At 45.6% G+C, this 72,089-nt stretch overlaps 2 protein-coding genes across 2 annotated transcripts; one reads left to right on the forward strand and one right to left on the reverse strand.

Moving 5' to 3' along the window:
- Positions 1-24,980: 24,980 nt before the first annotated feature.
- LOC134351176 (gastrula zinc finger protein XlCGF57.1-like) lies at positions 24,981-44,731 on the reverse strand. Its single transcript, XM_063057287.1, has 3 exons — positions 44,618-44,731; positions 28,530-28,592; positions 24,981-27,202 (listed from the first exon to the last, which is right to left on the reverse strand). Exons 1-3 carry the CDS (start codon positions 44,729-44,731, stop codon positions 25,835-25,837), a joined length of 1,545 nt encoding a protein of 514 aa, XP_062913357.1. The 3' UTR covers positions 24,981-25,834.
- A 31-nt stretch (positions 44,732-44,762) lies between these two features.
- LOC134350191 (zinc finger protein 420-like) lies at positions 44,763-50,092 on the forward strand. Its single transcript, XM_063055173.1, has one exon. It carries the CDS (start codon positions 46,330-46,332, stop codon positions 48,022-48,024), a length of 1,695 nt encoding a protein of 564 aa, XP_062911243.1. The 5' UTR covers positions 44,763-46,329; the 3' UTR covers positions 48,025-50,092.
- Positions 50,093-72,089: the final 21,997 nt, after the last annotated feature.

Below are 72,089 nucleotides of genomic sequence, written 5' to 3' on the forward strand. Positions count from 1 at the left end.
TTTCTCTCTCCACTTAAGTTGTATCTTACAGCATTGGAATAGTTTTTTATCGCCTTGTAATTTCTTTCATTTCTTTTCACTATGTCCTTCCACAGTGCACTCCTAGGGTTCATGAGCTTACTCACTCAATCCTTCCTATCCACTCCTTATAGTCTGTCCATTTTCTTTGCATGCAACCATGAACATAATCTTTCCAATCCTCCTGACCCCTTTGGTTCTTCTTTCCTTTGTCGTGCTTTCCTTTTCCAAATTTAATCTCCTAACCTCGTGGATGGTTCAACTAGAAACTAGGGTCCTCGACCTCTATTTTCCTTTTCGAGCTGACTGAGGGACATCAAAATCTCTTGACTATTGTCAACTGAATTTGATTGGGGAATTTGCTACAGAACTCTTAATTAATCAAAGTTTGCGCTTCATTGCACTCTGCACGCCTCCCTACACCACAGCCTGTGTACTACCGTTGGATGAGTACACACCTGTCCCTGCACCGTCCACCTGTATATTTGTGACTGATGTGTACACACTCCTCACTACACCATCCCACTCTGTAGTAGTATCTGATATGTACACATAGGTCCCTACACCGCCTCCCTGTGTACTAGAGTCTGGTGTATACACACATCCCCCTACACCAGCCCCCTGCATACTATCGTCTGATGTGTACACTCCCCTACCTATGCCATCGCACTGTGAACTAGTCTCTGATGTGTACACAACCCTCCCTACACAATCCCCCTATCTGCTAGTGTCTGATGTGTACACACCCACCCCCACACCATCCCCCTGCGTACGACTGTCTGATGTGTACACACCACTCCCTACGCTGTCCCCCTGTGTACTAGTGTCTGATCTGTAAACACAACTTGCTACATTGTCCCCCTGTGTGCTAGTGACTGATCTGTACACACCACTCCCTTCATCGTGCCCCTGTGTACTAGGTCAAATGTGTAGACACCTCCCTACACCATCTCCCTCTGTAATAGTGTCTGATGTGTACACTCCTCTTCCTGCATCACCCTGTGTTGTAGTGCCTGATGTGTACATACCGTCCCCTACACCATCCCCCTGTGCATTTGTGTCTAATGTGTACACACACCTCCCTACATCCACCTGTGTATTTGTGTCTAATGTGTACACACACCTCCCTACACAGACCCTCTGTGTAGTAGTGTTTGATGTGTTCTCACACCTCCCTACACTACCACCCTATATATTAGTGTCTGATGTGCGCACACCCTCCCCACATCTTCCCCCTGTGTACTAGTGTCTGATTTTTACACACCCATCACGACACTGTCACCCTGTGTATGAGTTTTTGATATATGTGCACACCTCACTACAGCATCCTTCTGTACAACTGTCTGACGTGTACACACCCCTCCCTAAAACATCCCGCTGTGCTCTACTGTCCGATGTGTACACAACCATCCCTAATGATACCCCATGTGTACCAGTGTCTGATGTGCACACACACCTCCTTACACTGTCCACCCGTGTACTAGTGTCCGATGTTTACACAGAGATCTCTACTTCATTCTACTTCATCCCCCCGTGTACTAGTGTCTGAACACTACACACAACTCACTACATTGTCCCCATGTGTTCTAATGTCAGATGTGTACGCTCCTCCCTGCACTGTCCCCCAGTGTACTAGTGTATGACGTGTACACAGAGCTCCCTACACCATCCCCCTGTGTAATAGTGTCTGATTTGTACACTCCTCCCTGCACCATCCCTCTGTTTAGTAGAGTCTGATGTGTACATTCCCCTTCCTGCATCACTCTGTATACTAGTGTCTGATGTGTACACACCCCTCCCTACATCATCCCCATATGTACTACTGTCTGACGTGTACACACCTCCCCTACACCACCACTGTGTACAAGTGTCTGATGTGTACACACAGCCCCACACCATCCCCTTGTGTATTAGCGTCTGATGTGTTTTCACCCCTCTTTAAACCATCCACTATGTACCAGTGTTTGCTATGTTTATACTCCTCCCTTCAACCCTTTGTGTACTACTGTCTAATGTGTACACACCGCTCCCTGCATCATCCCGTTGTGTACTAGTGAATGATCTGTACACTCCCCTTCTTACACATGCTCTTTTATACTAGTTTTTGAAGTGCACACACACATTCCTACACTGTTCCCCCGTGTATTAGCGTCTGATGTGTACACACACCTCCCTAAAGGACCCCTCTGTGTACTAGAGTCTGATATGTACACATTCCTTGCTTTGCTCCTCTGTGTACTAGTTTCTGATATGTAGACAACCCCCCTGTGTACCGGTGTCTGATGTTTACACTCTCGCTTTCCTTCCACTCTTTATCAAACTGAAAAATAACTTATAGTATCCTGCTTTACATTATTGTCTCTTTTGCCCTCATATTTCACCTTTTCCCTTCTTACAGATTTTTAGTTGGTTCTCCTGTCACCATCCTGTACAGGTGAGAACCCCTAACCCTACAAAAACAATACACTACAAAAATACTACAAAAACACTACAAAAATAATTAAATATTTTTTCTTTGTTTGTGTCTTTGTCCTCACGTATTGCTTTATCTGATCTCCCTCCACATTTTGTTTCAATACAAATGATCCCTTGAGATCATTTGCCATCATATCCTGACACCCGTGTGGTTCTGCAGTTCAGTGTAGATTATCTCCAAGGAATGTTGAAAATCTAATACCCTTTACAACTGCTTCTCAACCCTGCAATATCAGAACTGAGTGACCAAATAATTTTGATTCAAATATCCAGCAGCAGCTAGATGTGTGTTAAATCTGTGTGTGCTTTAAAATGGTAAGGGATTTAATGCTGAACTCTTGTTTGGACCAGCCTAATATTTAAATTGAACTTTCATTTTTAATTTACATGACAAACACTTTCATTGCATCTAAACTACTTTCCAAACAAACTGAAACTGAAACTTAAAGTGAATATGTCAAAAGTCTTGAGCAACATCTTTCATGTTCTCTTTAAAGAAACAGCCTTGTTAGTAAAAAAAAATTTAGGATTGTTCGCCAAATATACTAATCTCCCAAAATATCAATTCTAAGCTCACTATTTAACTTTTCACCAAAGAGCAATTTCCCTAAATGTCCATTTCCCTCTGAAATGTGGGCATTTCATATTTGAATAGAGATACACAGATTTCTATCACCTTAACCTGGAATCCACATGGCCAGTGTGAAATCTGGGTATCTCCCTAAAACCAATGCTATGGAAAATAGATCAAGAAACAAACTAAAAAATAGACAAGACAAAGAAAAACCTGTGCTTGTGCTTTTCTTCCATCAGAACCTTCGCAAGTAAGTGGAAAACTTAACATAAAGAGTTAATTCCCACAATGAAAAACTTTCACATGTTTTTTCCGAAGAACAAAGGAAAGAAAATGGCTGGGTGGGTGGCGGGGGGCGGGGGGGGGGGTGGTCCCTGACACATTCACACAACCTCTTAAAAAAGGTACACTCTTTTAAAAGACAAGAGCTTCAGCAAATTCACTTCAGAGTAGCAAAATATTTGAATTGATTGAACAAACACATCACAGCATTCTCTCTCTCTCTCACACACACACATATTTTCTCTCTCTCTTCCTCGCCCCTCTCTCTCTCTCTCTCTCTCTCTCTCAAGTGAACTGACATGTGGCCACACCTGACACACCATTTGAAACATGCAGACCATTCACATTTTAAAGCAGTTCAGAAAATTTGTTGCTCCAAATTATTAAGGTACAATCAGACAATATTGAGGAAATATGTTACTGTAAGATTTTAAAACAATGAAATGTTGGAGGTTATTCATCATGTGCAAGTTTAAATACTAACATTCCCACACCAACCAAAATTACAACATATTCTGACCTTTCTGTTACTCCAAACCCTGATCTGTGTTAGGATTCAGATTACATGAACTGTTTGCTGTGCATTACTGGGCATAATGACCCACATTACCACAAATGAAACAGCAGATTTGAGCACTGTACAGTACTGGGATATCTTCCCCCACCCCCACAGTAGTTTTCTTGGCTGGGTGAATGTGCAGTCCAATACTTCTCTTCTGCAATCTCTCTGCTGGCTTCTACCCTGACCTGCATTTCTCCACATGATGTCCCTGTATTTTCTTGAGGGTAAAAAACTTTAGATGCATCTGAACTATTCTTAAAGTTAAAATCTAACTCCTGCACTTCCTTCTCCCATGGCCGAATCATTTTCCTAGGTACCCATGCCACAGTAGGGTCACTGGGATCAAAGAGTTCCAACACCTTTCTAGATTCATTGTTGTTATGAGACACTAATGTTCTTAACCATCTATTTGCTGGTTCAGGTCCCAAATAATCTCAATGTAATGTTAATCCATATACACCTTGGAACACCATCTACATAGGGGACACAAACGCAGTTGGGTGCTCTGGTAACATTTACTTAACTCTTAGGAAAACAGAGGGCTATGGGTAACCCTAGATAATTTCTAAAGTAAGGACATGTTTGCCACAGCTTTGTGGGCTGAAGGGCCTGTATTGTACTGTGGAATTTCTATGTTTCTATCTATTGGGTCCCTGCTATTACTACCCAAAACAGTCAGTATCACATTCTTTAACTCCTCACTTGAAACCCTGGCATTTCACTGTGCTTCTGGCAATATATTCAGATGTAAGCATACTACAATCAATTTCCTTTCCTTGGCATCATCTATACTGTGTACTGTATTGTTCTTTGGTGATTACTTGTCTGGAACAGCTCCCTGGGATCGTCTCCGGGCAAATATGTCCTGATATCCTGAGCAATATCCCTCAGCTGCTGTACCCCAAATGGGGTTGTGTATGTATATTCTGGTTTTGATTTTCTGCCCTGGCTCCTACCTCTCTAATAGTAAATGAGGGGCTGGGGGGGGGGGGAGCAATTGTGCAAACGATAGCAACAGCTCCTTTTGGCTATATGTTGGTGGAGCATCCCTGGGAAGAGACTCCTCATCGTAATAGCATCTGGTCACCTTATCTGCTAAATCACTCCAATCTATATCTTCATATACACCCTGCTCCCCTCTTTCGGATCCAGAAGTACATATCGTTCCTTTCTGTGTAGCAAGTGCACCCTGCAGCTTTTGTATCTGCTTTAAATATTTCCTACAATCTCTGGTGTTGGGTTTCTTTTCATGTATTGACTTCAGTATCACATTGATAGCCATCTTTAAATTCCTGCATTGTTTCCTCAATCCCTCCACTTCATTATTAGCTTCTTTTTCTTGTTTACTCTTTTCTTTTACCAGTTTTTCACACTGTAACTGAAACTGGTACATAGCTGTCAAATCCAGACTTCTGCACCCTGTAAATCAGTAAGCTTCTCTTTAAGGTTTTCAACCTCATCGTGGAGATTTTTATTTTGCTTATTAATCTATCCTGCTCTGATATAGTTTTCTGATGACATTCTAGCTTTTCTTCTTCTGATCTTTCTCGCTGCACTTGAATATTCTGCTGAATTCTAAGTTTTCACTTTCTTGCTCTATTTTAGCTTTCTGCTGACATTTTATCCAATCATTTCAATGCCTTGCCTGACAATTTCCCTTGAGCAATCCTCCACTGAATTTTTTTCAGTGGCCTTCCCTTCACTGCCCGTGTGAGTACTCCTTGTATTGTGGCAGTTTCCCAATACGCATTTCTGGAGGAATCTCCTCCAATGAGAACAATCCAAGTCCTTCAGACTTGCAGAATGCAGAAAATTCTTCACCCTGAGACAGTAACTGCTAACTACCCAGCCCCAGATCTCTCTGTACACTAACAATGTAGTCTGTTTCAATTTCCTGTTGATTCAATGGAAGAATTTATCCTCGAACCCCCTGTAGTTCTTTTTGGCCAACAAACGCAAAGAAGAAAAAGCGTTCTAAAGGGAGGATGAGGCAATCACGGCTGACAAGTGAAGTCAAATACAGCATTAAAACAAAAGGATGTGCATATAATATGGCAAAAATTAGTGGGAGGCTGAATGATTGGGAAGCTTTAAAATCAACAGAAGGCAACTTAAAAAGAGCAATAAGAGAATATATGAAAGCTAGCCAATAACATAAGAGGATTACAAAAGTTTTACTTTCAGATGTATAAAAAGTAACATAGAGACAAGAGTGCATATTGGAGCACTGAAACAAGACATCTGAAAGGTGGTAATAAGAAAAAAAGAACAGCAGACAAACTGATTAAGAACTTTGCATCAATCTTCATGGTAGAAGACACCAGCAGCATGCCATAAATTTGAGATTATCAGGATTGAGTGGAGTCACTATTACAAAGGTGAAAATGCTTGGAAAGTGTCTGAAGGTAGATAAGCGACCTGGACCAAATGAACTAGATTTCTGAATGAGGCAGTGGAACAGTTTGATGTGGTTTTGTAGTGACCTTTCCAGATTAGTAATTCCGGAATTGTTCTGAAGGATTGGAATATTGCAAAGCTCACTCTGCTCTTAAGAAGGGAGGCAGATAAAAGATGGCGAAGTATAGGTCAGTTAGCTTTCTTCAGCAGTTGGTAAGATGTTAGAATCCATTATTATGGCTAACATTTTGGAGTATTTGAGGCACACAATAAAACATGCTGTCAGCATGGTTTCCTTCAGGAGAAATTTGTCTGACAAATCTGCTGCTATTCTTGGAGGAAATATAGGCAAAGGAGATATTTTTCAGTTGTATTTTCATAAGGCCTTTGACAGGATGTCAGACATGATACTACTAAACAAGATGGGAGACCATAGTATTACTAGCATGGACAGAAGATTGGCTGACTAGTAGAAGACAAACTCCAAGTACGGAGGGGGCTTGTTCTAGTTGGCTGCTGGTGACTAATGGTGTTCTTCAGGGGTCAGTGTTGGGTCTGCTACACTTCACTTTATATGTAAATGATTTAGATGATGGAATTGATGGCTTTGTGCCCAAGTTTGTGGACGATGCAAAGCTAAGAGAAAGGGCAGGTAGTGTTAAAGAAACATGGAGTCTGGAGGAGGACTTCAATAGATTAGGAGGAAGGGCAAAGAAGTGGCTTTTGGAATATAGTGGAGGAAATTCATGCACTAAGGTGGATGGATTAAAAGGCATTGACTATAGGAAACAAATTCAGAGATCGGAGATGCAAATTTGCGTGGGAGCCCAGATGCAGGATTTCCTAAACATTAACTTGCAATTTAGTCAATAGTGAGGAAAGCAGTTGCAATGTTCATATTCATTTTGAAGAGACTGGGATATAAAAGGATGCAACACCTAGACTTTATAAGAAATCAGTCAGAATATATTTGGACTATTGTGAATAGTTTTGGACCACATATATCAAAGTAAGCATGTGCTGACATTGGTGCGTTTGATGCCTCTAGGCCTGTACTCACTGTGTTTAGATGAATGGGGAAGGGGATCTCATCGAAACCGACCGAATATTGAAATGTCTCAACTGAGTGAATGTGGAGAGGATGTTGTAAGTGCTTCGTGGGGAGTCAGGGGCCAGAGAGCACAGCCTCAGAATAGAACGCCATCCACGTAGAACAGAGATAAAGAAACATTTCTTTAGCCAGAAGGTGGTGAATCTGTTGAATTCATTGCTGTAGACAGGCGAGGGCAAGACTCTGGGTGTAATTGAAGTGGAGGTTGGTTGGTTTTTGATTAGTAGGGGAAGGTGGAAGGAAAATGGATACTGAGAGGGAAAATCTATCAACCATGATTGAATGGCGGAGCAGATTCAGCAGGCGGAATGGCCTAATTCTGCTCTGATACCTTAAGGCATTACGATATAGTAGTTGCAGGGGGAAGCGGTCGTTGCAGATGCAGGTAAGAGCGGGTGACCACGTGACAAGAAGCAGCCACCGCTACAGATTCTTGGGCCAGAAGCGCCTCCCTCCTTGGTCCCAGCCCGGAGCTCTGCCATGGAGCCCAAGCCTGGAAGTGTTAGTCCTGACGAAGGGTCCCAACCCGTAACATCAACTGTATCTCTTCCTATAGATGCTGCCTGGCCTACTGCGCTCACCAGCAACCTTTATGTGTGTTGCTTGAAATTCCAGCATCTGCAGATTTCCTCGTGTAAGCATTTCCTAGGCTGAAGGAGCCGCGCACGTGCAGTGCCACTTCCCACCGTGAGCAGGTGCTGCAGTACAGTTTAATACGGAGATCAGAAGCTGCGATGTTGCTGGATGGAGGAGGGTATCTTCCTCAACCTCGTGTCGGACCTCACTGTCACGGTACAAGAGGCCACAAATCGATAGGGCTGAGTGATGGCAGGAATTAAACTGACTGGAGGCATCAGAGACGGCAGCTGCTGGAATCTGCCGGAGGACCTGAACGGGTCGGGCTGCCAAGTAACTCCCTTCACGGAACTGGTGGCTTTTGAGAAGTTTTCTGGCTCTCTCAGGTGGGAGTTCTGTGAGATCCTCCCTTACTGCCACCCCCCTCCCCCCCCCGGCATTTCTGATTCAAATTTATTTATCACCCGTACATCAAAATTTACAGTGAAACCCGTTGTTTGGGTCAACAATCAGTACACCCAAGTATGTGCTGGTCCATCCTGCAAGTTTCGCCACCCATTCCAGCTCCAAAATAGCATGTCTACCATGTTCACCTTCAACAAGATTGATGTCTGCTCCAATGACAGTAACAGAAGATTAGGCTCTCTCCCTTGGACTGAATCCAGATTCTCACCCACATTGCTTGGTCATCACATTCAGCTTCCTCGGATTTATGTCTGCTCCAATGACAGGAACAACGAAGATAAGGGTCTCTCCTGTGGATTCAATGCAGTGCTGGCTTAGACGCTCACCCAACCTCTTCAGCATAGAGAAGTCCACAGTGTGATCACTGGATTTGTTAAAAAAAAGTGTGACTGCATTACTGCTTCATCTGGAAGGAACGTTCAGGTCTCTAGATTGGGGTCAGAAAGAGGTGAGAGTCATAGGACACCACAGCACAAAATCAGGCCATTCATCCCATCCAGTCAATGCTGACCGGGTTCTATGCCGACTTCCATTTACCTGAACATGGACCACTGCCCTCCATTTCCCACTCACTCATTTACCTATTCAAACGTATCTGAAATATTGCAATAGAACCCTTATCCACCCCCATGGCAGTTCTTTCCATAATCATTCACTCTGCGTGAAGAGGATTCTCCTAAGGTTGCCCTTAAACAATTCAACTTTCATCCTAAACCTATGACCTCCAGTTCTAGTCTCATCCAACATCAGAAGCAAGAAGCTGCATATAATTACCCTATCCTTACCCCTCATAATTTTGTATATCTGTAAGATTTCACCTCATTCTCCTCAGGGAATAAAGTCCTAACCTATTGAACTTTTCCCCATAATTCAGGTGCTCAGATCCTGCCGACTTCTTTGAAAATGTTCAATGTACACTTTCAAGCTTATTGGTATCTTTCCTGAAAATGCACATAATACTCCAAATTTGGTCTCACCAATGTCTTGTATAACTTCCATGACATTTCAACTTCTGTCCAAAATGCTCTGATTTATGAAGTCTAAGATGCCCAAAGCTCTCTTTATGATCCATTCTACATGTGACACCACCTTCAATGAATTATGGATCTGTATTCCCAGATCCTTTTGTTCTACCGCTCACCTACAATTTACTGTGCAATTGATCCTGTTTTGTCCTCCCAAAGTGCAACACCTCGCACTTGTCTGCATTAAGTTCCAACTGCCATGTTTCTTTCCATTTTTTCAGCTGGTCCAGATCCCACTACAGACTTTGTTTGCCTTGCTCGCTCTCCATTACACTCATCCACAAATTTGCTGATTCAGTTTGCCACATTATCATCTTAATCATTAACATAGATAATAAGCAACAGCAAACCAAGTACTGATCCATAAGACAAGCCTCCAGTCAAAGAGACAACTATCGACTACCACTCTCTGGCTTTTCCCACTAAGCCAATGCTGAATCCAATTTGAAACTTAATCCTGAATTCTAAGTGACCAACTTTCCAATGGAGCATTGTTAAAGCCTTTACTGACAACATTCCCCACCTTTTCTTCATCGGCCTTCCTTAAAAGATTGGTTAGGTACAACCTCACACACACAAAGCCATGTTGACCATCCCTAATACGTCATGTCTACCTATGTATCCTGCCCCTCCAATAATTTACCAATGACTTCTGTTGGGCTCTCCAGCCTGTAATTGCTTGGCTTATTCTTAGAAACATCCTTAAACAATGGAACAGCATTTGCTATGCTGCAGTCCTCTTGCAAATCACCTGTGGCTAAGGGTGTTTTAAGTATCTCTACCATGGACTCTACAATTTCTGTGTTAGCTTCCCACAAGGTCTGAGAGGAGACTTGTCAGCCCTGGGAATTTATCCACCCTAATTTGCCTCAAGACTGTAAGCACCTCCTCCTCTGTAATCTGGTCCATCACCTCACTCCCCTTGTGCATCAGTTTGAAACATCTACTATCTACCTCCAAAGTAAATACAGATGCCAAATATTCATTTAAGATCTCTCCCATCTCAGTTCCATGCATAAAACTCCACACTGATCTTCAAAACAACCAATTGTATTCCTTGCTATCCTTTTATCCTTTAATATACCTATAGAAGCCCTTGGGATTTCCTTTCACCTTGTTTGCTAGAGCAACCCCATGTCCTCTTTTAGCCCTCCTGATTTCTATCTTTTGGGTTTGGTTGTGTTACTTATACTCCTTAATCACCTCATCTGACCCAAACTGCCTCTACCTGATGTGTACCTCCTCCTTCTTCGGGATTAGCTTGCAGACTGAGATAGGGCTGAAGGCACAGAGCGGGACATTGGGATTCATCTTGGGGACTGACATGGGGTTGTGGGATTACTTTCGGGATTGCCCCAAGTTGTGATGACAGCGTGTGTCCGCAGGATTGGTTTAGGGTCTGATACTGGGCTGTAAGGATAGAGCCAGACAATGCAATTAATTTTGAGACATACATGGGGTGGTTGGGTAGCATGGAGTAGTGGCATTAGTTTGGGGACTGACACAGGGCTGTGGGGAGTGAGTGGGTAGTGGTATTAAAGCAACACACATTAAAGTTGCTGGTGAATGCAGCAGGCCAGGCAGCATCTCTAGGAAGAGGTACAGTCGACGTTTCAGGCTGTTGTTTTGTTGTTTGGGTAGTGGTATTAGTTTGGGAACTGACACAGGACTGTGTGGAGTGAGTACAGCTGGCTAGCCAGGCTCCACTGCATTTCAGCTCTTTAATGTACCAATGCACTCAATCGATTTGAAATAGTTTTGTTATTGTCACGGATAGTGAACTCTAATGGAAAGCTTTTATTTGCTTGCTACCCAGACAGATCAATTTAATATAATTACACTGAGATTATAAAAAGGAAAAAAGAGTGCAGAATATAGTGTTACAGTTACAGAGAGTGCACTGCAGGTAGACGAAAAAGGCATGAAGCTATTACATTTCAGGGTGTTGGAGTTTAGAATTCAAAACCAATGCCCTCTGTAAGGAGTTTGTACCTTCTCCCTGTGGAATTCATGGGTTTCCCCCAGATGTAGTAAATCTGTGGAATTTGTTGCCATGAGCGGCTGTGGAGGCCAACTCATTGGGTGCACTTAAGGCAGAGATAGATAGGTTCTTGATTAGCCAGGGCATCAAAGGGCATGGGGAGAAGCAGGGGAGTGAGGATGACTAGAAGAATTGGATCAGCCCATGATTGAATGGTGAAGCAGACTCAATGGGCTGAATGGCCTACTTCTGCTCCTATACCTTATGGTCTTATGTTCCAGTTTCCTCCCACAGTCCAAAGCTGTACCAGTTAGTAGGTTAGTCGGTCATTGTAAGTCGTCCTATGATTAGGCTAGAGATAGACCAGTGGGTTGCTGGTGGCACACTTTGATGAGTTAGAAGGGCCTTTTCTGCACTGTAATGCTATATAACAAATAAATAGATTAAAATAAAATAGTGTGAAGGCCATATCAGTGATTGAGAGTTCACCTTTACTGTAGGACAAGTGTGTTCAAGGGTCTGATAACAGCAGGAAAAACGCTGAGCCTGTCATATCTGCTAAGTCCCAGGGAACCTGATGAAGGCAAGGCAGAAGATGTTGCCTACATGGACTTTAGAAAGACCTTTGGTAATGTCCTGCATGGGAGGTTGGTCAAGAAAGTGAGTTGCTTGGCATTCAAGTTAATGGTAGTAAATTGGATTAGACAGTGGCTTCACAGAAGACGCCAGATTGTGCTTTTTCCACTGGATGTCATGGATCAATGTTGGGTTTTGTTGGTGTTTGTCATCCATATCAATGATCTGGATGGTAATGTGGTAAATGGGATTAGCAAATTATGGATAACACCAAGATTAGGCATGCAGTGGACAACAAGGAAAATGGGGCTGAAAATGGCACATGAAATTTAACACAGACAAATGTGAGGTGTTGTACTTTGGGAGAACCTACCAGGGTAGGTCTTACACAGTGAGTGGTAGGGCACTGAGGTGTATGTTTGAATAAAGGAATCTGGGAATACAGGTCCATTATTCCTCGAAAGTGGTGTCATAGCTAGATAGAGTCATAAAGAGAGCTTTTGGCATGTTGTCCTTCATAAATCAATGTATTGAGTTCAGGAGTTGTGATATTATGTTGAAGTTGTGCAAGACATTGGTGAAGCCTAATTTGGAGCATTACGTGCAGATTTGGTCTCTTACCTACAGGAAAAATGTAAATAAGATTGAAAGAATGGAGAGAAATTTTACAACAATGTTTCCCAGTCTTGAGGACCTGAGGTATGAAGAAAGGTTGAATAGGTTAGGACTATATTCCCTGGAACATAGAAGACTGAGAGGAGATTTGATAGAGGTGTACAAAATTTTGATGGCTATAGATAGGGTAAATACAAGTAGTTCTTTTTCCACTGAGGATGGGTGGTCATGGTCAAAATCGGTGACAGGTGGTGATTGGGATTGTAGATACTGTTGACTTTGGATGCAAAGTACTCAGGGGAATAGAAGTACAACTGAGGGAGAATATTAACTTGAAATAAGCAAAATGTATGAATGAAAATTAGATGCTGTTTCTCATAAATGTGAAAGAAAGAATAACAACATCGTAATAATAGACATGAGAAACTCTGCAGATGCTGGAAATCCAAAACAACACACACAAAATGCTGGAGGAACTCAGCAAGTCAGGCAGCATCAATGGAAATGAATAAATTATCGCTGTTTCAGGACCTGAAAAGGAAAGGGTAAGATGCTAGAATAGAAAGATGGAGGGGAAGGGAAGGAGGCTAGTTGAAGGCGATGGGTGAAGCCAAATGGGTGGGAAAGGTAAAGGGCTGGAGAAGAAGAAATCTGATGGGAGAGGAGAGTGGACCACAGGAGACAGGGAAGGAGGAGAGGATAGGCAGGTGAGAAGAGGTAAAAGGCCAGAGTGGGCAGTAGAAGTCAAAGGGAGGGGGAGTGAATTTTTTTTTAACTGGAAGGAGAAATCTATATTCGTACCATCAGGTTGCAGGCTCCTCCACACTGAAGGGGGCCTCATCTTGGCACAAGAGAAGGCCATGTATCAGTATGGCAGGATGGGAATGGGAATCAGAATTAGAATGCTTGGCCACCGGAATGTTCCGCATTTGACAGATGGAAAGGAGATGCTCAACGAATGGTCCTCCAATTTCTAACAGGTCTTACCAATTTAGTGCAGGCCACAATGGGAGTACTGGATACCATGGATGACCCCGACAAATTCACATGTGAAGTGTTACCTCACCTGGAAGGACTGCTTGAGTCCTGGATAGGGCTGAGGGAGGAGGTAAATGGGCAGATGTAGCAGTTAGGCTTCTTGCAGGGAGGGTGATTAGTGGGGAGGGACAAACGGAGAAGGGAATCACAGAGTGAGTGATCCTTGTGGAAAGCGGAGGGGGAGGGGGAGTAAAGATATATTTAGTGGTAGGATCCCTCTGGAGATGGCAGAAGTTGTGGAGGATGATGTGTTGGATGTGGAGGCTCATGGGGTGGTAGGTAGGGACAGGGGGAACTCTATCTCTGTTAGGGCGATAGGAAGGTGTGGTGAGCGTGGGTGTTTGGGAAATGGAGGAGATGTGGCTGAGGGCAGCATCAATACTGCAGGAAGGGAAACCTGTTCTTTGAAGAAGGAGAACATCTCTGATGTCCTGGAATGGAGAGTTGCATCCTGGGAACAGATGTGGCTAAGGTAAAGGAATAGCATTCTTACAGGAGATAGGGTGGGAAGAGGTTTAGTCAAGATAACAGTGGGAATTGTAGGTTTATAAAAGATGTAGGTCAACAGTTTGACTCTGGAGATGGAGACAGAAAGAACTAGAAAGGGGAGGGAGGTGTCACAGAAAGTAATAACATAAGGCCCAACTCATCCATGCTAACCAAGATCACCTAAGCTGCTCCCTGTACTTGGCCCATCACTAACCCTCACTCTTCACTATCCACATACCTGTCCAGCTGTCATTTTACATTCCGTTATTGTACAAACCTTACCCAATTCCACTGTTTGCTGGTTCCATCTACCCACCATCCGCTGGGTGAAAAAGTATGTCCCTCATGTTGCTTTAAAATCTTTCCCCTCTTGCCTTCAGTCTATTCCCTCCAGATTTGATTCCCCTTTGCAATAAAAAGTTTGTATTCACCATATCTGTAATAGTCATGAATTTGTGGCCTTCAACTTTAAAGACCAACAGAAGGTTTTATGAGACATTGGTCAGACTGCACTTGGAGTGTTGTAGGCAATTTTGGGCCCCAATCTAAGAAATGATGTGCTGGCATTAGAGAGGGTCCAGGCAAGGTTCACAAGAATGATCTCAGGATTGAAAGGGGCAATGTATCAGGAGCATGTGATGACTCTGGAGTGTACTCCCTGGACTTCAGAAGAATAAAGAGGGATTGCATTGAAGCCTATTGAATATTGAAGAGTGGATGTAAAGAGGATATTTCCCATAGTGGGGTAGTCTAGGACCAGCGAGTACAGCCTCAGAATAGAAAGATGTCCCTTAAGAACAGATGAAAGAGTTTCTTCAGCCAGAGGGTGCTGAATCTGTGGAACTCATTGCCAAAGATGGTGGAGGCTGTGCAGGGAGCACTAGATACAGTAGTTGACACCAATAGACATGCAAGTGAAGTTTTGCTTCTCCTGGAAGGACTCTTTTGGGACCTGAATGGAAATGAATGGAGGAGGTTAATGGGCAGGTGTAGCACATGTCATGCTTGCAGTGATAAGTGTCAGGAGGGAGATCAGAGGGGAGGAATGAACAGACAAGGGGTTCACGGAACGAGCGATCCCTGCAGAAAGTGAGTTGTGGAGAGCGTAGCAGCTCATTCCACATCCTCATCACCCTCTCAGTCAAGAAGTTCCCCCCAATGTTCCCCTTGAACATTTCACCTTTTGCACTTAAACCATGACCTCTAGTTCTAGTCTTACCCAAACTCAGTGGAAAAAGCCTGCTTGCATTTACCCTATCTATCCCCCTCATAATTTTGTATACCTCTATCAAATCTTCCCTCAATCTTCCACATGCCAGGGAATAAAGTCCTATTCAATCTTTCCCTATAATTCACATCTTCAAGACCTGGCAACATCCTGTTGAATTTTCTCTGCACTCTTTCAATCTTAATTACATCTTTCCTGTAGATAGCTGAACATAATTGCACACAATACTCCAAATTTCACCTTACCATTGTCTCATACAATTTCAACATAACATCCCAGCTACAGTACTTAGTATATTGATTTATGAAGGCTAATGTGCCAAAAGCTTTCTTCACGACCCTATCTATCTGTGACACCATTTTCAAGGAATTAGTATTCCCAGATCACAGTGTTCTACCACAATCCTCAGTGCCCTATCATTCACTGTATAAGACTTACCCTGGTTGGTCCTACTGACTCACACTTGTCTGCATTAAATTCCATCTGCCATTGTTCAGCCCATTTTTCCAGCTGGTCCAGATCTCACTGTAAACTCTGATAGTCTTTCTCACTATCCACTACACCCCAGTCTTGGTGTCATCTACAAATTTGCTGATCCAGTATACCACATTATCCAGATTGTTGATATACAATAGATGACAAACAACAATCCCTGCAGCACACCACTCGTCACTGACCTCCAGTCAGAGAAACAACCATCTGCAACCACTCTCTGGTTTCTTCCTCAAAGCCAATATGTAATTCAACTTACTACTTCATCTTAAATGCCAAGCGACTAAACCTCCTTGACCATGCAGAACTTTGTCAAAGGCCTTGTCAAAGTTTATCAAGACAACATTCGCTGCTTTGCCTTCAACTGTCCGGGTAGCTTCCTTGAAAAAGTCTAAAACATTGAGTTAGACACGACCAACCAGGCATAAAGCCATGTTGAATATCCCTAATCAGTTCCTGTTTTCCCAAATACATATATCCGGTCCGTTAGAATACTTTCCCACTGCTGACGTCAGGCTCACCGGCTTTTAATTTCATGGTTTATTTTTAGACCCTTTCTTAAACTGTCATAACGTGGGGGGGGGGGCGGCGGCGGGGGTGCGCTAGGAGCAGACCCAAATGCAAGACACAGACACTGACGTACTCGGAACAGGACTAGGTGTGTCAAGAAAGTAAGGGAAGTAGGGAAGAAACGACGCTGGACAAGACACAGGCCCTGGACGAGACTAGGATACAGGGCCTGGGCTAGGACTAGACTAGGAAAGCGGGACCTGGATGAGGAACTAGGAACTTGGAACCTGGACAAGGACTCTGTGTCAGAGACAGGACAGGGACCCGGAATCTGGGTGTGGACTCCAGATCTAGGTGAGTACAACACGTGGCAAGACAACAGGACTGGATGTGGCAGCAGGACATGGGACTCCTGGGCAGGACACGGGACCAGAACTGGATAAGGACATGAAGCTCAGACTTGGTCTTGGGAGATAGGAATGCAGAACACAGACCTTTGGTCTTGGAAGACAGGAACGCAGAACACAGAGCCTTGGTCTTCGGAGACAGGAACGCAGAACACAGAGCCTTGGTCTTGGGAGACATGAACACAGAACACAGAGCCTTGGTCGAGGGAGAACAGGAACATGGAACACAGAGCCGGCACCCCGCCTTGGGAACAGGACTTAGGGCCGGGGCTCTACAGAGTCAGTACCCATCCTAGGGAGCAGGGCGTAGGGTCAGGACTCATGCACAGAACACTGATAGACAGATCTCCACTCAAGGTAGCAGCAAACGGCCGGACCTACCCAGCGGCGGCGAGGGCACAAAGAGACGGTTCCCAACACAAGGTCGTGGCAAACGGCCGGACCTACCTAGCGAAGTGAGGGCACAAAGAGACAGTTCCAAACAACAAAAGACAGTTCCTTATCTAGACACAGCAAGGCCCCTCTCTTGCCGTGGCTGTTGAACCTGTTGGAATTACAGGCGAGGACACAGGCGAAGGTAGCAGGCGATGCTTCAGGCAAAGGTAGCAAGCGAGGCTTCAGGCGAAGTAGCAGGTAGGCGTCAGGCAAGGCTTCAGAAGGAAAGGGAAGGGAAGGGAACAGTCCAGAATCTGAAGCTCAACCCAGGGGCTGTTTACGTAACCAGCCCAAAATGAGAATCATGTGCCTCAATTAAGGCACCAACAGAACAAGGGAAAACTGGAAAACCTGGAATAAGGATCGATGGACCGGTCTGTGATCCGGAATGTGGACTTCATGGACCGGACCATGACAGTAAACCCTCTCTATGGGAGTCTCCTGGCGACCGAAAAGGCTCTCCAGAACAAAGGACAACACGGGCGGGTGGGGGGGGGGCATTCAACAGGAGGGAAACCAAGAAACCAAGATGGCGAGAGTAAAACAACGGTGCCTGTGTTGCTGGGTCTATGCTTGGCTGGACTGTTCTGTCATAAAGGGCGGGGGGTCGGGGGTGGTGGCACGCTGGGAGCAAACCCAAATGCAAGACACAGACACTGAAGTACTAGGAAGAGGACTAGGTGGGTCAAGAAAGCAAAGGAAGTGGGGAAGAAACGATGCTGGGCAAGACACAGACCCTGGACGAGACTAGAATACAGGGCCTGGGCTAGGATTAGACTAGGAAAGCGGAACCTGGACGAAGAACTAGGAACTTGGAACCTGGACAAGGACTCCGGGCCAGAGACTGGACAGGGACCTGGAACCTGGGTCTTGACTCGGGCTCGGACTCCGGATCTAGGTGAGGACAAGACGTGGCAAGGGAACAGGATTGCACATGGCGGCAGGACATGGGACTCCTGGGCAGGACGAGGCACCAGAACTGGGTGAGGACATGAAGCTCAGACGTGGTCTTGGGAGATAGAAACATGGAACACAGAGCCTTGGTCTTGTGAGACAGGAACGCAGAACACAGAGCCTTGGTCTTCGGAGACAGAACGCAGAACACAGAGCCTTGGTCTTCGGAGACAGAAAGCAGAACACAGAGCCTTGGTCTTGGGAGACAGGAACGCAGAACACAGAGCCTTGGTCTTGGGAGACAGGAACGTAGAACACAGAGCCTTGGTCTTGGGAGACAGGAACGCAGAACACAGAGCCTTGGTCTTCGGAGACAGAAAGCAGAACACAGAGCCTTGGTCTTGGGAGACAGGAACGCAGAACACAGAGCCTTGGTCTTGGGAGACAGAACGTAGAACACAGAGCCTTGGTCTTGGGAGACAGAACGTAGAACACAGAGCCTTGGTCTTGGGAGACAGGAACGCAGAAAATAGGGCCTTGGTCTTGGGAGACAGGAACGCAGAACACAGAGCCTTGGTCTTGGGAGACAGGAACGCAGAACACAGAGCCTTGGTCTTGGGAGACAGGAATGTAGAACATAGAGCCTTGGTCTTGGGAGACAGGAACGCACAACACAGGGCCTTGGTTGAGGGAGAACAAGAACATGGAACACAGAGCCTTGGGAACAGGACTTGGGGCTGGGGCTCTACACAGAGTCAGGACCCCTCCTAGGGAGCAGGACGTAGGGCCAGGACACATAGACAGAACACTGATAGACAGATCTCCACTCAAGGTAGCGGCAAACAGCTGACCTACCTAGGAAGGTGTGGACACAGAGACAGTTCCCAACTCAAGGCAGCAGCAAACGGCCGGACCTACCCAGCGGAGGCGAGGGCATAAAGAGACAGTTCCAAACAACAAAAGACAGTTCCTTATCTAGACACAGCAAGGCCCCTGTCTTGCTGTGGCTGTTGAACCTGATGGAATTACAGGCGAGGACACAGGCGAAGGTAGCAGGCGATGCTTCAGGCAAAGGTAGCAAGCAAGGCTTCAGGTGAAGGTAGCAGGTAGGCGTCAGGCAACGCTTCAGAAGGAAAGGGAAGGGAAGGGAACAGTCCAGAATCTGAAGCTCAACCCAGGGGCTGTTTACGTAACCAGCCCAAAATGAGAATCATGTGCCTCAATTAAGGCACCAACAGAACAAGGGAAAACTGGAAAACCTGGAATAAGGATCGATGGACCGGTCTGTGATCCAGAATGTAGACTTTATGGACCGGACCATGACAGTAACCCCACTCTATGGGAGTCTCCTGGCGTCCGAAAAGGCTCTCCAGGACTAAGGACAACACCGGTGGGTGGGGGGGGGGCATTCAACAGGAGGGAAACCAAGAAACCAAGATGGCGAGAGTAAAACAACGGTGCCTGTGTTGCTGGGTTTATGCTTGGCTGGACTGTTCTGTCATAACGGGCGGGGGGGGGGGTGGTGGCACGCTGGGAGCAAACCCAAATGCAAGACACAGACACTGAAGTACTAGGAAGAGGACTAGGTGGGTCAAGAAAGCAAAAGAAGTGGGGAAGAAACGACGCTGGGCAAGACACAGGCCCTGGACGAGACTAGGATACAGGGCCTGGGCTAGGATTAGACTTGGAAAGCGGGACCCGGACGAAGAACTAGGAACTTGGAACCTGGACAAGGACTCCGGGCCAGAGACTGGACAGGGACCTGGAACCTGGGTCTTGACTCGGGCTCGGACTCCGGATCTAGGTGAGGACAAGACGTGGCAAAGCAGCAGGATTGGACGTGGCGGCAGGACATGGGACTCCTGGGCAGGACGAGGCACCAGAACTGGGTGAGGACATGAAGCTCAGACGTGGTCTTGGGAGACAGAAACACGGAACACAGAGCCTTGGTCTTCGGAGACAGAACGCAGAACACAGAGCCTTGGTCTTGGGAGACAAAACGCAGAACACAGAGCCTTGGTCTTGGGAGACAGGAACGCAGAACATAGGGCCTTAGTCTTGGGAGACAGAACGCAGAACACAGAGCCTTGGTCTTGGGAGACAAAACGCAGAACACAGAGCCTTGGTCTTGGGAGACAAAACGCAGAACGCAGAGCCTTGGTCTTGGGAGACAGGAACGTAGAACACAGAGCCTTGGTCTTGGGAGACAAAACGCAGAACACAGAGCCTTGGTCTTCGGAGACAGAACACAGAACACAGAGCCTTGGTCTTGGGAGACAGGAACGCAGAACACAGAGCCTTGGTCTTGTGAGACAGGAACGTAGAACACAGAGCCTTGGTCTTGGGAGACAGAACGTAGAACACAGAGCCTTGGTCTTGGGAGACAGAACGTCGAACACAGAGCCTTGGTCTTGGGAGACAGGAACGCAGAAAATAGGGCCTTGGTCTTGGGAGACAGGAACGTAGAACACAGAGCCTTGGTCTTGGGAGACAGGAACGCAGAACACAGAGCCTTGGTCTTGGGAGACAGGAACGCAGAACACAGAGCCTTGGTCTTGGGAGACAGGAATGTAGAACATAGAGCCTTGGTCTTGGGAGACAGGAACGCACAACACAGGGCCTTGGTTGAGGGAGAACAAGAACATGGAACACAGAGCCTTGGGAACAGGACTTGGGGCTGGGGCTCTACACAGAGTCAGGACCCCTCCTAGGGAGCAGGACGTAGGGCCAGGACACATAGACAGAACACTGATAGACAGATCTCCACTCAAGGTAGCGGCAAACAGCTGACCTACCTAGGAAGGTGTGGACACAGAGACAGTTCCCAACTCAAGGCAGCAGCAAACGGCCGGACCTACCCAGCAGAGGCGAGGGCATAAAGAGACAGTTCCAAACAACAAAAGACAGTTCCTTATCTAGACACAGCAAGGCCCCTGTCTTGCTGTGGCTGTTGAACCTGATGGAATTACAGGCGAGGACACAGGCGAAGGTAGCAGGCGATGCTTCAGGCAAAGGTAGCAAGCAAGGCTTCAGGTGAAGGTAGCAGGTAGGCGTCAGGCAACGCTTCAGAAGGAAAGGGAAGGGAAGGGAACAGTCCAGAATCTGAAGCTCAACCCAGGGGCTGTTTACGTAACCAGCCCAAAATGAGAATCATGTGCCTCAATTAAGGCACCAACAGAACAAGGGAAAACTGGAAAACCTGGAATAAGGATCGATGAACCGGTCTGTGATCCAGAATGTAGACTTTATGGACCGGACCATGACAGTAACCCCACTCTATGGGAGTCTCCTGGCGTCCGAAAAGGCTCTCCAGGACTAAGGACAACACCGGTGGGTGGGGGGGGGGCATTCAACAGGAGGGAAACCAAGAAACCAAGATGGCGAGAGTAAAACAACGGTGCCTGTGTTGCTGGGTTTATGCTTGGCTGGACTGTTCTGTCATAACGGGCGGGGGGGGGGGTGGTGGCATGCTGGGAGCAAACCCAAATGCAAGACACAGACACTGAAGTACTAGGAAGAGGACTAGGTGGGTCAAGAAAGCAAGGGAAGTGGGGAAGAAACGACGCTGGGCAAGACACAGGCCCTGGACGAGACTAGGATACAGGGCCTGGGCTAGGATTAGACTAGGAAAGCGGGACCCGGACGAAGAACTAGGAACTTGGAACCTGGACAAGGACTCCGGGCCAGAGACTGGACAGGGACCTGGAACCTGGGTCTTGACTCGGGCTCGGACTCCGGATCCTGGTGAGGACAAGATGTGGCAAAGCAACAGGATTGGACGTGGCGGCAGGACATGGGACTCCTGGGCAGGACGAGGCACCAGAACTGGGTGAGGACATGAAGCTCAGACGTGGTCTTGGGAGACAGAAACACGGAACACAGAACCTTGGTCTTCGGAGACAGGAACGCAGAACACAGAGCCTTGGTCTTGGGAGACAGGAACGCAGAACATAGGGCCTTGGTCTTGGGAGACAGGAACGTAGAACACAGAGCCTTGGTCTTGGGAGACAGGAACGTAGAACACAGAGCCTTGGTCTTGGGAGGCAGAACGTAGAACACAGAGCCTTGGTCTTGCGAGACAGGAACGTAGAACACAGAGCCTTGGTCTTTGGAGACAAAACGCAGAACACAGAGCCTTGGTCTTGGAAGACAAAACGCAGAACATAGAGCCTTGGTCTTGGGAGACAGGAACGTAGAACACAGAGCCTTGGTCTTGGGAGACAGGAACGCAGAACATAGGGCCTTGGTCTTGGGAGACAGGAATGTAGAACACAGAGCCTTGGTCTTGGGAGACAGGAACGTAGAACACAGAGCCTTGGTCTTGGGAGGCAGAACGTAGAACACAGAGCCTTGGTCTTCGGAGACAGGAACGTAGAACACAGAGCCTTGGTCTTTGGAGACAAAACGTAGAACACAGGGCCTTGGTCTTGGGAGACAAGAATGCACAACACAGGGCCTTGGTCGAGGGAGAACAAGAACATGGAACACAGAGCCTTGGGAACAGGACTTGGGGCCGGGGCTCTACACAGAGTCAGGACCCCTCCTAGGGAGCAGGACGTAGAGCCAGGACATATAGACAGAACACTGATAGACAGATCTCCACTCAAGGTAGCGGCAAACAGCTGACCTACCTAGGAAGGTGTGGACACAGAGACAGTTCTTAACTCAAGGTAGCAGCAAACGGCGGGACCTACCTACCAAAGGCGAGGACACAAAGAGATAGTTTCAAACAATGAAAGACTGTTCCTTATCTAGACACAGCAAGGCCCTGGTCTTGCCCTGGCGGTTGAACTTGACGGCATTACAGGTGAGGACACAGGCGAAGGTAGCAGGCAAAGCTTCAGGTGAAGGTAGCAGGTGAGGCTTCAGGCAAAGGTTGCAGGCAAGGCTTCAGAAGGAAAGGAGAGGGAAAGGAAGGGAACAGTCCAGCAACTGAAGCTGAAGCCAGGAGCTGTTTATGTAGCCAACCCAAAATGAGAATCACGTGCCTCAATTAAGGCACCAACAGTACAAGGGAAAACCGGAAAACCTGGAATAAGGATCGATGGACCAGAATGCGGACTTCACAGACCAGACCATGACATAAACAACAGAACATCATTTATTATCCTCCAATCCTCTGGCACATCACCTGTGGCTAAGGAAGTTTTAACTAAGTCTGGTTGGGCATCTAAAATTTCTGCAGTATCCTCCCATACGGTCTGAGAGAAGCCCTAAGGATTCCCCTTCACCTTGTTTGCTCGAGCAACCTCATGTCAATTTTTAACCCTCCTAATTTCCTTCTTAAGTATTCTCTTGCATTTCTTATACTGTTTAAGTACCTAATTTGTTCATGCTTGCCTTTACCTGCAATGCACTTCCTTTTTCTTAAGCAGAGCGTCAATATCTTTTGAAAACCTAGGTTCCATAAACCAGTTATCCTTGCCTTTTATACTGACAGAAGTATACAAACTCTACTCACAAAATTTCACTTTTGAAGGCCTCCCACCTACAAATACACCTTTGGCAGCAAACAACCTACTCCAAACTCTCACTTGACAATCAAAATCGGCTTTTCGCCAATTAAGAATTTCAGCCCAAAGACCAGCCCAAACCTTTTCCATAATTACCTTGAAACTAATGGTATTATAATCACTAGATGCAAACTGATCTGCTACACAAACCTCTGTCACCTGCCCTGGCTCATTCCCTGGTGGGACATCTATTGTCACACTCTCTCCAGCTGGAAATTCTTGCACTGATTGAGAAAACTTTCCCGAACACCTCTGACAAGCTCTTTCCCATCAACTCCTTTTGCAGCACGGGGGTCCCATTTATGTTTTGTAACTTCAAAATATTCAACTAATTCAAAGGAAGACACGGGAGTCTGAAATGAGGGTCTAACTTAATGTTTACATGATGCAAGGTGCTCACTTATCCATCTTTTCCTTGGTAGTTTTATTTTTTTACTACTGCTTCCTGAAATGTTCCAAGTCCTAAGCTTACCACCAGCCCTCACGTCTTTATATGTTCTTTCATTCTATATTTACCTTGATGATCTTGGATGATCACGGTTGGTTCATCTTCCTACTGGATCCCTCTGTCCAATTGGGATCAATGACTGCTGAGTGTTATGTACCAGCTGTTTGAACATCTGCCACTGCCCATCCACTGACCTGTCCCTGAACCTATTTACCCCATCTACTCCAGACAACCCCACCCTCACACCTGTGTAATTGCCCTTATGTAGGTTGAGGTCACGGGGTCTGGGTCCGAGTGTTCACCCTCCAACTGTGACTGAAATTCTTCCATGTTGTGTTCACTACTTCCTTGAAGATCATTTGTCACAAGATCTCTTATTAATACCACCTCATTACACAGAAGCACATATGAAACAGCCTGTCCCTGGGTGGGTTCTGTAACATACTACTGTACAAAACAGTCCCTGACCACTCCACAGATTCCTCTTCCACTCTATATTGCCAGTTTGATTAGTTTATCAACCTACAGACTAAAATCACCAAAAACAATCATAATTCCCTTCTTACCTCCCTGATTATTTCCCATTTGCGCTTGGTCCCATTGACAGGCAACGCCTGGGGTACTGGAGACCATTCCTACCCACGTGTTCTTTCCCCTGCTGTTCATCATTTCCCATCACTGTCGCCACATTGATATTTACCCATGTGAAGAACAAAACCATCCTCCTCTTCCTCCTCCTCCTCCCTTCTGCTGAGCATTGAATATGCTAGAATACAGTGTTCCCAGTCTCAAATACATGATGGATTTTGGTGTTTAAATCTGAGGTTCTTTTATAAGTCAGAAACAAGGCATAAAACTTGTTCCTTCATGATTGTTTTATTCAAAGTTGATAGAACAAGAGCAGAACAGCGATAGGGGTCTAATACTTGAAGAACAGAGAGAAAGTAAAGATAACGCCAAACATAAAACTGCTATCTCCAAAGATAAAAGAAATCCCATTCAAATCTATAGATAATAATAATCCAATTAGAAAACACTCAGACAATACTCAGTAGAAATCAAACAGAGAAAACATTTGCTCGCTTAATAAAGTACAAAGAAACTTTCACAATTATACTTTGTACAGTCACCGGAGGCATATTAAATTGTAATGCATACAAAGACAACTTAAAATACAAGCAGATGATTGACTGTTAAACTAGAGGGCTAACTACCAGTGTCATTCTTCCTCAACACAGAGATTTGAAGGATGAAGAACAGGTCAGACGTAACTGCAGTCAGCTAATTTCCTTCGTCAGTCTGCAGAAAGTCATGCAGGAAATCAAGGGAAACCTCTTCACTCACAGACCGGTGACTGTTCACCACAGGGAGAGCGAGAAATGAACAGAAACAAATTTAAAAGGACTGTCATGGAACAGAAACTCTGGCAAGGATCAGCTGGGCTGAGTGGACTCCCTACTGTACACTGGGTGTGTTGAGATTCACTAGGCACCTGAGACAAAGTTTAAAATAGATTTATTTGTCACTGATCCAGAATATGAAACTCCAGTCCCATTAAAGGTGAACATCAGCAGAAGAAACTCCTCCCATGCCCAGTGACCAGGGTACAGAACTGGGTGTGATGAGCAGCAGCAATAATTACAGAGTTCAACACCGACAGTCACTTTTGAACTTGCCTCTGAATTCAGCAACTGTGATGGTTAAACATCCAGCAAGCAGCTTATTAGACCTTTTCCCCAGTGTGAACTCGGTAGTGTGCCACAAGGTGGGATGATTGAGTGAATCCCTTCCCACATTCAGAGCAGGTGAACGGCCTCTCCCCAGTGTGAACTCGGTAGTGCGTCACAAGGTGGGATGACCGAGTGAATCCCTTCCCACAGTCTGTGCAGGTGAATGGCCTCTCCCCAGTATGAACTCGCTGATGTAGTTTCAGTTGAAATGACTGAGGAAATCCCTTCCCACAGTCTGAGCAGGTGAATGGCCTCTCCCCAGTGTGAACTGACTGGTGTGACAGTAGGCTGGATGAGTGAGTGAATCCCCTCCCACACACAGAACAGGTGAACGGCCTCTCCCCAGTGTGAACTCGCTGGTGTCTCTGTAGGCTGGATGAGTGAGTGAATCCTTTCCCACAGTCTGAGCAGCTAAATGGCCACTCCCCAGTGTGAACCCTCTGATGATCCTTCAGATGAGATAAGTAAGGAAATCCCTTCCTACAGTCTGAGCAGTTGAAAGGCATCTCCCCAGTGTGAATTCGCTGATGTGCCTTCAGCTGAAATGACCGAGAGAATCCCTTCCCACAATCAGAGCAGATGAACGGCCTCTCCCCAGTGTGAACTTGCTGATGGACCTTCAGTTGAGATGATCGAGTGAATCCCTTCCCACAATCTGTACAGATGAACGGTCTCTCCCCAGTGTGAACTGACTGGTGTGCCAGAAGGTAGGATGACAGAGTGAATCCTTTCCCACAGTCTGTGCAGGTGAATGGCCTCTCCCCAGTGTGAACTCGCTGATGTGCCTTCAGATGAGATGACTGAGAGAAACTCTTCCCGCAGTATGAGCAGGTGAACGGCCTCTCTCCAGTGTGAACTCGCTGATGTACCTTCAGTTGTGATGATCGGGAGAATTCTTTCCCACAGTCCGAGCAGGTGAATGGCATCTCCCCAGTGTGAACTCTTTGATGTGCCTTCAGATGGGATGAATAAGGAAATCCCTTCCCACAGTCTGAGCAGGTAAACAGCCTCTCCCCTGTGTGAACTCGCTGGTGTGCCTTCAGTTGAGATGACCGAGTGAATCCCTTCCCACAATCTGAGCAGGTGAATGGCCTCTCTCCAGTGTGAACTAATTGGTGTGCCTGTAGGTTGCATAACTGAGTGAATCCCTTCCCACACTCTGAGCAGGTGAATGGCCTCTCCTCAGTATGAACTCGCTGATGGACCTTTAGTTGAGATGACTGAGTGAATCCCTTCCCACAATCTGAGCAAATGAACAACATCTCCCCAGTGTGAACTGACTGGTGTGCCATTAGATGGGATGACAGAGTCAATTCTCTCCCACAGTCTGAGCAGATGTATGGCCTCTCCCCAGTGTGAATTCACATGTGTGTCAGCAGATCACATCACCAGGTGAATGTCTTCCCATACACGGAAGAGTTGAACACTCTCTCCTTTCTGAGCTCACTGGTGTGTCTGCAGTTCGGCTCAGTGAGTAAATTTCTTCCCACACACGGAGCAGGTGAATGGCCTCTCTCCCCACGGTGAACTCACTGGGGTCTCAGCAGGTCGGCTGAGTGAGAGAATCCCTTGTTGTTGTGTTTGAGATTCCCCTACGCACATCCTTTGCTGTTTCTAACCTGTAAAAAGATTTACAAAAGACCTTAATGGGTGAAGGACGACACTTCAGCTGAGATAAGTTTTAGTCAGTATGGTGAGTTACAGTGAGGTTCAACACAAGTTGGAGGATCAATTCTTCATTTTCTAACTGGGCACAGCTCAGACATCAGTACTGACCACTGAATTCTCTGTTTTTCTGTCTGTATCAGAATGGATGATTTCTGCCTGACTTCAATCTGTGACTTGCCTCAGTTTGTCTCTTTCCATCAGTATTATTTCAAATTCCGGTCATATCCCACAGCGCGACAAAGAGCACACAATATTACATGACTGCTCTTAGAGATTTCCCAATTACTCTGACCACACCCCCCCACCCCCAGTAGTTGAGAGTGGTGAACTCCTCCACAGCAATGCCAATAAATATGAAGGGGAGGACAGTGGCCTTTCTAATTGGAGTGTGGCACTATAGTGATGTGAAATCTACAGGTCACTAGTTTACCAGGACAAAGGTGTTTGATATCATTATGTACCCCGAGGGAATTATACAAAACACCTTCTCACGGGTACAATGGCCCAGAACAAGAGGAGGTAGAACATAGGTAATTTTCTCAAGAATTAAGCCCCATGGACGGGCTTTGTTCTTTTTTCCATGTAGCACTAATTGACATTTACAGTGACTAGAAGGTTCACTCTTCATCAGAGAACTACGTTTTTGGTCCGAGGTCCTAATCCATTCACTCCTATTCCCTCCGCCTGCGCTTCCAAGCATGTCCCACGAACAGGTGTGGAAGCGCTGGAAGGACACCCATGGTTCCCTCTGTACCCAGAAACCCCCACGAACTAGATACCGGTCTATTCTTCACGGTCCCAAAGACGCGCATGCGGCGCAAAATGGCGTCAGCACCTTCGCTCATCAAAAGAAATCTTCGCTTGGACTCGGGTACGGATCGTGGGGTTGAGCGGGGTGGGGAAGGACCGGGACTGTCCCGGGTGAAAGGGGACACAGTGTATGCAGAGCTCGCAACAATTCTTCAGCCGCGATGCGGGCGCCTGTGCTGATGAAACTCCTGCCCAGAGCCCCGATCTTACCTCCTCCTTCTTCTTTTGTTCTAATGGCGGCTTGCTCCTCTCAGGAGGAAGCATTACTGCCACCTACTGTAACGGAGTAAGAAGGGAACCGTGACAGGGATCAGATCAGATCCGAACTCACTACCCCGCTGTAAATGAAACGTTCACCAGGGACAGACACGACCCATGCCTTAGGTGCCAGAATAACCTGCCAGGCACCTCAGATCTACCTCTAAACAGCTTCCCCCATTTCAACGAATATCTGTGGTACACCACACCATGATCATATTATCCACTGACTCTGGGACTTACCACCCATCCCCATGCTTAGCAGCAAGTGCCAAAGTGGAGTGCAAATGCGTATGTCCAAGCCTCAGTCTCGTCAACTAGAATCAAATTTAATATCACTGGTATATGTCGTGCAATGAAATACATGATAAATAAAAATAGACAAAACAAACCCATTATATATACATAAATAAGTAGAGCAAAATAGCAAACCTAGAAAGTAGTGAGGTAGTGTTCATGAGTTCAATATCCATTCAGAAATCAGATGGCAGAGGGGAAGAAGCTGTTCCTGAATTGCCTTCAATTCAGTGTACGCCTTCAGGCTTCTGTACCTCCTTCCCAATGGTAACAGTGAGAAGAGGGCATGTCCTGGGTGGTGGGGATCCTTAATAATGGACGCCGCCTTCCTAAGACACTGCTCCTTGAAGATGTCTTGGATACTACAGAGGCTAGATTCCGTGATACAGCTGGCCAATTTTACATCTCTCTGCAGCCTACTCCGATCCTGTGCACTAGCACTCCCCATACCAACTGGTGATACAGACAGTCAGAATGCTCTGTAGAAGTTTTCGAGTGTTTTAGGTGACAAGCTGAACCTCCCCAAACTCCTAATGAACTATAGCCACTGTCTTGCCTTCTTTATAGCTGCATTAATATGTTGGGACAAGGTTACATCCTCACAGATGTTGACACCCAGGACCTGAAATTGCTCACTCTCTCCACTTCTGATCTCTCTGAGGATTGGTTTGTGTTCCCTCATCTTACCCTTCCTGAAGTCCACTATCAGCTCCTGGTCTTGCTGGCATTGAATGCAAGGTTGTTGCTGCGACACCATTCAATGGACTGCTCCATCTCTCTCCCATACTCCTTCTCGTCACCATCTGAAATTCTGCCAACAATAAATGTGTTGTCAGCAAATGTATAGATGGCATTTGATCTGTGCGTAGCTACACAGTCACGGATGTAGAGAGCAGAGCAGTGGGCTAACCAGACATCCCTGACATGTGCAGTGTTAATTGCCAATGAGGAGGAGATATTATTACCAATCTGCACAGATTGTGTGGTCTTCCAGTGACGACGTCTAGGATCCACTTGCAGAGGGAGGTACAGAGGCCCAGGTTCTGGAGCTTTCCCATCAGGACTGTAGGAATGATGGTGTTAAATGATAAGCTACAGTCAATGAACAGCATCCTAACAGGGTTCCTCATAGCTGCCTCTTTATTCTCTCTTTGAAAGCCTACAAAAAAGACATTGTAGGAAGTAATAGCCAGTGAAAACTGTCAAAGTTGATGTGTATCCGATTCTGCTTCTGACCTCAATTCAGAATTATTCCTTTGTTCCTGAGATAGCCCTCCATAAATCACACCTTGTCCTCTTGCATAATTCTTGATGAACAGACTTGAATATGCCACAAACTAGCCCTCAGCAGACTATAAACCTTCTGGTTCATCCATGGTTTTGATTCAGGTATGTTCTTGTAGGCAAACACACATCCACACAGGTTTTAATGAAGTCAGTGATAACTGTGATGTACTCATTCAGACACAAATATGAATCCCTGAACACGGTCCAGTCCGTCGACTCAAAGCAGTCCTGTAAGTGCTTCTGTGCCTCCCTTGCCCAAATCTTCTTGGTCCTCACTACAGTGGTGTGGTCTTCAGTTTCTACCTATACTCAGGGTGTAGAAGTACAGACAGGTGATCAGACTTTCCAAAGTGTGTGCATGGGATGACACTGCTGGTGTTTTCCACGATGAGGACTGATGCATAATACTTTCTTCAGTTAATCCACCATTCCTCATCATTACATCTCCAGCATCATTTTCCAGTGTTCCGATATCTGCTCTCACTTCTCTTTAAAGTGGTATCCTCCTTTATATTACTGGCTTGGTTATCTTCAAATTTCATCTCACCTCTCATTGCTTTTTTAGTTGCATTCTGTTGGTTTTCAAAAACTTCCCAATCCTCCAGCTTCCCACTATTTTAGCTATATTCTATAGTTGCCCTCACCTTTGGTTTGATGCTCTCTAACTTCTCTTGTCAGCCACAGTTGCCTCATCCTCCCTTTAGAAAGCTTATTTTTGGGATGAAATAATCCCGTGTCTTCAGAATTAAAGGTTCAAAGGTTTATTTTATCATCAAAATATGCATGTATAATATAACTTTGATATTTGTCTTCTCCAGATAGCCATTAATTATAGAAAGACCATGGATGTTGATGAAAGAAAAGATATCAACTCTTCCCCCCCCCACCCTAGCACAAAAAAGAAAAGGAAAACAACTCTCAGATCCCCAAAATCCCCCCTCCCTGCAACAAAACAGGTACAATAACAGTCCCCAACCCCCTCACCCGCAGAAAGAAACAGCGACAGTAATAATCCCCATCCCCCTCACCTGCAAAAAAGAACAGTAAAAGTAGCATCAAAACCCCCAGCCACTGCCCCCCACATACAAAATATTAACAGATCACCCAGCCACCAATCATCCACAAGAAAGAAAACACCAAATAACTGAAGGAAACCAATATACAGTGCAGTGATCATCTGAATCTCAGAATATCGGAAACATCTTTTCATCTGCACACAAGGAGAGCAGCTGCACAAACCCAGTCCTTCCGTAAAGAGTGACCGCTGACTCAGCTGTGAACGCTGCCAATCTGGGGCCAAACGCGCCAATTCAGCTGCTGACCGCCTCTGTTGGGAGCCATCGCTGACCCCTCCACATTCACCTCGATGCTTCAATCTTCCTCACCGCTTCAACATGGAGCCATTCATGACCCCACGCCTCATCTCAGGTCTTTTCCACAAATGTGCTTGTGTTCTCGGTCCTTTTGGCTCCGACCACCCCCATCGCTGATCTCCTCATGGCAGCTCTCCGGACCCAACACAGCGATGGATCCTTTGATCATGTTCCAAAATGTACATTACAGGCTCCAACAGTTTCCCGAGCACAAGCAAGAGAAAAAGAACAAGCAGAAGGGTAGAAAAAGTGAAAGAACTGGAGAGATTTGCTCTCTAGAAGATGTCACCCAGGGAATCGTTGTTTGCTGGTGCCATCTTGACTACTCAGGAACTCCAGCAGTTGCTGCTCTACCATCATCCCAGTTAGTATCCCCTTCCAATCCACATTGCCAGCTCCTCTCTCATGTCCCTGTAGTTACCTTTCATCATCATCACTACGTGCCGAGTCGTATGACGTGGGCGATCAAGGTCTCCATCACCGTGACTGTTCTTGGGAAATTTTTCTACAGAGTGGTTTGTCATTTCCTTCTTCTGGGCAGTGACTTTACAAGACTGGTGACCCCAGTTATTATCAATAGTCTTCAGAGATTGTGTCAGTGGTCGCAAAACCTGGACTTGTGATACGCACCAGCTGCTCTTATGACCATCCACCACCTGCTCCCATGGCTTTACGTGACCCTGATGGAGGGGATAAGCAAGTGCTTCCCCTTGCCCAAGAGAGAACTGCAGGCTAGCGGTAGGAAGGAGCACCTTTGGTGGAGACATATCTCCACACGACCATCCAAATTACCTTTACTCCACTGTAATATCGATACACCCAATTTTAGCTTCTCCTGCTGAGGCTGCAACGCTCAGCCTGTGTCAATAGACAATAGACAATAGGTGCAGGAGTAGGCCATTTGGCCCTTCGAGCCAGCACCACCATTCATTGTGATCATGGCTGATCATCCACAATCAGTGTCCAGTTCCTGCCTTATTCCCATAATCTTTGATTCCGCTACCTTTAAGAGCTCTATCCATCTCTTTCCTGAAAGCATCCAGAGACTTGGCCTCCACAGCCTTCTGGGGCAGAGCATTCCATATATCCACGACTCTCTGGGTGAAAAAGTTTTTCCTCAACTCTATTCTAAATGGCCTACCCCCCTGGGAATGTCTCTCCCTGTCCCTGGGAGTGTGCAACAGGACTGTGTGTAGATGGAGTCTCACCCTGTGTCTGACCCTGTCCCTGGGAGTGTGTGAAGGGATGGTGTGCGGATGGAGTCTCACCCTGTGTCTGACCCTGTCCCTGGGAGTCTGTGATGCGACGGTGTGTGGAGGGAGCCTCACCCTCTGTCTGACCCTGTCCCTGGGAGTGTGTGAAGGGATGGTGTGTGGATGGAGTCTCACCCTGTGTCTGACCCTGTCCCTGGGAGTGTGTGATGGGACAGTGTGTGGATGGAGTCTCACCCTGTGTGTAACCCTATCCCTGGGAGTGTGTGATGGTACAGTGTGTGGATGGAGTCTCACCCTGTGTCTGACCCTGTCCCTGGGAGTGTGTGATGGGACAGTGTGTGGATGGAGTCTCACCCTGTGTCTGACCCTGTCCCTGGGAGTGTGTGAAGGGATGGTGTGCGGATGGAGTCTCACCCTGTGTCTGACCCTGTCCCTGGGAGTGTGTGACGGGACAGTGTGTGGAGGGAGCCTCACCCTCTGTCTGACCCTGTCCCTGGGAGTGTGTGAAGGGATGGTGTGTGGATGGAGTCTCACCCTGGGTCTGACCCTGTCCCTGGGAGTGTGTGATGGGACAGTGTGTGGATGGAGTCTCACTCTGTGTGTAACCCTGTCCCTGGGAGAGTGTGATGGGACAGTGTGTGGATGAAGTCTCACCCTGTGTCTGACCCTATCCCTGGGAGTGTGTGATGGGACAGTGTGTGGATGGAGTCTCACCCTGTGTCTGACCCTGTCCCTGGGAGTGTGTGATGGGACAGTGTGTGGATGGAGTCTCACCCTGTGTTTGACCCTGTCCCTGGGAGTGTGCGACGGGACGGTGTGCGGATGGAGTCTCACCGTGACCCTGTCCCTGGGAGTATCTGATTATCAAGTCAAGTCAAGTCACTTTTTATTGTCATTTCGACCATAACTGCTGGTACAGTACACAGTAAAAACAAAACAACATTTTTCAGGACCATGGTGCTACATGAACAATACAAAAACTACACTGAACTACGTAAAACAACACAAAAACTACATTAGACTACAGACCTACCCAGGACTGCATCAAATGCACAAAACAGTGCAGGCATTACAATAAATAATAAACAAGACAATAGGCACAGTAGAGGGCAGTAGGTTGCTGTCAGTCCAGGCTTCGGGTATTGAGGAGTCTGGTGGCTTGGGGGAAGAAACTGTTGCACAGTCTGGTGGTGACAGCCCGAATGCTTCGGTGCCTTTTGCCAGATGGCAGGAGGGAGAAGAGTTTGTATGAGGGGTGCGTGGGGTCCTTCATAATGCTGTTTGCTTTACGGATGCAGCGTGTGGTATAAATGTCTGTAATGGCGGGAGGAGAGACTCCGATGATCTTCTCAGCTGACCTCACTATCCGCTGCAGGATCTTGCGATCTGAGATGGTGCAATTTCTGAACCAGGCCATGATGCAGCTGCTCAGGATGCTCTCAATACAACCTCTGTAGAATGTGGTGAGGATGGCGGGGGATGGGAGATGGACTATTCTCAGCCTTTGCAGAGAGTAAAGATGCTGCTGGGCTTTCTTTGCTATGGAGCTGGTGTTGAGGGACCAGGTGAGATTCTCCACCAGGTGAACACCAAGAAATTTGCTGCTCTTAACGATCTCTATGGAGGAGTCGTCGATGTTCAGCAGAGAGTGGTCGTTCTGTGTCCTCCTGAAGTCAACAACCATCTCTTTTGTTTCAAATCTCCCACTTTCAAATCTCTTAATAACTTTTCCTTCAGTTAGTCCTGACGAAGGGTCTCGGTCTGAAACGTCGACTGTACCTCTTCCTAGAGATGCTGCCTGGCCTGCTGCATTCACCAACAACTTTGATGTGTGTTGTTTGAATTTCCAGCAGAATTCCTGTTGTTTGTTGTTGTTTGTATCTCTTTTGTTTGTTCACATTCAGAGACAGGTTGTTGGCTCTGCACCAGTCTGTTAACCGCTGCACCTCCTCTCTGTTTGCTGACTCCTTGTTCTTGCTGATGAGACCCACCACGGTCATGTCATCGGCTAACTTGATGATGTGGTTCGAGCTGTGTGTTGCTGCACAGTCGTGGGTCACCAGAGTGAACAGCAGTGGACTGAGCACACAGCCCTGGGGGGCCCCCGTGCTCAGTGTGATGGTGTTGGAGATGCTGCTACCAATTCGGACTGACTGAGGTCTCCCAGTAAGGAAGTCTAGGATCCAGTTGCAGAGGCAGGTGTTCAGGGCCAGTAGGCTCAGCTTTCCAATCAGTTTCTGATGAATGATTGTGTTGAATGCTGAAATGAAGTCTATGAACAATATTTGAACGTACGTGTCTTTTTTGTCCAGGTGGGTTAGGGCCAGGTGGAGGGTGATGGCAATGTTGTCATCTGTTGAACGGTTGGGACAGAACACGAACTGCAGGGGTCCAGTGAGGGGGGCAGCAGGGTCTTGATGTGCCTCATGACGAGCCTCTCGAAACACTTCATGATGATGGATGTGAGTGCAACGGGACGGTAGTCATTGAGGCAGGACACTGAAGACTTCTTCGGCACAGGGACGATGGTGGCGGCCTTGAAGCACGTAGGAATGATGGCGCTGCTCAGGGAGATGTTGAAGATGTCAGTGAGAATCTCATCTAGCTGGTCTGCACATCCTCCAAGCACTCTCCCAGGAATATCATCTGGTCCAGCAGCCTTCTGTGGGTTGACCCTGCACAGGGTTCTCCTCACATCGGCTACGGTAAGACACAGCACCTGGTCATTGGGAGGAGGAGTGGTCTTCCTCGGCACCACATCAATTTCTCCACACACAGGACAGTGTGTGAAGGGATTCCTGAGTCAGAAGCTGTCCCTGGGAGTGTGTGATATGATGGTGTGTGGATGGAGTCTCATCCTGTGTCTGACCCTGTCCCTGGGAGTGTGTGACAGGATGGTGTGTGGATGGAGTATCACCCTGTGTCTGACCCTGTCCCTGGGAATGTGTGACATGATGGTGTGTGGATGGAGTCCCACCCTGTCCCTGGGAGTCTGTGATGGGACGGTGTGTGGATGGAGCCTCACCCTATGTCTGACCCTGTTCCTGGGAGTGCGTGACAGGATGGCGTGTGGATGGAGTCTCACCCTGTGTCTGACATTGTCCCTGGGAGTGTATGACAGGATGGTGTGGTGGGCAGTGGAGAGGGTGGTGGGTAGCAAGGATCAGGATTAAAAGTTTCCCATCTATAAACAGTTGACGCTGCTCCTGAAACCAACCATTCTGGAAGGCCTATCAGAGGATTCTGTCAGATACAAAAGGTGTGTGGATGTATGCAGCATGTATGTAGCTGCTCCTGTTGTTTATAAAGACCTTAAGACCATAGCAAGTAGGAGCAGAATTACACCATTTGGCCCGTCGAATCTTCCCCATCTTTTCACCATTGCTGATCCATTTTCTCTCTCTGCCCCCATCACCTGACTTCTCCCTGTATCCCTTCATGCCCTGACTAATCAAGAATCTATCAACCACTTCCTTAAATACACATGGAGACTTGGCCTCCACAGCTGCCAGTGGCAAAGAATTCTACCGATTCACCACTCTCTGGCTAAAGAAATCCCTCCTCATCTCTGTTCTAAAAGGACGCCCCTCTATTCTGAGGCTGTGTCCTCTGGTCCTAGACTCCCCAACCTCTCCACATCCTCTCTACATTGACTATGTCAAGGCCTTTCACTATTTGATTAGTTTTAATGAGATCACCCTTTATCATTTTGAAGTCCAGTGAGTACAGGCCTAGAATTTCAAACACACTTCATACGACAAGCTTTTCAATCTCGCAATCATTTTCATGAATCTCCTTTGAACTCTCCCCAATGTCAGCACATCTTTCTTAGGTAGGGGGCCCAAAACTACTCAAAATATTCAAAGTGAGGCCTCACCAGTGTCTTATAAAGCCTCAACATTGCATCCTTGCTTTTATATCTTGTCCTCTTGAAATGAATGCAAACACCATTCATCACCACAGACTCAACCTGCAAATTAACCTTTAGGGAATCATGTCCAAGGACTCCCAAGTCCATTTGTAGATTTTTGAATTTTCTCTCCATTTAGAAAGTAGTCCACCCTTTTATTTCTTCTACCAAAGTGCATGACCATAAACTTCCCGACACTGTATTCCATCTGCCTCTTCTTTGCTCATTCTCCTAATCTGTCCTTCTGTAGCCTCTCTACTTCCTCAAAAATACCTGCCCCTCCTCCTATCTTGATATCAACTGCAAACTTTACAAAAAGCCATCAATTTTATCATCCAAATCATTGACAGCTAACGTAAAAGGGAACGGTCCCAACACAGACCCCTGTGTAACACCACTAGTCACTGGCAGCCAGTCAGTAAAGGCTCCCTTCATTCCCACTCTTTGTCTCCTCCAATCAGCCACTGTTTTATCCATGCTAGAATCTTTCCTGTAATACCTCGGGCTCATAGCTTGTTAAACAGCTTCATGTTTGTCACCTTGTCAAAGGCCTTCTGAAAATACAGGTACTGTACATCCACCAATTCTCCTTTGTTTATCCTGCTTGTTATCTCTTCAAAGAATTCCAACAGATTTGCCAGGCAAGATTTTCCCTGAGGAAACCATGCTGACAGCGGCCTATTCTATAATGTGCCATCAAGTACCCTGAAACTACATCTACTAACTGACTTATAATTTCTTTCCTTCTGCTTCTCTCCCTTCCTGAAGAGTGGAATGACATTTGCAATGTTCCAGTCCTCTGGAAACATGCCAGAAGTTAATGGTTCTAGAAAGATCATTACTAATGACTCCACAATCTCTTCAGCCACCTCTTTCAGAAACCCAGGGTGTATACCATCTGGTCCAGATGCTTTATCTACCTCAGACTGTTTGGTTTCCCAAGAAATGTTTCCCTAGTAATGGAAACTTCACACATTTCTGCCCCCTGACATTCTTGAACTTCCTGCATACTGCTAGTGTCTTCCACAGTGAAGAATGATGCAAAATACTTACTCAGTTCATCCGCCATTTCCTTATCCCCCATTACGACCTCTCCAGCATCATTTTCCAGAGTCCTGGCATTCACTTTTGCCTCTCTTTTACACGTTATGGATCTGAAGAAGCTTTAAGTACAGTATCCTTTTTAATGTTATTGGTGAAGTTACCATCAGATTCCATCTTTTCTTTCGGAATGACTTTCTAGGCGCCTTCTGTTGATTTCTAAAAGCCTTACAGTCCTCTAATTTCCCACTAATTTTTGCTCTATATTACAGTGGTGCAAGAAGGTTTGTGAACCTTGTAGAATTTTCTCTATCTCTGCATAAATACAACCTAAAATGTGATCAGATCTTCACATAAGTCCTAAAACTAGATAAAGAGAAGCCAATTAATTAAATAACACAAAAACATAATACTTGTTCATTTATTTGTTGAGAAAAATGATCCAATATTACATGTATTTGCTGGAAAAGGTATGTGAATCTTTGCTTTCAGTAACTGGCGTGATCTCCTTGTACAGCAATAACTTCAACCAAACATTTTTGGTACACATTGATCAGTCCTACACATCGGCTTGGAGGAAGTTTAGGCCATTCCTTCTTACAAAACTGCCTCAATTCTGGGATGTTGCTGGGCTTCCTTACAATGACTGCTTGCATAACATTTCCAAACAATTAAGGTGAAGACTTTGACTCAGCCATTCCAAAATGTGAATTTTCTTCTTTTTAATGCATTCTGCTGTTGATTTACTCTTGTCTTTCGGATCATTGTCTTGTTGAATTATTGAACTTCTATTAAGCTTCAGGTGATGGATCACTACCCTGACATTCTCCTCAACCATGATGCTCCTTCCACCATGCTGCGCAGTTGAGATGAGGTTTTGATGTTGGTGTGCAGTGCCCTTTTCCCTCCTAACATAGCAATGTGCATTTCGGCAAAAAAGTTCAACTTTTGTCTCAAATATCCACAGAACATTGTCTCATTGCCAAGCCCTCACCCACACACTGGTGGAAAATTCACAACAACCCGCAAGTCTCTGGGACGTTGGAAAGAACCAGAGTAATCCACGGAGTCAGAGGGAGACCATGGAGATTCCACAAACAGGAATTGAACCCAAGTCGCTGAACCCTTCCTCCCTCACTTTCCCTCTCCGTCACTTTTTCTTCTTGTCATCCATCTCACTCTCTCCACCTTCCCTTTCTCACTGTATTTCCTTCTCTCACTCACTGTCTCCTTCAATTTCCCTCTCCCAGTCCTTCTTTCTCTCTGGCACTGCCTGTCCATCCCTTGGCCTCTCATTCGCTGTGTCTCCCTCTCCACAGCCTCGTGTCGAGAGGGTCGTTGACAGCGATGAGGCTGATCCACACAAGATTCTTCTCATCGAAAATTATCTTAAAATTTGTTCTGTGCTCTTTCCTGGTTCAGCTGAGGGAATTCGCAAACAAAATACGGGGAGAAAAAATGAGGTATGAACGCAAGCTAGCTAGGAATATAAAGGAGGATAGCAAAAGTTTTTTTAGGTATGTGAAGAGAAGGAAGATAGTTAAGAACAATGTTGGGCCCTTGAAGAATGAATTGGGAGAAATTGTTATGGGAAACAGAGAAATGGCAGACGAATTTAATAAGTACTTTGGATCTGTCTTCACTAGGGAAGACACAAGCAATCTCCCAGATGTATGGATGGGCCAAGGACATAGGGTGACAGAGGAACTGAAACAGATTGACATTAGGAAGGAAACGGTGATGAGTAGACTGATGGGACTGAAGGCTAACAAATCCCCAGGTCCAGATGGTCTGCATCCTAGGGTACTAAAGGAGGTGGCTCTGGAAATTGCGGATGCATTGGTGATCATTTTCCAATGTTCCTTAGATTCAGGATTAGTTCCTGAGGATTGGCGAATGGCTAATGTTATCCCACTTTTTAAGAAAGGAGGGAGGGAGAAAACAGAGAAATATTGCCCTGTTAGCCTAACATCAGTAGTGGTGAAGATGCTAGAGTCCATTATTAAAGATGAAATAACGGCATATCTTGATAGCAGTGATAGGATTGGGCCGAGCCAGCATGGATTTACCAAGGGCAAATCATGCTTGGCTAGTCTATTGGAGTTTTTCGAGGATGTAACCAGGAAGATAGACGCGGGAGATCCAGTGGATGTGGTGTACCTTGACTTTCAGAAGGCATTTGATAAGGTACCACATAGGAGATTGGTGGGTAAAATCAGAGCTCATGGCATTGGGGGGAGGATATTGACATGGATAGAAAACTGGTTGGCAGATAGAAAGCAAAGGGTAGCAGTGAATGGGTGTTTCTCGGAATGGCAGGTGGTGACTAGTGGGGTGCCACAGGGCTTGGTATTGGGACCACAGCTGTTTACGATTTACATCAATGATTTAGAGGAAGGCATTGTGAATAACATCAGCAGGGTGGCAGTGTGACATGTGATGAGGATGTAAGGAGAATTCAAGGTGACTTGGATAGGCTGGGTGAGTGGGCAGAAACTTGGCAGATGGCGTTTAATGTGAATAAGTGTGAGGTTATTCACTTTGGGAGCAAGAACAGGAAGGCAGATTATTATCTGAATAGTGTGGAGTTAGGTAAGGGAGAAATGCAAAGAGATCTAGGAGTACTTGTTCATCAGTCTCTGAAGGTGAATGAGCAAGTGCAGCAGGCAGTGAAGAAGGCTAATGGAATGTTGGCCTTTATTACAAAGGGAATTGAGTACAAGAGCAAGGAAATCCTTTTGCATTTGTACAGGGCCCTGGTGAGACCACACCTGGAGTATTGTGTGCAGATTTGGTCTCCAGGGTTAAGGAAGGACATCCCGACTGTGGAGGAGGTGCAGCGTAGGTTCACTAGGTTAATTCCTGGGATGTCCGGACTGTCTTACGCAGAGAGGTTAGAGAGACTGGGCTTGTACACGCTGGAATTAAGGAGATTGAAGGGGGATCTGATTGAGACATATAAGATTATTAAGGGATTGGACAAGATAGAGGCAGGAAATATGTTCCAGATGCTGGGAGAGTCCAGTACCAGAGAGCATGGTTTAAGAATAAGGGGTAGGTCATTTAGGACAGAGTTGAGGAGGAACTTCTTCTCCCAGAGAGTTGTGGAGGTGTGGAATGCGCTGCCTCAGAAGGCAGTGGAGGCCAATTCTCTGGATGCTTCCAAGAAGGAGCTAGATAGGTATCTTATGGATAGGGGAATCAAGGGTTATGGGGACAAGGCAGGAACCGGGTATTGATAGTAGATGATCAGCCATGATCTCAGAATGGCGGTGCAGGCTCGAAAGGCCGAATGATCTACTTCTGCTCCTATTGTCTATTGTCTATTGTCTAAAAGCAGACAACACATGTGTTCAAGGCCACAAGAAATGTAAAAGGAAAAACAAATCTCTAGAGCAGTAAGTAGTAGCAGTACAGAAATCAAAATAATATTTATCATCCTCTAAATAAGCTGATGTGTGGAATGCCAGCAGACTTCCACGCAGCCTCTCCTCTCTCTCTCTCTCCCAAAGTCTAAGTTTAATTCTGTTTCAACGTACTCTGACTCTCCTCGACATACTGACCCTCTGTCAGCACCCATCACCAGCTGTGACCAGCCTGGGACAAAACTTTCTCTCCTTACACCAGGAACATGTCCCTTTTATACCCTTCAAAACCCCTTTCACTGGCACGTTTCCATGCATTTGTTACCTGTCTCTGCACAATGACCTCGCCTTCCCCAGAAACACATGTTTTTCACCATTTTCCACTGTTATGGTGATAGACTTGTATTCCCTTAACTTTCTCAAACATTGCTGTGAGCTGCTTCTCTTGTACTTTCTCAAAACAGTCCCACTCTAAGCTAACACCATTTTGTCTGACAGACTTCCACTGTACTTTAGCAAATACCAAGGAGGAATCACACTTAACTTTCTCCTTACACCACCATCTCCCACATCGACATCTGTCACATCTGTCTGGGTAAGTCCAAGCTCAGACTTGAGGGGCCAAGTGCTGGCTGAGCCCAGCTCAGTGACGGTGACACAGTGTTGTATCCAACCTATCCCTTGTCCATCTCCCCCTTCTCATTCACCAATTCACCCTCCCCTCCCAACATTTACCTCTCCCACTCTCCTCCCTCCTCCAGCTCCTCTACTCTGCCCCCTCCAGCATCACTCCTAACCTCTCCCAGTCCCTTCCACCATCCCCTCCATTTCCATTCCCTGTACCACCTCCCTCCTCTTTACTCTCCCTACTCCTCACACTCACCTCTCTCACTCCTCTGTCCTCTTTCCATCATCTTCCACATCTTTCCCCCAGCCAGTGTTCTTTTCCAATCAATTCTAGCCAGCTCTTCTCTCATGCTGCTGGAATTCCCTTTCCTCCTCTGTAATACTGATACATCAGTCTTTAGCCTCTCCTTCTCAAGTTTCAGGGTGAATTTGATCATATTATGATCACTTGCCCCCAAGGGTTCTTTTATCTTAAGCTCTCTAATCAATTCCAGTTCATTGAACAACACCCAATCCAGAATAGCTGATCCTCTAGTGGGCTCAACACGAGCTGCGCGAAAAAGCCATCTCGTGGGCACTCTAGAAATTCTCCCTCCTGGAATCCAGCACCAACCTGATTTTCCCAAATCTACCTACATATTGAAATCCCCGATGACTATTGTAACATCGCCCTTTAGGCATTCATTTTCTATCTCCTGTTGTGATTTGAACACCACATCCTTGCTATTGTTTGGGGGTCTGTGTACATCTCCCATCAGAGTCCTTTACTCCTGCAGTTTCATACCTCTGTCCACAATGATTCAGTGCCTTCTGACCCTGTGTCACCTCTTTGTAGTGATTTGATGTAAGTTTTGCCAACCCCTCTGCCTTCTGCCAGTCCTTTCAGTACAATGTGTTTCCTTGGACATTAAACTCCAGCTTAATGTTCTTTCAGCCATGATTCAGTGATGCCTGCAACGTCATACTTATCAATCTGAACTGTGCTACAAGTTCATCAACTTTATTCCGTATACCGCACACATTCAAATATAACACCTTAAGACCTGTATTCACCCTTTTCTTTTTCAATATTTTTATTAATTATTTGCATAGACGAATACAAAATACATTATGATATTATGGAGACAGAAACAAGATTGAATTTTTGATTTTGTCTGCCTTTTATGTTGCAACTTATCCTGTTGACTGTAATTTTGCCCTAACATATCAACAAATGTTGTCTTTCTCTCATTGACGTCTTTGTAAACTTTTTACAGGGTATAAAAGGCAAAGGATTTGTGTCTGAGAATCTCAAACAAAACAGCATTTCAGTTCTGCTGTGCCTGTCTGCTCACCAGCATTTGAATGCTTGAATGTGGAGGAGGAGGAGGTGCTGGAGAAGACGGCACACCAGCTGTTGCGAGGAGAACCTGAATAGGTGTGCACATCCATAATCTGACCTGATAAATTGGAATCAGGTTGATAATAGCGAGATGTCGTTCACTGGCTCTCATTTTGGAAGGGATTCATGAGGCTATCACACCAGCAGATGCAACAAAATGTTCACACCGGGGGGAAGCTGTTCACCTGTTCCACGTGTGGGAAGAGATTCATTCCACTAACCCACCTTGTGATGCTCCAGTGAGTTCACAATAAGTACAGGCCACTCTTCTGTCCTGAGTGAGCAAAGAGATTTACTCAATCATCCCACTTGCTGAAACACCAGCAACTTCACAGGAGGGAGAACGTTCAAATAAACTGTATGTTAAATGTTTAACCATCACATTGGCAGAATTCAGTTACAAGTTCACAAAGGACTGTTAACATCAGATTCTGTAGATATTGTGGCTGTTCATCACACCCAGGACAGACCCCTGATCGCTGAGAATTGGAGGGGTTTATTCCGCTGTTGCTGGCCTTCAGTTAGCCTGGTGTTTAATGTTGTGGATGTGTTACAAATAAGTCTGTCCTATTTCAAATCCTGTGTCTCAGGTGCTTCCTGTCTCTGTCACAAGCCCAAGGTACAGCAGAGAGGCCACTCAGTCCAGATGACCCCTGCCTATGTTTTTCTTCCATATTAGTATTTTTAAATCCATCCCCGCTGTTCACCTCTTGCTCTCCCTGTGAGAACAGGTTACAACTGCTCACCATTCTGTGGGTGAAGAGGTTTCCCTTGAATTTCCTGCATAAATTTTTCTGGACTGAATAAAGCAAAGAGCCCACTGTGGTTTTGACCCAGACATTCCTCGTTCCTCAGGGGTCTGGTCCAAGGAAGAATGTCATGGGTAGGTAAACTCATTCTTCCCTGCTCTCTTAAATATTTTGGGTCATTTTCACCAATTTCAAAAGGGTGTGCCTCTCACAGCTTGGTTGTTGAAATACATCACTCTCCTTTAAAGTATTAGAGCAGATTGGTGGGTAAATCTTCAATGGAGAAGGGTCAGAAACCAAAGAGGGGCCAGCACACTGTCAGGAAGTTGGGGCTAGAGTGTAAGGGAAGGAGGAGGTGGGAATCAGACCAGGAGGATGTGGCTACAAATCAAATTTAGAAACTGATTGACTGAAAAAATTTGTTGCTTCTTTCTGCAAAATGCTGGAGGAACTCAGTGGGTCAGGCAGCATCACTGGAAAGAGATAAACAGTCGCCATCTCAGGCTAAAACTATTTCCCATGCCTACACCGTTTATTCGTCTGCTCAGATACTGCCTGACCTGCTGAGTTCCTCCAGCACTTTATGTGTGTTGTTCTATATTTCCAGCACCTGCTGAATTTCTTGTTTAATATCTGCATTTGTAAGCGGATTGGATTTTGACACACGGGACACCTGTGGATATTGAATACAACAGTTAAAGTAGCTGCTGATTTTTCTACGTAAAAACATTAACTGTTTTTGAGACTGTGGCGAGGAAGCGGTGCTCGCAGACACCTTTAACAGCATCTTGCTGACCTGGAATTTCTGAGCGCTACCCTGAAAACTCCGCGCTTCGGAACTCGCCGGCAGTGCCCAGGCGATCAAGTGCGCAGGCGCAATGATACCAGGTGATCCCCGGATGTCGCGCATGCGCTCAGCGGACAAAGGGCTCTGGGGAATCGGCGGCAGGTAGGATCGGGGCTCCGGGCGGGAGTTTCACCGTCTCCGGCGTCCGCGCCCCGACTGAGGGACAATTGCTCTGAGCTCCGAATACACCGTGGTCCCGCACTCCGGGATAGTCCCGATCTTTCCCATCTCTCTCAGACCCGGGCCCGGGGAGATCTCTGCTGAGGGAATGAGAGGGACGGGTCTCTCGGACACTGCCGAGCTCCAGCCGTCTAAATCCAGGGATTAGGAACTCGCGAAAATAAAGATCAAAATCCTTCCATAACCTTGAGAAAATCACCGCTTCTTGTTCTGGGCATTTCTACCCATGAGAACATGTTTTGTACCGTTCTCTCCGGATGCTAATTATATCGAACAACTGTGTCCTGGTAACAAGTGACCTGTAGATTTCACATCACTAAGGTGTCTCACTCCGATGTGAAAGACTGCTGCCTCCCATTCATATTCATTGGCTTTGCCATCGATGAGTTCACTAGGGTCAATCACACTAGGAGGGGTCAGAGTGATCAGAAAGTCTCCAGGATCAGCCGTGTAATATCGTGTGCTCTTTGTAGCACTTTGCGACATGGCCAGAACTTGAAATGATACCAATGTTCCCTCATTTTTTTCAGCTGTACAGTCTGCACAGGAAATTTGTACAGGGCTTGAAAACTGCTGCACCTTAAATTAATATTATATAAAAGAAAATTACAGCTGTACAGCAGCAAAGGCTTTCCGCGCGAGAACATTTCAGTTACTTTCTGGTCACACAACTCAGGGGGCACAGTGAATAATAGTAATGCAGAGAATCAAACTGAGCAAAGTCACGGATTGAAGATGGGTCGAAATGTCCCATTCTTATACAGACAGGAAGTCTGTCAGAGGATTTGATTGTCAGTCCAAATGCCTATACCCTGCCCAGTTTGAGGACAACGACTTCTGCCAACTTGGGTTGAAACTTACTGTTACAGTGGGATGTCAGAGCTCACCATAGAGACTAAAATTATCTCATCTGAAATGCTGTCCTTCACCCACTGATGTCTTTTGTAAATTTTTGTACATGTTTGAAACAGCAAAGAATTTGTGAACGGGAATCCCAAACACAAGAACATATCAGTGTTGCTGTCTCTGTCCAGATATTTAAGGAAGGACCAGATATTTCCTTTCTAACACCAATATATCTGTTGTTGATCATTGGAGATGAAGAAGTATCTCATCCCAGCTGGAAACGTGCTTTGTGTCTGAAATGAAGTTTTCTGTTGTAACTCTGAAATCCACTGGAACTGGGTGCTGAGAGCACACCAGCATTTGTTCATTCGAGAGAAGGTCTTCAACTGCATTGATTGTGCGAGGGATTCACTACATCTGACATCTGACTTGATACATTACCAGGGAATTGACAGAAAACTGTGGGAAAGGATTCACTCACTCATTCGTCCCTGCAGAAACAGCAGCGAGTTCACACTGGGGAGAGGCCTTTCACCTGCTCAGACTGTGGGAAGGTATTTGCTTGGTCATCTAGTCTGCTACCACACCAGTTAGTTCACATTGGGGAAAGGCTGTTCACCTACTCAGGTAGTAGGATGGAATTCACTCAGCCATCCATCGTGAAGAGACACCAGCACGTTCACATTAGGGAGAGACTGTTCACCTGCTCAAATTGTGGGAAGGGATTCACTCGGGCATCTGGCCTACAGACGCACCAGTCAGTTCACACTGGGGAGAGGCCATTTACTTGCTCTGAATGTGGGAAAGGATTCTCTCAGTCATCTCATCTGAAGGTACATCAGCGAGTTCACACTGGGGAAAAACCGTTCACTTGCTCAGACTGTGGGAAGGGATTCACTTGGTCATCTCAACTGAAGGTACATCAGCGAATTCACACTGGGGAGAAGCCGTTCACCTGTTCAGACTGTGGGAAGTGTTTCACTCAGTCATGTGATCTACAGACACATCAGTTAGTGCACACTGGGGAGAGGCCATTCACCTGCTCGGACTGTGGGAAGGGATTCACTCAGACATATGACCTAATGGCACACCAACGAGTTCACACTGGGGAGAAACCGTTCACGTGCTCAGCCTGTGGGAAAGGATTCACTCACACATCAAACCTACAGAGACACCTGCGTGTTCACACAGGGGAGAGGCCGTTCACCTGTACTGTGTGTGGGAAGGGATTCACTCACTCATCCAACCTACAGGCACACCAGTCAGTTCACACTGGGGAGAGGCCGTTCACCTGCTCAGATTGTGGGAAGGGATTCACTCAGTCATTTTACCTACTGGCACACAAGTTAGTTCACACTAAGGAGATGCTGTTCACCTGCTCTGACTGTGGGAAGGGATTTACTCGGTCATCTCAACTGAAGGTACATCAGCGAGTTCACACTGGAGAGAGGCCATTCACCTGCTCAGACTGTGGAAAAGGATTTACTCGGTCATATGACCTGCTAGCACACCAGCGAGTTCACACTGGTGAGAAACCGTTCACCTGCTCAGATTGTGGGAAGGGATTCACTCGGTCATCTCAACTTAAGGTACACCAGCGAGTTCACACTGGGGATAAGCCAGTCACCTGCTCAGACTGTGGGATGGGATTCACTAGCTCATCCAACCTGCAGAGACACCTGCGAGTTCACACTGGGGAACGGCCGTTCACCTGTTCTGTGTGTGGGAAGGGATTCAGTCGGTTATCCATCCTACAGGTGCACCAGTTAGTTCACACTGGGGAGAGGCCATTCACCTGCTCAGTCTGTAGAAAAGGATTCACTAACTCATCCAACCTACAGAGACACCAGAGAGTTCACACAGGGGAGAAACCATTCACCTGCTCAGACTGTGGGAAAAGATTCACTCAATTATCCATCCTACAGACACACCAGTCAGTTCACACTGGAGAGAGGCCATTCACCTGCTCAGACTGTGGGAAGGGATTCATTCAATCCTCTCAACTTAAGGTACATTTGCGAGTTCACACTGGGGAGAGGCCATTCACCTGCTCATACTGTGGGAAAGGATTTACTCGGTCATATGACGTACTGGCACATCAGCGAGTTCACACTGGGGAGAGGCCATTCATCTGCTCAGACTGTGGGAAGGGATTCACTCAGTCATCTCATCTGAAGGTACATCAGCGAGTTCACACTGGGGAGAGGCCATTCATCTGCTCAGACTGTGGGAAGGGATTCATTCGATCAACTGACCTATTGGCACACCAGCGCATTCACACTAGGGAGAGGCTGTTCACCTGCTTAGACTGTGGGAATGATTCACATTGAAATTAGTATATTGCTTGTGGGAGCTTGCTGTATTAAACTGGCTACTGAGCTCTCATAAAAACATTGACTGGATTGGAGCCATTTGCCAGAGAGGAGGCACTTTCAATGGCGCTGTTTTTTCCCAGGAATCTCGGAGCTTCAGCATGTACTATTACTGTGAGTGTGCAGGGAGTGAGAGTGTTGGATCCAACTGTTTAATTTTAAATAACCTTTGTATGCACAACAGTTTAATATGCCTCTAGTAGCTGTACAAAGTATATTTCCAGAAGTTTCTTTGGACTTTATTAAGTACAATGGTGCTAAAAAGTTTGTGAGCCCTGTAAAATTTTCTCTGTTTCTGCATAAATATGACCTAAAATGTGATCAGATCGTCACCTGTCCCAAAACTAGATAAAGAGAACCCAATTAAATATGCAATACAAACAACATTCTATTTCTTCATTTATTTATTGAGAAAAATGATCCAATATTTTATGTATTTGTGGGAAAAGGTATGTGAACCTTTGCTTTCAGTAACTGGTGTGACCCCCTTGTACAGCAGTAACTTCAACCAAATGTTTCTGGTAACTATTGATCACTCCAGCACATAGGCTTGAGGCTTGCAGGAATTTTGGGATATTCTTCCTTACAAAACTGCCTCAACTTGTGGACTTCCTTGCATGAACTGCTTGCTTCAGGACCTTCCATAACAGTTCTATAGGAATAAGAACAGGACTTGGACTTGGTCATTCCAAAACATGAATTTTCTTTTTAAACCATTCTGTTGTTGATTGACTGTTGTCTTTCAGGTCATTGTCTTGTTGCATTATCCAACTTGTATTAAGTTTCAGGTGATGGACAGTTACCCTGACATTCTCCTGTAAAATGTTTTGATACAATTTTGAACTCATTGTTCCCTCAACGATTGCAAGCTGTCCAGGCCCTGAGGCAGGAAAGCAGCCCAAACCATGATGCTCCTTCCACCATGCTTCACAGTTGGGATGAGGTTTTGGTGTTCGTGTGCACGGCCCTTTTCCCTCCAAACATATCAATGTGCATTTCTGCCAAAAAGTTCAACTTTTGTCTCATCTATCGCAGAAGCATTGTCGAATACCAGGTGGTCTCTTGTATACTTGAGATGTGCAGCAGTGTTTTCTTTTGGAGAGCAGTGATTTCGTCCTTGGTGTCCTTCCATAAACACCATTCTTGTTCAGTGTGTTTCTTATAGTGGAAACACAGAGAGTTGAGCAAGTTTTAGAAATTTCTGCGGGTCCTTTGCTGTTACCCTTGGATTCATTTTCACCTCCTTCAGCATTGCATGATGTGCTCCTGGTGTGATATTTGTTGGATGCCCACTCCTAGGGAGAATAGTAACAGTACTGAGATTCCTCCATTTGAAGGAAATTTCTCTTACTGTGGACTGATGAACACCCAGGTCTTTTGAAATTCTTGTCCCCTTTTCCAGCTTTGTGCATCTCTACAATTCTTCTGAGTCCCTCTGAAAGTTGTTTTGATCGAGGCACATAAACAGGTCTTTCTTGCCAGGAGCGGACTCCATTAGTAACCTGACTTTGTGTGTGTTTTTTAAAAACAATCGGGCAGGGCACCTCTACAACCCACACTTCCAATCTCATCCCATTGATTGGAATACCTGACTCCAAATAATTTTTGTAGAAGGCATTGCCCCTACTTTTTCTAACAAATACATGTAATATTGGATCATTTTTCTCAATAAATCAACAAATATAATGTTTTGTGTTATTTAATTCTCTCTCTTTGTCTAGTTTTAGAACTTGCATAAAGATCTGATCACATTTTAGATCATAGTTATGCAGAAACAAAATTCTACAGGGTTCACCAACTTCCTAGTGTTACTGTAAGTGTTTTCTGATTGGTTGATTTTTTACTGCAGTATTGGCTAAATACTTTCTAGTTGTATCAGTATTATCTAAATATTTGAATGGAATATTTTTCTTATCTTTAAGCAAAAAAAGTAGCTGTTTTAAGCTAGCCACCATTTTTAGTTTCTCTCTTTTCTTCAATTAGTAGACCCCTGTCGCTGTTGTGTTCCTGTTCTATCAACTTTGAATAAAATGATCATGAAACAACAAGTGTTATGCCTTGTTCCTGACTTCTAAAAGAACCTTGGACATAAACACCAAAATCCGTCAATTGATGTAATTGATATGATTTCGAACTCAGAATAATCAAAGACAGAGTATTTTCAGCGGCTAAACTAAAGGGTTAAGAATTTCCATTTATGTTACAAATAGTCTGAGAGAAAACTAATTCTGGCCTTTACATCATCTGATGGAAATCAGGAGTGAGGACTATTGCGCTGCTAGTTTTAAACATATCTGTAAAACAGAAACAATGGGTATTAGAGCCACGTGCAAACCAGTAGATCGCCAGTAAAGTAAAATCGTACAAGCAGTGGGGCATGGATAGAAAGATAATAAATTGGTGCAAACCACTGGAGTGTATGAGAAAACTTACATGAAGCTAGAAGAGTGTGGGGAAAAATTACATTTGGGTTGCAGACAACCTGCTAAAATTTCGAGATCGCAGTTAAACATAGAAACATAGAAAACCCACAGCGCAATACAGGCCCTTCAGCCCACAAAGCTGTGCCAAACATGTCCTTACCTTAGAACTACCAAGGCTTTCACTTAGTCCCCTATTTTCCTAAGCTCCATGTACCTATTCAGGAGTCTCTTAAAAGACTCTACCGTTTCCCCTTCCATGACTGCTGCCGGCAGCCCATTCCACGCAATCACCACACTCTGTGTAAAAAAAAACTTACCCCTGGTATCTCCTCTGTACATATTTCCAAGCACCTTTAAACTATGCCCTCTCGTGCTAGCCATTTCAGCCCTGGGGAAAAGCCTCTGACTATCCACATGATCAATGCCTCTCATCATCTTATACACCTCTGTCAGGTCACCTCTCATCCTCCATCGCTCCAAGGAGAAAAGGCCGAGTTCACCCAACCTATTCTCACAAGCGATGCTCCCTAATCCAGGCAACATCCTTGTAAATCTCCTCTGCACCCTTTCTGTGGTTTCCCCATCCTTCCTGTAGTAAGGTAACTAGAACTGAGCACAGTACTCCAAGTGGGGTCTGACCAGGGTCCTATAGAGCTGCAACATTACCTCTCGGCTCTTAAACTCAATCCCGTGGTTGATGAAGGCCAATACACTGTATGCTTTCTTAACCACAGGGTCAACCTGCATATCAGCTTTGAGTGTCATATGCACTTGGACCCCAAGATCCCTCTGATCTTTCTCACTGCCAAGTGTCTTAAAATAAATGCTATATTCTGCCATCATATTTGACCTACCAAAATGAACCAGCTCACACTTAACTGGGTTGAACTCCATCTGCCACTTCTCAGCCCAATTTTGCATCCTATCAATGTCCTGCTGTAACCTATGACAGCCCTCCACACTATCCACAACACCCCCAACCTTTGTGTCATCAGCAAATATACTAACCCACCCCTCCACTTCCTCATCCAGGTCATTTATAAAAATCAAAGAGTTGGGGTCCCAGAACAGATCCCTGAGGCACACAACTGGTCACCAAGCTCCATGCAGAATATGACCCATCTACAACCACTCTTTGCCTTCTGTGGGCAAGTCAGTTCTGGATCCACAAAGCAATGTCCCCTTGGATCCCATTCCTCCTTACTTTCTCAATAAACCTTGCATGAGGTACCTTATCAAATGCCTTACTGAAATCCATATGCACTACATATACGGCTCTACCTTCATCAATGTGTTTAGTCACGTCCTCAAAAAATTCAATCCAGGCTCATAAGGCATGACCTGCCTTTGACAAAGCCATGCTGACTATTCCTAATTATATTATGCCTCTCCAAATGTTCATAAATCCTGCCTGTCAGAATCTTCTCCATCAACTTACCATCGATTGAAGTAAGACTCACTGGTCTATAATTTCCTGGGATATCTCTACTCCCTTTCTTGAATAAGGGAACAATATCCGCAACCCTACAATCCTCCGGAACCTCTCCCGACCTCATTGATGATGCAAAGATGGCTCATCAATCTCCTCCCTCGCTTCCCACAGTAGCCTCGGGTACATCCCGTCCGGTCCGGGTGACTTATCCAACTTGGTGCTTTCCAAAAAGCTCTCCAGCACATCCTTCTCCTTAATATCAACATGCTCAAGCTTTTCAGTCCACTGCAAGTCATCCCTACAATCACCAAGATCCTTTTCCATAGTGAATGCTGAAGCAAAGTACTCTTTAAGTATCTCTGCTATCTCCTTCAGTTCCATAAACACTTTTCTACCCTCACACTTGATTGGTCCTATTCTCTCATGTCTTACCCTCTTACTCTTCACATACTTGTAGAATGCCTTGGGGGTTTCCTTAATCTTGTCCACCAAGGCCTTCTCATGGCCCCTTCTGGCTCTCCTAATTTCATTCTTAAAATCCTTCCTGCTAGCCTGATAACCTTCTGGATTACTATCATTACCTAGTTTTTTGAACCATTCGTAAGCTCTTATTTTCTTCCCGACTAGATTTACAACAGCCTTTGTACACCACGGTTCCTGTACCCTACCATCCTTTCCCTGTCTCATTGGAACATACCTATGCAGAACTCCACGCAAAAATACCCCCTGAACATTTGCCACATTTCTTCTGTACATTTCCCTGAGAACATCTGTCTGCAATTTATTCTTCCGAATTCCTGCTTGATAGCCTCATATTTCCCCTTACTCCAATTAAACGTTTCCCTAACTTGTTTGTTCCAATCCCTCTCCAATGCTATGGCAAAGGAGATAGAGTTGTGATCACTATCTCCAAAATGCTTTCCCACCTGACCAGGTTTATTTCCCAATACCAGATCAAGTACAGCCTCTCCTCCTGTAGACTTATCTACATATTGTGTCAAGAAACCTGCCTGAACACACCTAACAAACTCCACCCCGTCTAAACTCCTCACTATAGGGAGATAGCAATCAATATTGGACAGGAGAAGATGGCAGTGCGACGCAGCCCGCAGCGGCCACTCCGGTGGTGATGTCTGTTATTTGTAAGTAAGGTGCCGTGCACAATCCTGATTTTATGGAGATGGACGTGACAGCACAGAGGAACATCTGGTGAAATTTCTGAAATGCCTGCTTCGCTGCTGCTGCTACTGTGTGGTCCAAAATCTCCGGAGAGGAGGGCCCAGAGTCCTCGGCTTTGCTTGTGCTCGGTGGCTGGGGCGGGGTCGAAGCGCTCGGCAGATGATGGTGCTCGGTGCTCGGTGTCGAAGGGCTGGTCGGAGGCTCGAAGTTTTCGGACAGACTCAGTGTTTGCTGCGGTCGGGTGCTTCTGATGGTGCTGTTTGCGGTGCTTGGAGGTTCATGGCAGGGAGAGTTTCTCCCTTCTACCATCTGCATGAGGTGATGAGGATATAGGGACTTTGAGACTTATATTTACCGTGTCCATGGTCTGCTCTTTATCAAATTACGCTATTGCTTTGCACTGTTGTAACTATATGTTATAATTATGTGGTTTTGTCAGTTTTAGTCTTGGTTTGTCCTGTGTTTCTTGTGATATCATTCTGGAGGAACATTATATCATTTTTAATACATGTATTTCTAAATGACAATAAACGAGGACTGAGTGTCCTCATAATCTAATCTAATATTTGGGAAATTAAAATCTCCCACCACAACTCTCTTATTATTACACCTTTGCAGGATCTGTCTCCCTATCTGCTCCTCGATGTCACTGTTACTATTGGGTGGTCTATTAAAAACACCCAGTTATTGACCCCTTTCTATTCCTAACTTCCACCCACAGAGACTCCGTGGACAACCCTTCCATGACTTCCTCCTTTTTTTGCAGCCGTGACACTATCCCTGATCAACAGTGCCTTGACCCCACCTCTTTTGCCTCCCTCCCTGTCCTTTCTGAAACCTCTAAAGCCTGGCACTTGAAGTAGCCATTCCTGCCCCTGCACCATCGAAGTTTCTGTAATGGCCACAACACCATATCTCCAAGTACTGATCCACTCTCTAAGCTCATCTGCTTTGTTCATAATACTCCCTGCATTAAAATAGACACATCTCAAACCATCGGTCTGAGCGCGTCCCTTCTCTATCACCTGCCTATTCTCCCTTTTGCACTGTCTCCAAGCATTCTCTATTTGTGAGCCAACCTCTCTTTCTTCCATCACTTCAGTTCAGTTCCCACCCCCCAGCAATTCTAGTTTAAACTCTCCCCAATAGCCTTAACAAACCTCCCTGCCAGGATATTGGTCCCCTTGGGATTCGAGTGCAACCTGTCCTTTTTGTACAGGTCACACCTGCCCCAAAAGAGTTCCCAGTGATGCAGAAATCTGAATCCCTGCCCCCTGCTCCAATCCCTCAGCCATGCATTTATCCTCCGCCTCATTCTGTTCCTATTCCTTAAAGTAAAAAGTATGTACATACTTCCCACAAACCAAGACTTATCATGAATACCAGTGATGCTTCACACCCAGACAAGCTCAAAGCCTGTTAAGCTCACTTTGAAAGGGAGAATAAAACTACAGCTGTGATGATTCCTGCAGCACCTGGTGACACTGTCATCTTGGTCTTGGAGGCTGAAGTTACGTTGTCTTTCAAGAGGCTGAATCTTTGCAAGGTGACAGGCCCCAAAGGAGTACCTGGTCAGGCTCTAAAAACCTGTGCCAACTAAATGGTGGGTGTGTTCAAAGACATTTTCAGTCTCATTGCCACAGTCAGAGATTCCCCTGTGCTTCAAGAGGGAAACAATTATACCAGTAACCAAGAAGAGCAGAGTGAGCTGCCTTAATGACTAATACCTTGTAGCACTCACATCTACAGTGAAGAAGAGGTTCGTTATGACTAGAATTAACACTTGTCTCAGCAAGGACCTGAACCCATTGCAATTTGCCTATCACCGCAATTTATCTATGTCAGTTGCTATCTTATTGGCTCTTGGGTTAGCTAGACAACACAATACCTTGAGTATGTCAGAATGCTGCTTATTGACAACAGTTCAGTGTTTATCACAATCATTCCCACATGTCCGATTGAAAAGCTCCAGAACCTGGGCCTCGGTACCCCTCTCTGCAACTGGATCCCCAACTTCCTAACTGTAAGACCACAATCTGTGTGGATCAGAAACAATGTTTCCACCTCGCTGACAAACAACACTGGCATACCTCAGTGATGTGTGTTTAGCCCATAACTTGCTCTGCTCTCTCTAGGCCCATAACTGTGTGACTAGGCACTCGGTTTCCTTAATCTTGTCCACCAAGGCCTTCTCATGGCCCCTTCTGGCTCTCCTAATTTCATTCTTAAGATTCTTCCTGCTAGCCTGATAACCTTCTAGATTACTATCATTACCTAGTTTTTTGAATCATTTGTAAGCTCTTATTTTCTTCCTGACTAGATTTGCAACAGCCTTAGTACACTACGGTTCCTGTACCCTACCATCCTTTCCCTGTCTCATTGGAACATACCTATGCAGAACTCCACGCAAATACCCCCTGAACATTTGCCACGTTTCTTCCGTACATTTCCCTGAGAACATCAGTTTGCAATTTATTCTTCCGAATTCCTGCCTGATAGCCTCATATTTCCCCTTACTCCAATTAAACGTTTCCCTAACTTGTCTGTTCCGATCCCTCTCCAATGCTATGGCAAAGGGGATAGAGTTGTGATCACTATCTCCAAAATGCTCTCCACCTGACCAGGTTCATTTCCCAATACCAGATCAAGTACAGCCTCTCCTCCTGTAGGCTTATCTATATATTGTGTCAAGAAACCTGCCTGAACACACCTAATATTGTCTGCCTTTAGCCATGACAAGCCTGCTGGATATACAGTATGCCATAGTCCTGCTGTTAGCAAAGCACAAACAGTGAACAATGTGGTGGGTCCCTAATTGTTGCCCAAGTGAGAGCATCACAGATAATTGGCTTATTGGTCCACAGAACGTGGGTTAATACACCACTGCTCCAATTATCCGAGTTAATCGTGTGTGTTATCTGGAGTGTCGCGGTTCTCGTTGCCAAGAACCTGTCTATCCGAGTGTAGTGTATATTTACGAAATGTGCAACGATTTTAGAATATTTATTTGAGAATTCAGCAATGTGACATTCAGATCGTTACGTTATTTACAAATCCGCCCATTTAATGTAATCATGTATTTCACTCCATCCTTCAGTTCCTTCCTGAATTTCCTCTGCGTCAATCCATAGACGCACGTATTGGTACAGGTACTGAGCAGCCGAAACATAAACCCAAATTGTTGAGCGATATATAGCGGAGAGTTTAAATACTTATTTGTGTAGAAAAAATTTTGCACTTGCCAGTTCATGGAATGTACCACATAGAGCATCCACAATAGAATGAAGTTGGCTGAGAGGGCAAACAGTAAAATCATTGACTTTCTCCGGTTCTCCGCCTCTGGGTCCTTCTGATTCTCACTGTTTTTCCGAAGCCCACGACGGACTCGATTTGCTGCTATAATGTCTCTGACAGTTAAAACATTGAACAACAGGATTAAAGAAATTGGTAATAAAGGTGTCGTGATACTGTCAAATAACTCGTAGGCTTTCCACATGGCCGAGGTAAAGTATTCTGCTTTTAATATACAGCGCCATGGTACGTTGTTAATGACAGTGTAAGGAGCCGCCACAAAGTAAAATGGAGCACATCTGGCACAGCTCAGTATGCCCACTGTAACTGCGATCACGGCCGCTATTCTCTCGGTGCAATAGCGTTTCCTCAGATTTGGACAGCAGATGGCAATATAGCGATCGAAAGTGAAAGTGACCGTCAGCCAAACGGAACAGTCCATGGCTGCCATTCTCATGACCAGCGTCAGAGAGCACACGGGGGTTATTAGCAATAAATTAAGAAAAATATAGATATTATTAATCTGCTCCACTACTACGGCAATAAAAACAACCGTCAGATCCGCTGCAGCCATGGCCACCAGGTAACAAGTGATGCATTTGGAGAGACCACATTTTCCGCGGGACAGGATCACAATCGCCACTAAATTTACTGCAGAAGAGAGAGAAATAAAGAATTACTAGCAACAAATGCCGAATCTGACCCAAGATTCCTAAGAAAATGGCTGAAGCTCCCTGACACTGGCTGGATCTACATAATATAGCATTCCAGAGGCAGATTCCCACTGTAAATCCCTGGAATTTCAGTCAGTGTCGACTAACGCTAATCCATGTGAGGTTGCAAAATGGAGCAGAGTGACATTATCTGTGGTGTCTGTTCCTCAGTGCATCTCGATCTTTTCTGAGTACAGGACATTTACATATGGTAAAAGCTTAAGGTCAGAGGCTCCCTGTTGAACAGGTGAACACGACCGTCAGGACAGGAACAGCTCTCCTCTCCTCACTCTGATATCACAGTCTCATTGTGGGGTTCCTTGGTATCTGTCAATTAGGTTCACTATGTGATGGAGGCGAGAGGCGTGCCGGGCTTTTCGCCGAAGTACAATACTGGCACGTTGTATTGAGACTAGTCCTGATGTACACTCAGTGGAGTCCGTTTTATCTGAAAGACGATATGCATGGCATTATATTCGAGGTCTCCAGCATAGACAAGGGCAGACAATCGCGAGGGTCCACCGGGAAGAGCGGAAAAGTCAGAATAAGAAGGTGGTGGTGGTAGGTGTGGGACGATTACATGCTGTCAGGAAGTGACAGGTTAAGTGAGGTGATGGAGAAGGAGAATAGATGGGGGAAGATGGCGAGAAGCTGGGAGGTGACAGGTAGTAAAAATAAAGGGTTGAAAAGTAAGCAATCTGACAGGAGCGGAGCGAGGACCATGATAGCAAGAGAAGGAGAAGAGACACCAGAGGGAGGTGATGGGCAGGAGAGGAGAAGAGAAAGATTAAGAGGGGAGCCAGAGCGGCAAATGGGCAAAGAGAGGTGGGAGGAGGCAGAAATTTCAGGAAGTTAGCAAAATCAGTGTTCGTGTCATCTGGCTGGAGGCTACCTTCAACCTGAGAGTGATCTTGTGGTGACAGTAGAGAAAGGACTGAGAAGTAGAGTAAAATGGGTGATCCCATGGAAATCTCGTCTGTTGTGACGACGGAGCGTCGGTGCTTGACGAAGTGGGACCCCAGTCTACCTCGGGTCTTACTGATGTAAAGGAGGCCACATCTGGAGCACCGGATACAGTAGCTGACTCCGTCAGACCCTCAGGTGAAGTGTCACCTCGCCTGGAAGGACTGTTATGCGCCTTGGACGGTGGTGAGGGAGCAAGTGAATTGTCAGGTGTAGCACTTGTCCCATTTGAAGGGGTAAGTGCCAGGGGGACATCAATGGAGAGGGACGCATGGAAAAGGAAGCGACGGAGAAAGCGATCCCTGCAGAAAGCGGAGATGGGGAGGAGGGAGTGAAAGGAAATACGTGTTTAGTGGTAGGATCCGTTGAAATGGTGAAGCTGAAAAATGTCTTTACAGGTTGAAGCGTGTCATTGAATATCTGCAACAGAATGAAAACAACGTGAAGTACTGGCCGCCTTAGACTGTTAGTTTATCGATATATCTGACATTCCGGTGATTTTGAAAGCTCTTAACATTTCCTTTGCTCCTTCAAAGGGTAAACAACTCAAACTCTGATTTTCAATTAACCCACTTGATCGCAGATTTAAAATAACTCGCAAATTAGCGGCAAGAAAGAAACGAGGTGAATTTTAGTCTTGATGTGGAAACTGACTTGGCAGTTCAAGACACAAGGAAGGCCGGCTAACTACTGGATTACAAGAGAAATGACATTGTTCTTCAAGTAAGTTGCACAGTTCTTTGAAAAGTTTGCAACGAAGATGGAAGTTTCTGTCATTGTGGTAATATTGCATGTAACACCATTGATGCAAAATGCAGAACCTCCAGTGAATATCAATTATGATGAAACTCGCTTGAGTTAAAATATCATCAAAAAGGGGAAATACAGTAGTTCAACTGATTTAATTGGCTTATTGAACCAAAGAACCTGCTAGCAAGAGACGGTAGATCAGATGTAACGAAACGACACAAAAATAACAGCAACATATGCATACACTTACCAGGAATACCAATCGCTGCGAGTACAGGATAGTAAATACTCGCTATGTAGTAAATTGCTGGATATCCCATTTTCTATGCGATCACTGTACGATACGTTCAAACTGTAGAAAGCACAGTTTCAATCAGTTTAAGGCTTTTTTAAATTATGAAGGGAGTGAGCCTTCCGCCAATTGACGTGAGCTCTTCAAATCAGCCACAGTCCACTGAACAAACATAACTATCTATTTTTGCTAATTGTGACCTGTTGCAATACATTTCACACTTCAGAGAGTTTACAGACAAGTTGGTTCACGTACTTTAAAGGTATCTTTATTTTTAGAACCCTACAAGTTTTAATTCTATAAACCGGGTTTGAGCTCCGTGAGCAGAAGTTTATATGGGTTGAACGTTATTTATGTGAGGCACATTGATCCTCAGTGGTGAATAATTCGCAATATCCAATGCAGTATACAGTGAATAACCTTTTAGTGGATCCGGAGAGAAGCACGAGCGTTTTTATCACAGAGTAAAACGGTTGTACTCATTCAGAAGATTCAGTGTGCGGGAGTAGGCGTGAAGGGGTAAGATGGAGAACGAAAAGTAGATATGTTACAATGGGGGCGCTGGGAACGGACCCAAATGGAAGACACAGACACTGAGGTACAAAGAACAGGACTTGACTAGAGTAGGGATGTGACGGGATTTAGACAAAGATCAGGGACAAGAACGCAGACTTGAGCTAGGACATGGACTAGACAGGGAACTATGAACTAGGAGCCTGGGCTTGGACTCCAAGCCAGAGACTGGACAAGGACCCAGAACCTGGGTTTTGCCTCGCGCACGGGCCCCAGAACCAGGCAAGGACATGGCATGGCTACCGGACAGAACGTAGCAGGGGTCTTGGCTCTTGAAATTGGAGACAGGCCGGGGTCTTGGATCCTGAGCTTGGCTGCAAGCTGATAACTCGGAGGCTGGAGCTTGGCGACAGACTGGGAACTGTACATCAACAGAGGGCCGGGACTTATCCTTCGAAAAGGCAGGACTCATCTTTAACTCGACACCAACATGAGACTGGAAAGTACATAGACGTGGAGCCGGGACTCATCCATAGACAAGCCGGGACTCAACTTTATCTCCACACCAAGGTGAGACAGGTCCCCCCGCAGGGCAACGGCAGAACGGCCTGACTTACCCCACGGAGGCGAGGACAAGAAGAGACAAACACCAAAGAACGACAGAGAGTTCCATCTCTGCTCCGGGGAAGCTCCGAGTCTCAGTTCAGCCAGCTACCTCTGCTGGCTACGGAAACAGTCGGATCCCTACCTAGCTCAGAGTGGCTGGCAGCCACTCAGCTGGCCCAGGAAACAGCCAAATCCATACTTCAAAGACAGATCCGACTACCGACAGCAAGGCTCCATGAAGCGATGGTTCTCCAACACGGCCTAAAGATGACAAATGGGCGCTCTAGTCTTCCACCATGTTGCTCCCAGGGGATCTTTACAAGACAAACCAGCAGCTCACACTCAACCCCAAGGCTACTTATATTCCAAGCCACAAGATGGGAATCAAGTGCCAATGATTAACTCAACCAAAACAAGGGAAAGCTGGAAGACCTGGAGTCCTGAGTCTACTGAACCAGTAGAGACCAAACCATTGGATAAATTTAAGGCAGAGGTTGATAGACTGTTGGTTAGTCAGGACAAGAAGCGTTACAGGCAGGAAACAGGAGATTTGGGCTGAGAGGCAGATTGATCACCCATGATGAAATGGTGGAGCAGTCTCGATGGGCCAAAAAGCCTAATTCTGCTCCAATCGTTTATGATCTTATGACCTTGTAGTGATTACAAGAAGTTCTTGTATGAACATAATTTGACTAACACTGCATTCGGAAGGTCAAATTGTGACAATTACGATACACAAAGTATGAGCACAAAATCATAATACATGGGAGAAGATTAACCCATTCGCCTCATCGATTCCATCTTGGCTGATTTATTCTCCTTGTCTTGCCTTTCCCTATTACCTTACTAATCAAAACCATGTTGTTTGCGTTCTCTTCTATATCCACTGACTTGGCATCCACAGCAACGAATGTATGTAGCGATGCATTCAACAGGTTCACCAGCGTCCGCCTAAAGAAATTTCTCCTTTCTCTGTTCTAAAGGGGCGTCCCTTGATTCTGACACTGTGCCTTCTGGCTCTAGACTCCCCACTGTAGGTAAAATCCTTTCCACATCCACACAATCCAGCACTTTCAATATTCGATAGGTTTCAGTGCAATCCCACCCCTTCCCCGCCTTCTCCTTCCAAACTCATAGAGCAAAGGTCCAGAACCATTAAACGCCACTCATACGTTAAACCTTTCACTCCGGAATCATTCTTCTGAACCTCCACTGGACCTTCTCAAATGGCAGCACATTGTATTTTTGATAAGAGGCCCAAACTACTCACAATATTCCAAACACTATATGACAAATGCCTTAAAATACATCAGCATTACTTCCTCGCTATTCTAGCCCTCTCGAAACGAATGCTAATGTTGCATTTGCCTCGCTTACCACAGACACAACTTACAAGTTAACCTTTAGGGAATGCTGTACGAGGTCTCCCAAGTCCTCTTGCATTTCTGATTTCGGTATTTTTTTCCTCGTTTAGAAAATAGTTTACGCCATTATTTCTTCTACCAATGTTCATGACAATATACTTCCAACACTACATACATCTGCCACTTCTTATCTTCTTTTCCGTGTCTAATTTCTTTTGCAGACTCATTGTTTCTTCAACACCCCCTGCTCCTACACCTATACACCTATAGTCCGCAAACTTGGCCACAAAGCTATCAGTTCCTTCATCCAAACCATTGGCATATAACGTGCGAAGAAATAGACCCAACATCGATTCCCTGAGGAGTACCACTAGCCACCAGCAGCCAACCAGAAACGCCAACTTTATTCTCAGTCTTTGTCAGCCAATGCTCTATCCATACTAGTATCCTTCCTGTGATACCATGTGCTCTTACTCTATTCAGGTGCTTCACGTGTGGCACCCTGTCAATGGCCTTTTGAAACTCCGAGTAAACAACATCCATTGACTCTCCTTTGTCTATCCTTCCTGTTATTTCCTCAAAGAAATATAAGGACAGACAGTGTTAGAGGGGGGAAGATCATCCTAGCTTCAGGGAGGTGGGGGGGGCCGTAATTAGACTTTTTTCATCATTCATTCTTTCTTCATTTCTTACTGCACATTTAGAACAGAGGGAATGCCAGCCAGCAAAGTTCAATGCTCCTCACGCGGAGTGTAAGAAGGCAAGGGGACCTCCAGTCACCCTGCCGACTACACTTACAGGATGTGCATCCAGCTGCAGCCTCTAACAGACCGTGGTAAGGAGTCGGAGCTGGATCTGGATAACTCCAGATCATTCGGAAGGTTGAAATGTTGATATACAGGATATCCTAGATGGTAGTTACACCAAAGTGCAGGACACAAGTAACTGGGTGACCGATCAGAGGGGGAAAGGGGATAGGCAGTTGAACACTTAGTTGGCTGTTTCCATCAACAATACGTAATCCGCTTTGGATACTGTTGCGGGGTGGGGGTGGAGTTGGGATGACCCAGGTTAGGAAAGCCACAGTGGTCAGTTGACTGGCACTGAGTTTGGCTCTGTGGCTCAGAAGGGGGGGGGGGAAGATGTGAGCATTAGTGATAGGGGATTCGTTGGTTAGGGGTACAGAAAGGAGGTTTTGTGGACGAGAACGAAATTTCCAGATGGTATGTCTCCTCCCGTCAGGAACACCTAGGATTTCGTCCATAGCATTCTCAAGTAGGAAGCTGATCAGCCAGAGTTCGTTGTTCCTGTTGGTACGAATGACATGGGTATTGAGTTATATGCTAAGTTAAAGGACAAAACTCCAGTGTTGTGATCCCTGGATTACTACCCGTGATACGTGCTAGTGAGGCCAGAAATAGGAAGTCCATACAATTTAACAAGTAGCTAAGGAGATCGCACAGGAGGGGTTGCTTCAGATTCACTGGACAACAAAGATTTTTCTTCCTGAATACCTTTAGGTGCATCTTATGAATTTTGGGCTACTGATCATGAAAATCACCTTGAAATGTCCCTATCACGCACCATTTTAAATAAACTTATGTTTATTCTTTCAATTCATAATTCAAGTCAATTAAAATGTTGCCTACAATGTAAATTGGAAAGTTTCCTATCTTGCCCAGGCTTGCTTAGGTGGTGCGGCTGCTGCATGGCAGGACAAGATTTAGTAATAATTATTGGGTTCTGGACTGTAAGGATGGAATTTGCTATCACCAGGCACAAAAATTTCTATGAAGGATTTTGATATTGGAAACACATGCTTCCCAGAATAACTGATGCCAAGATTAAGGAAAGCATTTTTGTTGCTCCACAAATCAAACATGTCATCAATGACAGGCAATTTGAAGAATTTCTAGTGGGACCGGAGAAAATCACATGGAAGGCATTCAAGGAAGTTGCTGAAATTTTTCTCGGCATCTACAGAGCACCAAACTACATGCAGCTAGTTGAAAGCACGCTTCAAGCATATAAAACCATGAAATGCAACATATCACTACAGATTCATTTTCTGCATTCCCATTTAGACTTCTTCCCTGCAAATCTTGGTGCTCTTAGTGACGAGCATGGTGAAAGGTTTCACCAGGACATTGCGGTCATGGAGAAAAGATACAAGGGCAACTGGAATCCATCAATGCTGGCGAATTATTGTTGGATACTTAAGCGAGAAGCCTCAGACACTAAGTACAAATGAAAATTATTAACAAAATATCTTTAACTTAGTTGAACTATTGCAAAGCATCAGCACCATTATGCAATTAAGCACATTATATTCAATAAAAGTTAATTTGTTGTTTCTCCAAATTCCTACGGGATACAAGTAGTCTGAAATTATATTTGTGTTCATCTTCAAGCAGTGTATCTTAAACAAAAACAAAATTCTGAGGAAGCAACGCTTTCGAAAAAATTTGTTGACCAGTGTTATCAGATCATTGGATTCTCTTCCTAGGAATGTGGGGCCTGTGTAAAACTGAAGGATTGCACCTGAACTGGAGCGGAGTTATTCAGTACCTGAAAAAAAAATTGGTTGGTCCTGGTGTGTATGTTCCCATTCAACTTTTGTATCCCCTGCTTGACAGCCTGAACAACTTTCAACAATACTGTTTGTTGATGGGTGATAAGAAGGGTGCGTATGTTTCGTTGGAACCCCATCGTCTTGTAAAATTGTTTGAATTCCTTACTTGTAAATACGGGACCATTCTCACAGACCATAATATTGGGGATTCAATGCCTACAAAATAGTGTGCGTGTAATGTTTATCGACATCTGGATGGTCGAAGCCTTCACCGCTTTGGCATTGATCCATTTAGCATTCGCATCGACGACTACCAATAGCATGTGACCGTCCAATAGGCTTGCGTAGTCTACATGTAAACGTCATGGCAACATAGGTACGGAGGCGCTGAAAGGTCGAGACTACTGGCATGGGTCGCATGAACGAATAATATGCTCAATTTCTGCATCAATATCCGGCCACCAACGTAATTCCAGGCTAGTGCCTTTATACGTGATATTCTTGGATGCGGGCAATGTAACCCTTCCAGAATAGGGAACCGTAATCGTGTCGAAATTACAATACGACTTCCCCATTGTAGACAACCATCGTAGATGCTAAGCTCGTTTTGACCTCTGGCAAAGGGTAGCACAGTTTCCGGTGCACTAGTTGACCATCCATCTTCGACGCATCTTTTTACTTGCGCTAATGTTACAAATCACTCAGTTTCTTCATTTACCTGAGAAGCGGTGATCGGAGGGACGTTGACCCAGTCCATTAGTAGCACCAGTTCGCCCGGGAGTTCGATTTGTGAGGACATTCACCAAACGGAAGACGGCTTAAAACATTTGTGGTGTAGTTGTTTCTACCGGGAACATACGATATGGTGTACTAATGAGCAGAGAGGGACAGGACACACCATTGTATTCTTGCTGTCGCCATCTGAGGCACGGCCTTACTCACACCAATGGCAATGGCCTGTGCTCCGCACGAATCTCAAAACGTTGGCTGTACGGGTAATGGTGAAAACATTTGACCCTAAATCAACTGCCAAAGCTTCCTTATCCAACTGTGCATAGTTTTCGTTCGGCTGGGTTAAGGGTGCATGACGTGAAAGCGACAGGTTTTTCATCACCGTCCGTATCCTTCCGGGTGAGCACGGCAGCGTACAGAGAGGGATCACGGTACAAAATTTTTGGTGCACCGAACCTGAAGCGCATTAATGCTTAGGATTGAGGAGCATTTGTTTGGCACTCTGAAAAGCAGATTCCTCTGCCTGTTCCCAACGCCGCCTTGTAACTTTCTTCAATTGGACATTAAACCGAGCCAGCAGCGTGGTTGTGTGAGGCAAAAATCTGCAATAATGACTGAACAAGCCCAAAAGGGAGCGAAGTTCATGGTTATACCTCGGTGCCGAGGCTTCACGAATGGGGCGAAGCTTTTCTTTAACAGGATGTATACCTTTAGAATCCAAGCGAAAACCAGGAATTCTACATGATCTGCCAGAAGAGTGCATTTCCCGCCCCTTAGTCGAGACCTACTCGCATTAGTCGGGAGAAGGTTTATCAAAAATAGCTGAATGACTATCGAACTGTGGCTCTGACATCAATTGCTATGAAGTGCTTCAAGTGATTGGTTATGGCACACATCAACCACAGCCTACCGGTCAACCTCGACACTTTGCAATTCGCCTACCGGAGCAACAGGTCAACGGCAGATGCCATCTCTCTGGCCTACATTCCACGTTAGAACACCTGGAGAATAAAGACGCATTCGTAATGATCCTTTTCATTGACTACAGCTCTGCCTTTACTACTATCATTCCAAATAAACTGATTCCTAAGCTCCGGAACCTGGGCCTTAGCACTCAGATCTGCAGCGGGATCTTCAACTTCTTCACAGACAGGACACAGGCTGTTAAAATAGGGAACAAGCTCTCCTCTACAATCACTCTGAGCACCGGTGCCCCACAAGGCTGTGTACTCAGCCCCTGCTGTACTCACTGTACACCCATGATTGTGTAGCCAAGTTTCCATCAAACTCAATATATAAGTTTGCTGATGACACCACAATTGTAGGCCGTCTCTCGGGTAATGATGAGTTTGAGTACAGAGAGGAAATTAAGAACCTGGTGGCATGGTGCGAAGACAATAACCTATCCCTCAACGTCAGCAAGACGAAGGAATTGGTTGTTGACTTCAGAAGGAGTAGCGGACCGCATGACCCAATTTACATTGGTGGTGCGCAAGTAGAACAGGTAAAATCTTGAAGTTCCTCAGGGTCAATATCACAAATGACCTGACTTGGTCCATCCAAGCAGAGTCCACTGCTAAGAAGGCCCACCAGCGCCTTTACTTCCTGAGAAAACTAAAGAAATTTGGCCTGTCCCCTAAAACCGTCACTAATTTTTATAGATGCACCGTAGAAAGCATTCTTCTAGGGTGCATCACAACCTGGTATGGAAGTTGTCCTGTCCAAGACCGAAAGAAGCTGCACAAGATCGTGACCACGGCGCAGCACATCACACAAACCAATCTTCCGTCCTTGGACTCACTTTACACCGCACGCTGTCGGAGCAGTGCTGTCAGGATAATCAAGGACACGACCCACCCAGCCAACACACTTTTCGTCCCTCTTCCCTCCGGGAGAAGGCTCAGGAGCTTGAAGACTCGTATGGCCAGATTTGGGAACAGCTTCTTTCCAACTGTGATAAGACTGCTGAACGAATCCTGACCCGGATCTGGGCCGAACCCTCCAAATATCCGGACCTGCCTCTCGGTTTTTTTGCACTACCTTACTTTCCATTTTTCTATTTTCTATTAATGATTTATAATTTAAATGTTTAATATTTACTAATTTTTACTATTATTAATATTTTAAATATTTAATATTTGTAATCCAGGAAGTGGGAAGCGCAGAATCAAATACCGCTGTGATGATTGTACATTCTAGTACCAATTGTTTGGCGACAATAAAGTATAAGGTATTAAAAAAATGATCCAAAAGCTCTTCCAGGACCGACCCAGTAATCAGAATACTATCTAACGCCAGGTTCGTATACTGGAGCAAGCCTTTGTGCGTTTGAATAGCTCTTAGACGGTTCTCTTTGCTCGAGCTGTTGCTATGGAAGTGCGAGGTCGAGTTCAGTGAACAAATCTCCGTCCTCTAGCGTTACGCAGATGTTTTCTGTCTTTTGGATCAGGGATGTCTTGGTAGGCATGTGACTTTGTAATCTCCACATACTTTTACGCTCTCATCACTCTTGACTACTGGCATAATAGGGGCTGCCCATTGTGGAAAATCTTACAGGCTCAATGATCCAATTGTCTTGTGATCGCGTAGGTCCGTCTCAACAAAGGGGAACGTGCCTTGAAGAACTGTGGCTTGGTTGTGCCTTATTCTGGAGGACGTACCTTGGTACCCTTGAGCGTACCTTCATCAGGATTGTTGAAAAGCAGCTTAAATCGCTTCAGTAAGCTCTCGACCGCCATGTCGGTTTTCAACTGATACACATCTGGGAGAAACTTGCTGCAGCCAACCGCACCCGAGTAAAATCTCTCCTTCTGCCTTCGTGATACGTACTGATAGTTGGTGCTATTGATTTTTATGCTCAAGAAGATCCCTGTCACAACCAAGTAGCTGTAACTATTCACCCGAGTTATGTCTTCAGTCTGTAATGCGGTGGTGTAAGTGTCTTCAAAGAGTCGGGACTAAACATGACTACCCATGTCTTTTCACTGTATATAGTAATATCACACCCAGTGTCGAGTTCAAAGGGAGTGGGTCTGCAGTTAATATTTAAAGCCAGGAAATGGCCCTAGACACCTGAGTGCATTGCGAACGTCTCCGGCCCCGTAACCATGTACCGTGCTGCTGTGGAACGCCCTGGTTTGGGTGGAGGCCCAGATCGGAAAACTCTTTTCTTTTGACAAGTATAGCAGCTGGAATCTCAGTGTCGACAGTCAGCAGGCATCTGGTGAAATTCACCGCAACGGTAACAAACCCGGAGTATAATTCCTTTTTTTTCTTAGTTAGGGACATTTTGTAAACTGCGGCAGGTGTAGGTGATAGAGGCGTCGCCTCTCCTTGTACTTTGTACTGTTGCAACAAAACTGCATTCTAATCTGCCACTTCCTGTATTGTGAATCACAGTATTGCTCAACTTTTCCAATTATACTCATTGTTCAAACGTGAGCACGTATTCCAAAAGAGTGAGTGTCACAGATTTAATCCTAGTCCCCACTGTTACAATTAAAGAACGTTTATCGTGTCCGGTGCAGCTGAATCGGTCTGCTTGACTCGGAGTCACCCGGAAACAATGAACACGTTCGCACGCATAGAATTAGTAGCTCAAACGCGATTGGATAGATGGGCAAACCTGCGAAATCGACCAATCCCGTGACGTCTCATGACAGACCAATAAGCACGCACCCGGTGGTTAGGACGCGAAACATAGGCTAAGGCTCTGAGTGACATGACCGTAGAATTAATGGTAAATTGTACTGGTCCCGTTTATTCTTCCACCGAGCGCACGCCGGTGGGCAGCACCGAGCAAACATTGGAGGGGCCAGCCCATAACGCAAGTACGGAAACCAACTGCCCCGCAGTGGCTCTTCCACACCGCTTCGGCGTCTTCTCGCCTGGTCGGCTGCAATAGGTGACCCCCGCGGCTTCGGCCTCTTTCTTGCCATATCGAGGCAACGCAGCTCCCCCGCCGTCGATCTCGTTACTGAGCCCGTGAACCGGACTTGCAGTATTCTGCGTTACGAATGTCAAACAGGGTTATCTGATCACAATGAAGACCATTCAATTACTCACGCTGCTAACCGTCCAACGGTACACGACAAAATCCGTCGAAAACACAACAACGGTATCGATAACTCGCTGAAAGGATAGTCCTGCGGTAGTTTATGTTCCTAGTATTCTGCAGTGACTTGCGATCGTAAAACAAAACATGACATTTAAGGCGAACAAAGAGAGGAGGTAGAGAGACTTGTCCAAAGATGCGAGAACAATAACCTGAGTCTCAACGTGGGCAAGACAAATGAGATGATTGTGGACTTCAGAAAGGTACAGGTCGACCACTCACCATTTCACATAAATGGCTCTGTTGTGGAGAGAGTGAAGAGCACAAAGCTCCTTGGGGTGCATTTAATGGACGATCCATCTTGGAACTATAATACCTCCTCACTATTCAAGAAAACATAGCAGTGTCTTCACTTTCTGACGAGTGCAAGGCTCCCGGCCCCCATTCTAACAACTTTCTATAGGAACACCATCGATAGTGATTTGTCTGGCTGCATAATTGTGTGATACGGAAGCTGCAGGGGATCGGACCAGAGGACCCTACAAGAGCGCAGTAAAAACTGCCCAGACGGTCAGTGTCTGCCTGCCCCAATTATAACATTTACCAGGAACGTTGCAGACGAAGGGCTCAAAGCATTGCCCAGCATCCCTTCCACACACCACAAGCTCTTATGGCCAGGAAGGAGGGACAGGAGCATCAGGACTAGGACTGCCAAACTGGTTAACAGCTTCTTCCCTCAGGCTGTGAGACTAATGAATACCCTGCACCACCGCTGTACCGTCACTGGGATGGCGAGCTGTTCACTGTTTACCGGTGTTGCGCTTTATTATATGCATTTTGAATTATATTTTAGTAACGTATTTATAGTATAAAATTTTGGTGTATGTGCTGCGTGTGATATAGGTTGTGTGGGTGCACGGTGATCGTTTGTTTAATTTAGTTGTATATATGAACAGTCGGATGACAATAAACTTGAACTTGAACAAATACACCTTTCATTGGCTTGGAGCAGCTTCTGCGTTCGAGCTGGACGCCCTGTCACCGGAAGATAAATACCATCTTCCAATATGTTACAGGTCATTGAGGTCGAATCCCCCATTTCTGACCTTCTTGACTATTGTGTCAGCTCGGTTTCTTTATTCGGAAGATGAAAACGCTTATTTATTTATTATGGGTTTTATAGATTTTATTGTTACTTTTATGTTTTATAGATGACATTTGCCATTGTGGTGCCATCTGGCGTTGGATCCTCATGTCAATGTTCCGAAAAGCATTGCCAAACGTGCCATGAATTGACCTAGAATGAAATGGGGAATATGGGTAACTGGCTGATAAAATGCAACGCTGCGCCCAAAAGCACCGATAAGTACTACTACTACTACTGCTATTACTAATACTACTACTACTAATAATAATAATAATTATTATTATTATTATTATTATTGTTGTTGTTGTTATTATTACCTGGAAGCATCATTTGACGTAAATCAATTTCACAGAGCTGTTGTCTATCATTTACCCATCAATCTGGTTTACATGTAGTTTCAAGAAGTGACTTTACGGTGGTGAGCAATTCTCTGTAGACTTCCTTAAAAAAGAACTTTGATGAACTACTGAGAAAAGTAAGACCAACAAAGATGATTCCAGGTGTGAGAATTCAGATGAAATGAGATTCCAAGACTTGAATTTTGTTTCTTGAAGAGGAGATTGAGCGGAGACATAGAGAGCTATATTGAGCCATATATCACTGTTGATCAAATACCATACATCAAATCAATACTCATGCATGTGTAATAGATGGGCAATCACACTTCAGAGGGAAAGTGTACAGAAGAATATCTTGTTAAATGAATTATTGCTGGCAGCATGCAGGGAAGTGAGATAACGTTGGGAATAAATGTGTACTGCAAATTGTAAACATAGCAGTGATTTTCAGACTTCAAGTAAATCTGCTGCTCTGCATGGACAGTACAGCTGAACCCATTGCGAAACAGCATGAAGGAGCCACTGTTAAAAATATTATGAAACCACGCTGGAAGCCGCCAACGGCACCTGGGACTTCGTCCTGGCTAAAGTAGCTAGACCTCTGCTCGGTGCAGATTTCTTGTGTGCCCACGGACTGTTAGTTGATCTTAAGATCTGCCGGCTTGAGGATGGGAACTACTTTGGGTCGTTATCCTGCTCTCCGCAACGACTCTTGTCAAGCGCATGTACCACCGCCTGAGAGTTTTCTCAACTGCTGGGCAAATCTCCAGAACTCACCAAGCCTACATTCTCCATTACAGTCACAAAACATGGGGTCAAGCACCACATTCCAACAACTGGCCCAGCAGTCCATGCCCGCGCGCGTAGGCTAGATCTAGAAAAGCTGGCAATCGCGAATGCTGAATTTGTCAACAAAGTTAAACACTCGGAATTGTACATCGGTCGAATAGCCCTTAGGCTTCACCCCTCCATATCGTCCCTAAGTGCGATGGTGGTTGCCACCCATATAGCGATTACCGACGCCTTAACGAGGCCACCACCTCGATTGTTACCCGGTCCCACACATTCAAGACTTTTCGCCACGTTTAGCTACCATCATGTGCCTGTGTACTCGAAGGACATCCCCAAAACAGCGGTGATAACCCCGTTTGGCCTTTCTGAGTTTCTGAGCATGCCGTTCGGACTGCAAAATGCAGCACTGGCTCTGCGACGCCTGATGGAGTCTGTATTAAGAGACTTAGATCTTTTTGTTTACCTTCTCACCATTGCGTCCAAATCCAAACATGGATCTCATATTCCCATACTCTTGGAGCTCTTAAACCAACATGGGTTGATTACTAACCCTGATAAATGCCAGTTTGGGTTGTCAACCATTGACTTTCTCGGCCCTCGCATCTCCACAGAAGGTGCGAAATCCCTTCTATCAAAGGTAGCCACTATTACGGATTCTCACATTCCCGCACCACAAAAAACTGCTGAATTATTTATGTATGGTGAATTTCTATCACCGCTCATTTCCTCGAGCTGCTGAACTTGTGCTTCGCATGTATAAGACCATAGGACCATAAGATAAAGGAGCAAAATTAGGCCATTTGGCCCATCGAGTCTGCTCCGCCATTTAATCATGACTGATCCTTTTTTATCCTCCTCAACC

This window comes from Mobula hypostoma, chromosome 8, assembly GCF_963921235.1.
Source record: "Mobula hypostoma chromosome 8, sMobHyp1.1, whole genome shotgun sequence".
Lineage (NCBI taxonomy): Eukaryota > Metazoa > Chordata > Chondrichthyes > Myliobatiformes > Myliobatidae > Mobula > Mobula hypostoma.

Coding starts and splice junctions, on each gene's coding strand:
- LOC134350191 (XM_063055173.1), top strand. CDS start 46,330: ATGGAATTCACTCAGCCATCCATCGTGAAGAGACACCAGCACGTTCAC.
- LOC134351176 (XM_063057287.1), bottom strand. CDS start 44,731: ATGCGCGACATCCGGGGATCACCTGGTATCATTGCGCCTGCGCACTTG. Junction 28,593..44,617: donor GTAGCGCTCAGAAATTCCAG/GTCAGCAAGATG, acceptor CCGTTACAGTAG/GTGGCAGTAATGCTTCCTCC. Junction 27,203..28,529: donor AACAAAAGAAGAAGGAGGAG/GTAAGATCGGGG, acceptor ACACACATGTGA/ATTCACACTGGGGAGAGGCC.